This window comes from Dermacentor variabilis, chromosome 4, assembly GCF_050947875.1.
Source record: "Dermacentor variabilis isolate Ectoservices chromosome 4, ASM5094787v1, whole genome shotgun sequence".
In the NCBI taxonomy this organism is placed as follows: domain Eukaryota; kingdom Metazoa; phylum Arthropoda; class Arachnida; order Ixodida; family Ixodidae; genus Dermacentor; species Dermacentor variabilis.
Window position 1 is genome coordinate 97096668 of NC_134571.1, and position 59801 is coordinate 97156468.

Below are 59801 nucleotides of genomic sequence, written 5' to 3' on the forward strand. Positions count from 1 at the left end.
AGTGTTTTCGGACCCCTTTAAGATTGACGCAAAGGAAAAGTCTGTAAATTCATTTTGAAATTTGAAGCAATGCTTTTAATGTGAGCCAACAAGCAACTGGTTGCTTGTGAAAGCAACAACATGCTGATTTCCCCATCCTTTGCTTGTGGCAACGAGGCCTTTGGGATTCTACATGACATTATACTGATGTCTGCATCAGCTCGGTCGTAGCACAACAGCTTATAAGTTTCTTTGTTGCAGTACAACGAATCAGAGGTCATGCCATCGCTGTCGCACTATTGTCATCACCCCTTAGCTGTCACACACATACACATCACAAAAACAATTCTCACATCGTGTTTGTGTCATGGCATTACCAGATAGACCAACAAATGTTTGGCTATGTGGGAATGCTTTGCAGAGTCTACAATGATGCTCGATACTGGCTAAAGGCAAAATGTTTGGATAACATTTGGTCCCAAAGTGCAAGGGATCTGCGTAACTTTTTCCAAACATCCCTATTATTAGTACGTTTTCACAGTGCCTATCCTGTGATAATTAATAGCTAGTCAGCTTATTACACATTTGTCCGCCTATATCTTGCATTTCTTTCTTGCCCTAAAGGAGGTGTACCCTTGCTCTTTTAGTTGTCCCTATGTTACAAAAGTAAATACATTTCTGCTATGACAGCAAAGTATTGTTTGTTAATCAGTTCATTTATATATATATATATATATATATATATATATATATATATATATATATATATATATATATATATATATATATATATATATATATATCTTTCTGGTGCTGGTATTGCAATGGTGAGTTCTTTGCATGGCTCATGCAAGAGAGCCACATCTCTAACAGAACTGCCAGTGCAACAGAATTTTGCATGTGTGTGTGTATGGTTCTGGGTATGTTGTGTGGTTATTTCTTTTTTGTTATGGTTGTTTGCTGCTCACCAAAAAAGCATTTAGTACTGTCCTGTTGTTATTTTAACACATCTCTAATATTAATCTACTACTTTCTCATGCTAGTCAGCATTTAATGTCTTATTTTTGTTACACAGATTGCCATGGTTGCCCTTTCTGTAGCAATTTAAAAACTTCAGATTTTATTTATGCCACAATAGTTTACCTTTAGATGATAATCTTTCGTGATTTTGTTCCGCTGAGTTCTTACACTGAAAAAAATGCATGGATACGACAAGTAAAAATAAAGTGCAACTTTTCGTAGTAAATTTTTTCAGTGTGAAAACTCAGCACAACAATCATGAATGTGCACCAACTAGCCTCGTTTATCGCCTTACTAGTCATTTTTATTTCGCCATCTGTAGCGAAAAATTCACCGACAATTCGATACTCCCTAATGCGAAATTTGAGCACAGCTCTATGTGTTTTCATTTCGTGATACATACACACAGACAGGCAGATTGTATGCGACACTATGCAGGGTGTTTCAGCCAAGTTCAGCCAGAGTTTAAAAATATGCAGGTGCACTCTAAGATGACACGACCAAATGCGTGTTGCTCACTTTTGTATGTAGTGTGTCACGCTGTTCTTTGTATTTTGCTTAATTAGATAATTAGTCCAGATTAATTAACCAATTTCCCGTTACATTCAGTGAAATAATATTTTGCTCACATGTTTGCAATCGTTTCCATTACAGATCGGTAATGTTTTCTTACTGTGTTCAAAAAGTGTTTTAGGCCCCTTTAAGATTGACACAAAAGAATAGTCTGTAAATTCATTTTTAATAAATTTACAGACTACACACTGAATGCTCCGCTGTGCTCCATGTTCGCTCTGTTACGCCGAGGAAGGACGAGGCACGCCGACGCTCGATGCAGGGACGGTTGCCTAAAAGTTGCGATCTAAAAGGAGAAGCAGCTGCTACAAATTGCTATTTCACCTGCTACAAAATGTGCTCCAGAATGCTTTTAGTCAGTCCCATCTCTATCTAGTTCAGCCCCTTTGCAAAGTTACCAAGATTTCTTTCTTCATCGTGTGCTATTTATCCAATGACTTGTTAAGCATATCAGCTTGTCCTATGCATGGTAAAACAAAAACATAGCAATTTAAAATTGGTTGAATTAATAAAACTGCACAAAAACAATCCTTCAACAGCATCCAACCACATTCTGCAGGCATACCGACCATTGAGCATAGCTGCGTTTTCTTGATTTGAAGCACGGATGCACACTATCTGTTGTATTAAATGAGCTTGTAACAGGTGCCACGTCAGGGTGCATATGGTGTACGGAGTCTGGAGTACATGCCTGAAACAAAATATAAGCACCATAAAAACATAATATACCTAAGACAATGTATGATGCTTGGTCAAAAGCATGCAAAAAACTGCATAGTAGTGCAAGTGTACCTCCCATCACCTCGGAAACTGTCATGTTGCATTTTGTACAAGAAAAGCAATGTGCACTTCAATATTCAACGCAAATGGGACACGTGCGTATGTCAGTGGTGCCAACAGCTTTGTTTATGATTCCAGGGCTTATATTTGTGCTGCAGATTGCTTGTCTTGGCATTGCACTGTGAACACCCAATGTTTTATGCATCAACTATTTTCTTACGGGCACCTTCACCTATATTACTGTCATTACTGCTATATAGGCTATGGTCAAGGGTATGAAACTGAATGAAAATGTTGGCATGATCATAATGGGTAACACTTGTTGAGGTGGCATACAAGTGTATGCTGGACCAAATTCGACATTTAAAAAGAATAATTCAATATAGCTGACAGTAACGTAAGCATTTTTTCTTGTTACAATGTTATATGTGTATCCAAAATATAAAAGACTTCACCAAAACATTAATTGGCTTCCATGCATGCAAGCGCTATGGCTCTGTATCCAAAGTATGGAAGATTTTACCAAAACATTGATTGGCTTCCATGCGTGTAAGCGCTGTGGCCAACCTTCACTCAGTTTAGGATTTCTCACACACAAAAAAAAGTTTGCATTTCTTGGTAAATAATATGTGCAGGTTTTACAAACCTTGTCATTGAGTAATTGCATATCAGATCACATTTAGCAAATCAAAATAGTCTGGCAGCCACGCTGTCGTTGATTTTACCTGAAATCAACATCTAGACCTCCTGACAAAAAATAAAAATCTCATAGTTGGCTCATATCTATGGTTTTTTATTTATTTGACATCTTGTAATTGAAGTTTTGCTTTCTTTGTGCAGCATCCAGACATTCCAACTGCCCAGCAATTGCCGAGGGTGAAATATCTCATCTTGGATGCCTTCATCGATGTCATCTCTGCAACTGTAAAATTGCAAGATTGTTTGATCTGAAAGTACACAGCAGGGTCCACACATGCGAATGTCCACTTGACTACCATTTGTCTCCTAGAGCGTCAAGCGAATATTCATGTTGAAGCAACACTTGTGTATGCATACAGATGAAAAGCCACTCAATGTCCTTCATGTCCTTTGAGCCTCTCAAAGATCCACCCTGAAGAGTTGCCTGCACATCCACGCAGAGAGGTGTCCATTTCAATGTCCCTCGTGCCCTCGGTCCTTTACACGTGATAGTCACCTTGAGAGGCAACAGTTCTGTGATATGGGCAAGCGACCATACCGCTGCACCGACAGTACTTGTCCTTTATACATTTAACTCAGAAATACGGGCTTCTTGCTTATGCAAACTTTCCTGCATTCTGGCAGCACTAAAGAAGGACTAGACAAAGGACACAGACAAACAGGAAAGGCATTGACTTCAAGTCATGATTTATTGCAGCATAGCATGGATGAGCTGGCACATAAAACAACTGAGAGAGGGAAAGGTAGGGAGAAAAGCTTTGTCGAAGCAAACTAGTTATACATTATTCCATACGTGTTACAATCCTCAATTCAGGTATCTTAGTTTTTTTGATTATACCACTGAAGAACCACTCGCACATGTTATTTTCAGTGTTTTTGGAAAGGCCTCAAAAATGTGTTTTTGCTTGTTCATTAGAGAGCTTTAGCTTGTCCGGTATTCGGGTAAATTCAGACGGAGTAGGCGTTAAGGGGAAGAGGCGGAGGTGTAAACGTGAGCAGCCTGCATGGTGCAGCCAAATAGTGGCGCAGAGCTCGGACAGACAAAAACAGCTAATATTGCAGTAACCAAGTGTATTCTACTTCGCTGCTGGTATAAATTTTCAGGAGTGGCGCAATCATGTTGCTGCCAAAAATTTACACCCGCAGCAAAGTAGAATACGCTTGGTTATTGCAATATTATCTGTTTTTGTCTAGGCTCTGTGCCACCAGGTGGCTGCACTATGCAGGCAGCACTCATTTACGCCTATGCCCCAACGGCCAGTCCGCCTACGTTTAGCCGAATGCCCGACAAGGCAAAACTTTCCATAGAAAGTGCACAAAACATTTACTCACTGAATGCTGGAGTACATAAGCACCAGCAACTATGATCATCCAAATGTCACCCTGTAGTCAGTACATCAACTGCTGCTCGGTGCTCTCACTTTCTATCATTACTGCATCTTCCTATCTGCCCGATGTGGCATGTTCCATAGAACAGTGGTGTCGTGTGTGCGACACCTGTCGTGCATACGACAAAGCATGTCTAGTGCTTTTTAGTACAGGCTAGGCTGCTTTTGTTCCCATTTTTCATGGGTACAAAAAAATACTACGGGCGAAGGAATATAATGGGCGCTCTACACTTGGCTTCCATCTTTTTCAGGCAGTGGGAGAACTTGTTTACTTAGGGCACAGCCACAAGCCTTATATTAGGGCGGCCGGGCGCAACTTGTCATGCATGCCCTTCATTCTTGACCTCCTGCAAGAGGCCGCCTGCCACAGATTCATGAAATTCTCCTGAGTGGCCTGCTCTCTTAAGGCAGTTCAGCTGGTGTTTGCTGATTCTGTTCAGTTAGGGTGCCTCATATATACAATGCTCCGATGTGTAGATCCAAGGAGTTGTCGAGTTGACGCTCCTTCTGTCTCTTTCCTCTTTCTTTTTGCAACCTTTTGCATCACTAACATCTACAGCCATAGTCTCATGACTTTGTGAGTGCAGCTTTCAGGCACAGTAATTCCTCTCTTAATCCAATTCTTCCTTCAAATGAGCGAAATTATATTTCAAGATTTCTTTGTGGAGGCCACTCACATGAGCAGACATATGAGAACACAGCACTGTTACACTACTGAGTAGGTCACTGGCTATGTAGGTATACTTCATATATTAAGGGGATTCTAAATGTGGCAGCTACATACGTTTGTGGTGTGCTGCATGGCGGTCTGGTGCATCAAGAAGCATGTGTCACCATATCCTCTAATATAAGGAACTGCTAAATGACTCCAAAGGTCACTTCAGTATAATTTAGGATAAGTTACAGGGACATTTGGTCTTATAAGATTTCAATATATTGCTGTAATCATCTTTACAATTTCTTCATGGGAAGTACAACAAGGCACAGCCATAAACTATTCATGCAAAAGACTCGCATATACAGTAAAATGTTCCGTCGCTATAAATTTGGAATGTTAGGTCTCTCACTGGAACATGTCGATATCCTCCAAATGCCTGTTTAAGCATTCTTCTGAATTTATTAATGTTTACGGTGCTCAAGAAAGAAAAACTTATTGCATAATGTTTTTGTAACCTGGTAATGTCCTCACTTAATGGATAATCCATTTTATTGAAGTACTAGATTATGTGAATTCTTTGTCAAGTTTGAGTTAAAGAGTATGTCTAAGCAGTTATGAACATAAACAGGGTGTTTGCACTCGCAGAAGAAGCCAGTTCATTGCCTTGTTGGCATCCTTTTCTTCTGCCTTGACAACTCCTTTGCAGCACACATTGATTGTAAAGAGAAGAATGGCCACCAATCCTTTCTTAGGTTTACATCATTTTCTCATTTAACCATTTCAATTTCACTGATGTATTGGTACACTTTCACGTTTCTGTCCCACCATGTCACTGATGTACCTATACCTTCTCCACTTTCTCCAATCATATGTGCACTGTAACGCGATGTTGGCAAGTTCCAAGGTGGTTCCGTCATCTGCTGTATATTTCTAGTAGCATAATTTCTCCTTTGCCTGGGTTTGTTCAGTCTGGCATTTTGTTAGCGGCTGCAGAATGCGTTTTTTCGTAGACGTGGTTCCGCCACGCGCATCCCTGCAGATAAGAGGAATGGCTCCCTGACTTTGTGCACCGCTATGGCGGCGATTTTCTATTCAGACATTCATGATGTGTACAAAGCCACCACTCTTGCTTGTTTCTGCCCTCTGTCATATGATTACAAAGTTCCTTTATGTCTTTGGCTACCTGCACTATGGCACGCCTCCTTTAGCAGTGAGGGTGCCCCTTTCGTCGATGTGCTTTCTCCAGGATGGCTCTGTTGTATCTCTTGCATCTGTTGCTCTGTTTGCTTTGTCTGGTCGAGTTTGAATAAATGGAAGTGGTCTTTGCTAAACTCCTTCCTTTCTAACTAAAGTGGCGCCTGTCCTGACTCTCAATATAAGCCAAGCACGGACTCGAAAGATGACAGCTTGTCGTTCCAGGAAGAGGCGATTTCCACCACGTTGTATTCGGACCTTGACCTGGCCATGAAAATGTACCCAGAATGATGGTGCTGTTGAGTCTGATGGGCATTTTATTTTTGTCAGATAGGAGTCTGAGCACTATATTAAGTGAACATTTGCCATTATTGTGTTATTTCGCCCCTTTTGTGTAAACAAAAATAACCTGTGTTTGTTTTATAACATCTGAGGAAAAAACATGCTACAGGTTTGTCACCTAAAAATAACTGAATGGGTTAAAATGCTCTTCTAGCACTTCAGATTTATTCCAGATTTGGTTTTTGTATCTGTCTTGAAATGGGATAATATGGAATAGATTGCACCTCGCTGTAGGATACGGGCTGGGTAAGCTAGACGTATTAATATATAAATTAAAATTCCATTCCGCAGTACCTTCTATGGTGCATGATGGGATGTTATCTTCTGTTAGGTCCGCGCTTTGTTCCCTGTAGGTTCCAGTGCTTCTGTTCCTTGTGGAGCTATTTTTTGTGATTATATATTGTTTAAACTTTTTTATTGTCTTCTAGCTCATAAATGTTCCTTTACAGCTTAACCTTGATTAGGAACTCAATGCACACAGTGCCTCTGAATAATAAGTAAATTGCGGTTTTTGAAATCTGCATTGTTAATTCTTGTTGATATGTTAATGCATGCACTAATGGCATATGATCATCTTTTGGTGTCATTAACATGTTATTGTGTTGGATGCTAAAAGCCAAGTTTAGGGATGAAGCTTAAAATCCTATTTATTTTTGCTGTATAATGCACTGTTGTGAAATATTCATCAGGAATTCAAATTTTGAGCCTAGTGTTATGAGATATGTTCTTATTTCATTCTACTTGACTCATATTTATACCTTGCAACAATGCACATGATTGGATAAAATTAAACATGTGAGCACATAAGTACTTGTAAGCTTAGTGGCTCATTTAGGTTTTGGATGGAGTACTAGACGATTAATTAAATAATTTATTTTTATGCTCTGCAACATTTGTTGTATTCTTTTGTGTGGTGAGAGCAATGGTGTACTATGGCCCATTGTTAGTTGTATTGTCTACAATGAAGATGTTCATGGAGCACATTTCTTGTTCCAACTTAAGCTAGCTATTGCATTGTGAAATGACATACTTTGTTTACTTTGTTGCGAAGTTTATGTCATCTTATTCTTGATAATGTGCAAGCTTGGGCGAGTTGGTGATTCAATATGGACATGTTTGCACAGCACAAAAGACGAGGACTTGAAGGAAGAATACAACACAGGTGCTACACAGGCTTGTTCACTATCGATCTATGTTTTTGTTTATGGGTTATTGATGTCTTGCATGCTTGGTAAACAAAGAGTGACTAATTAAAACAACTCAGACGATGAAAGTAAACAACAGGAAATGCTGAAGCAGAATCTGACCATACTACGCAGGCACACTGATCATTGAGCACTGCTGGGTGTTCTAGGCATTATGTATGTAGTAAATAGCTTAGGTGACGAATTACAGGCATAAAACCACAAAAAACATGTAAAAACTTAGCATGCTCTACCAAGAACATCTGGTCTCAATTCAACACATTGAGCAAGTGTGCTTCTTGTAGCCTCAGAAACTGTATAGTAATGCATTTGTTTGAAAAGGAAGAAGAAAAGAGGGAAGGGGGAGACTTGTGTCTGTCTGGTTAGTGCAGAGGGGTGACCTTTTTGACCAATTATGTGGTTTAGGAGATTGTACTCGTCCAGGAGAGTGGTTATTTCGGCATTCCACTGAGAACTCCAGACGGTTTGTTGTTCTACTGTTTTGACAATGGCACGTTCAATTATATTGCACTTGTTACTAGTGTAGATAGGTGCTGGTGAAGATGGTGTAGAAATGTCTGTGCACCATGTCTGACATATAGAAAGAAAATACCCTAAATAGCTGACAGCGACAAATTTTTCTGCAATAAGGGAAGGTATATGGGCTTATTGGTATGGCATCTTTGTTGCAGTGCAGACAGAATAACAGGGACAAAGGTACGTTGTACAGCACACAGTGCTATGCTTTGTCTGATGTACCTTTCCATGTCCCTGTCGGTCTGCCCGCACTGTAGTATGTGTATTGTTTTTATTTGATTGTTGTCAATGATATTGTGAAAGCATTTTGTTCACTATAATGATTTATCGTGAAAGCTTTAAAAATAGCATGAAATATTTTGTTTGACTGAAGCAAAGGCACATGCAAACAGTGCACTCTACGTTCTCTCACTTCAAAAAATTTTAACGGTGCAACCCCTCCCCCTTTTTTTACGAAGATATATTCACATTTCACAAACCTGGTCCTTAAGCAATCACACATAAGAATATTGAGCAAATCAGAAAGGTCAACCAGATCAACCTAAAGAACTACTGGATGAACAAAAGGCTCATGATTAGCGCTAGCGTTGTCTTGTTCTGACTTTTGCCTTTCCTAAGTGTAGTTTTTCTTTGTGCAGGATCAGGGAGTTCTACCTCACCAACAACTACCGAGTATGACAAGTCGCAGCAGAGATGCCGTCTCCGATGTGACTTCTGTGACTATGAAACTGGAGAACTGTTATGTCTGAAAGCACATGTCAGGCTCCACACAACTGCGGGTCCACTTCTATGCCACTTGTGCCCTCAGAGTTTCTCGCGACGAGACACACTCAGGAAACACCTACGCATCCACACAGGCGAGAAACCATTTCACTGCACTTCATGCCCTCAGAGCTTCTCGCGAAAAGAATACCTGAAGGAGCATCTACGCGTCCACACAGGCGAGCGGCCATTTCAGTGCCCTTCATGCCCTGTGAGATTCTCACATAGGTCCACTCTGAAGAATCACCTACACATGCACACGGGTGAGAGGCCATTTCAATGCAATTTGTGCCCTCAGAACTTCTTACAAAGGAGTAGCCTGAATGATCATTTGCGCATTCACTCAGGTGAGCGGCCATATCAGTGCTCCTTGTGCTCTCAGACTTTTGTGATTAGCCGCCACCTGAAAAAGCACTTGCGCACTCACACGGGCAAATGATGATACCACTGCACCATCTGCTCCAAGTCCTTTGTGTGGGCCAGTCGCTTGAGAGAACATATGGAAACACACAACCACAATGCCATGGAGTAGGTCATCAGCCGCATCGGTGTACTTCTTCTAATAAATGCAGTAGGAATTGGCAATATGGTAGTACTTGTGCAATGTGCTGTCTCGCATTCTGGTCATCAGGAAGTAAGTAACCGTCTTTGCAATTGTGTGGCTCTTACCTAGTATGCTTCTTACTTTAACTATCCTTGGCGTTATGTTGGATGCTCCAACAGAATTTCAGGGATGCCAGTTGGAAGTTTTATTTATTATTGCTATTGAATACATGCACTATAACACCTATTCATGAGCTTGAGCAGAAACAGCTAAATATAACAGGGCGTGAAAAACAGACAGACCGCAGCGCTATTGTCTACATTGGATCATATGTCCGAATCATACTTCCCTAGGACATATCTAAAAAGCCTGTGGATCATTCTTCCATGGGCTCGTCCATGGGCTCGTCCCATGCACACGAATTGACATTCATAGAAACGTTCCATGAATGTCATATTGGGATATTAGGGCGTCCAAGAGATGTTTAAATATAGATTATTCTCGTTGCATAATTCCGAGTACATCCTAAGCACATTTATTTCGGGATGTAGGATGCTTCTGAGACTTTTTGTGTTAGCAAGCGTCCAAAATATGTTTGTGGGATATTTGCCTGTGGATTTAAAACATCCACAGTACATCGACATCAATTATAAGTTAACATAATAGGGACGTTCCTCAGAATGTTCCCCAGCAGTGCAGCAGGCATGCTGCATTTACCCATATACCACAAACAAATTAAGCTTGGCCTGGTCTTGTTTTGACTTGTGGGGCAGGATGAAAAGTAACTGCATGGCTCTTGAAGATCCATCCCAATGCTTCAATAAGGCGACCAAAAATATTTTTCATGCAAAAGTTGGAAGTACCGGGAGAGAGGCCAGGAATGCAGCCCACTGCATCTCAAAGCATCTAAAGAAGGCTGCAGTTCAGCTAAGCACTGAGCACATATTCCCTGCTACAGTAAGCTAATGCATCACATAGACCTTGATAAAAATGCATCATATCAAAACATATAATGCAGTCTGCCAATTCTTTGACACGTCCGTGTGAGCGTTGACTGGCCGGCAGGTCAGCGCCTTTTAACAGTGTGAAGCGACAAGATTGTCAAGAGTAGTGCATGCGCACCAAGTTCACTGGAAGCACAAGTTTCGTCTGCTAGGCTCTTTCCACCAGCACGACACAGCCCTTGGCACAATTAATTCGACGCAAGCTCCCCGTCTTATGGAGATAACAGCTTCCAGTGAACTTGGTGTGCATGTGCTACTCTTGCTGATTTTGTCACTTCGCATGGTTAGAAGGCGCTGGCCAGTCGCCATTCGCACGGTACTGGTGAAGAATCTTTTGAATGTATAAGCTACAATCAATCTGAACATGTAAGCTATACTTTTTTTGTGCTAACACAAACGAAGCTGCAGAACTAAGTTCTGCAGGCTGCTGAATCATTTGACAATCTCTTTAGAAATAGAACATTTATTTAAATAAAACAGCTACAGGAAGATTTCAAGTTCAACTTTTATATGCACTCGACAGTTTTCATTAAAGCATATTAATCAAAACAAATGAAACTAAATAATTTCATCATACTACTAGCTCGGCCATTAGAAGTTATGGCACACCATGGCCAGTAAAAGAGTGAAGGAATTCAACTCTTTACAAATGCACTTTGGCTAGCAAGAAAAGTTGAGAACTCGCGGTGAGGCCACTACGGAAGTTGTCATGAGACTTGCTGCGAGCTCACTTCCGTAACTGCAGGCACATCAATGCAAGATTTGCTGAAAAGTTCAGATATGTTAGCCACTATAAGTTACCAGAGCCTTTCCGTAGGCCATATTTAGTAGTTACATATACTAACACGAGTTATGCTAAAGATGTCGCAACTACATTAGGCATTAACGAAAGTACTTGAGACTAGTTCAGTGGTCATAGAAGCAAACAGTTGCTCAATGATCACATATTTATAGAGTAAATGCACTCTGCATCCGTAACATATTCTTGTAAAAGTCACCAGAGCAAACAATGACACTTTCGAGTAGTGACAAGACCATTTCAGTTGAGGTAATATTTTGCACATGCACCTTGGCCATCTAAAGAAATTTAAAAGCCCTCTGTAAAGGTGAGATGTACAAGGAAAGTTAGTAGGAGGCCTATACTGCAGGCTTGCTCACTTCAACAGTCGCAGGACCATAAATGCAAAATTTGCTGAAAAGTTCACAGATGTCTTAGCCATCAAGGAAGCTACTTCAGATTTTCTGCAGGCTTGCTTCAGTGGTCGTACACACTAAAAGCACTAAATATAGATACATTGGGCATTAGTAACAGTACTAAAGGATCACTTAAGCAGTTGAAGACACGAACATTACTGGAGAGCTTGCAGGTACAAAAACAGTTACTAGACACTTGCTTCAGCATAAAACCAAACCGAGTTCACAGGTCCTAGAAGTTACAAGATACTTGTTGTACTTGAGTGGTCACAGACACAAGTTCACCGTAAGTGATCCCAGGCTCAAAGGCCTCTAAGGAAGTAAGCAGAAGCTGAATGCAACCTTTCTTTCGGGGTCGCAGTAAAATGTTGCTGAAGCCGTCACAGGTACCTTTGCGACTACACAATTGACTAAAGGCTTGCAGCATGCTCGCTTCAGCGGTCACTGACACAAAAATGCATTGTATGAGTTCACCTGTACCAAAAGTTACCAGAGGATTTGTGTGGGCTTGCTTCAGCGGTCACACGCAAACACAAGTTCACCCTAAACATTCATGGGTATCAGATGGCCTCCATGGAAGTTACCAGAAGAAGAGTGTGGCTGTTCATCCATGGCAGCAGGTACAGATACTTCTGAAAAGATCACAGATATCTTGACGACTAAGCAATTTACTAAGGCTCTCTGCAGGCTGGCTTAGTGGTCGCAGATAATTACATTGCAGTTCACAGGTACTAAGAAATTTAGTGGGACATTTCTGTGGACTTGCTTTAACAGTTGCAGAGACAAAAATTAACCCAGAGTTCACAGGTACATAGGCCCATAAGGAAGTTCCCTTGTGTGGTGCAGCCTTTCATCCACAGTTGCAGATACGGAACAGAAGAGATCACGGGTACGTTGGCGACTGCACAACTTACTAGTCATCCTGCAGGATCGTTCCAGTGGTCGCAGACATGAAAATGCACTGTTTAGATCAGAGGTACTAAGAAAGTTAGCAGGCGGTTTCTCTGGGCTTGCTTTGGTACTGATCAGCAACAAAGAATGATGTCGGGCCAAAAGTGACACCAGGCTCATGGCAAGCACACAGCGTGGCTGTAAAGTGTGCAAGAAAAATGTATTAGAAATATGTACAAAGATTACTATGCACCCTGTGGATGTTAACAACCTACACTTTTAACAGCAGTCTGCTAGTTGTGACAGTAACTTTGCATCCTTGTGGCTTTATACAAACTTGATGAGCTAACAGTCACCAGAAAAGAAGTTGTAATAATTTCAATTCTGTGCAAAAATAAAAAGAATTTTCCTATTCTCTACATCAGCATAGTTTTGTCAAACGAGCTGATAACAGTAAAGAATGGCACCGCTTCGCCCGAAAAGCGAAGCAGTGATTGTGACACCAAATTACCAAACAGCTATTAGTAAGTATTGCTGTATGTGTTATTGCCAGTGTAAACTATAGTAAACCTTTGCTTCCCTGTTAAATTAATAAACTTGGTGTTGTGCGTAAAGCCAAACATGAACACGTCTCACTCAAGGTAAACTCGCTGTAGGAACACTGGCGTGATGAAGCAAGGCAGCAGCGACAAGCAATCGTTTCTTGCTGCTTCCAGCTACAGTGCTTTTCCAGAGCTAAGCTTACATGACCTTTGACACTCTAGCTGCACGGGAACAGCGCTCACGAAGCCACAACCCACTGCGGCACACTTCCCTATCAGCGGAATTTCTTCAGGAGTGTCCCTACAATTTCTGTCGCAATAATAAAAAGATCAGGCAAATGTCGAGTATATAGCTTCACTAAGAATACAATGACAATATGGGGATGCAACAGTCTCATAATCTTGTCCAGCACGTCGTGCACACATGTCGGAACATACGGTGACCCAAATGATAGCATATGTGAGAGGAAAAAAAACTGAAGCAGCATGGTTGATCAACCGCCCTGTGTGGGAAGTGCTGTCATTGAAATACAAATGCCTACAACAGTTCTGTTGTTCAGCCCTTCCACGATTTTACGATTACTCTTGCAATCATGGTTATGCAAAGAAAACTGAAATGGCAGACAAAGCTTAAGAGATATGGTCAGTCATCGAAGTCGCATGACAGAAATTTAACTAACAGTCAACAAAGACAAACATTTCCCATGAATAAAAATATGATGACGTGCAAAGGAGCAATAGCCTAATAACTAACACAAACGTTTCAATCGATACGACCAGCTGGGAGGTAAGATTGATATCATCATACATGTACTAGCATGCACCCGACAATGTGCAAATAAGCAGCAGTTTCACAAGAAGTCGCCCAAAAGTTTAGTTATTTCCAGAATCGCACGTGTACAGCATTGTTTGGCATTATACCGGCCTAAAAGAAACGCGTGGAAATTCAGTAGCAGGGCAGGCCAACCATCACATGCAGCAAGTGCTTCAATCATGATACAAATGCCTGCAAAAGCTTAGTTATTCCAACCTTGCGTTGTTTTGCGATTGCTCTCGCAATCACGGTTACGCAAGGAAAACTCAAACGGCTGACGAAGCTTAAGCAACATGGTTAATCAGTCAGGGCGGGCATGTGACACAAATTTAGCAGTCAACAAAGACAAACATTCCCCATTACTAACACTAAACAACACAACCTCATGCAAACGAGCAATAGCCTAAATTGCGTAAATGTTTCTATCGTTACAGGGAGCTGAGACCTAAGCTTGATCTTAGTACCATCATACTAGCATGCATCCGACCACATGCAAATATGCAGCAGCCTAAAAGTCACCCAAAGGTTTCGTTATTTCAAGAAGCGTGCATGGCACTGTTTGGCACAAATATACCAGCCGTAAAGACAAGCATGGTAAAGTTCAGTGGTGCGGCTGGCAAATTTGCCATCACATGCAGCAAGTTCACCAATCACAATACAAATGCCAACAAAAGTTCTGTTATTCCACACGTATGCGGTTTTACGATTATTTTGGCAATCGTGGTTATGCAGACAAAATGCCAACAGCACATGTACAAAAGTTTAAGTGACACACAAAAAGATGGGCCCACTGTACTAGAAATGTACTTCAATAAAACTTGGTGCTGGGCTAGTTGGTGAGGCATTCTTTAAAACTGATGGTAGCGCTAAAAAGAATGGACACACGATGAAAAGACGACACGACGACGAGGAAATGCTGAAGGAGAAAACACACAAAAAGATGGGCCCACTGTACTAGAAATATACTTCAATAGAACTTGGTGCTGGGCTAGTTGGTGATGCATTCTTTAAAACTGATGGTTGCGCTAAAAAGGACGGACACATGATGAAAAGGCGACACGATGACCAGGAAACGCTCTTTTCATCGTGTGTCCGTCCTTTTTAGCGCTACCATCAGTTTTAAAGAATGCATCACCAAATAGCCCAGCACCAAGTTTTATTGAAGTATATTTCTAGTACAGTGGGCCCATCTTTTTGTGTGTTTTCTCCTTCAGCGTTTCCTCGTCGTCGTGTCGTCTTTTCATCATGTGTCCGTCCTTTTTAGCGCTACCATCAGTTTTAAGTGACACGTTTATTAGAGCACTGCACGGGCCCGATTTCTCGCCCTGGGCCCGGCCCAGGCATACATGACCGAGCCCCGCCTGGGCCGGGCCCAGGTATTCATTACTATGCTTATCCAGGGCCCGTGTGTGCATGACTAGGCCTGGCCTGTAAGTAAAATATATATATATATACAGTCGACTCTCTTTGCAACAGACCCTGCTAATCGGACAGAAAATATCCGTTTTATCCGAAGTCTGTAATATCTGAAACTTTCGTCACCATGTCTGACAACTTTATTGCAAACAATGAGTGACGAACATCTAAAGTAAATGGTCGCAGTTTCGCCTGAAAGGCAAAGCATGAATTGCGATAGCAATATAAGCAAGATAAGTGTGACAGTGGCAGCAGGTGAATTGAACTTCGTGCTGTCTCTCGCTTCAACGCAAACTAAGCGTCGAAACCACAGCACATGCGAAGCTACCACCACTGGGCGCACTTTGCCCACATTGCAGATCGCTTTGAAGATGAGGTCTGCGCGGGTGCACACTTTGTTCACATCACAGATTGCTTTCAAGCTACGGCGCCCGCACGGCTGCACCGTTAACAGCAGCCACCAGAGTAGAGCCCCCTCTTTCACTTGCCTCTACCCCTCTCCTCCATGACTCGCAAGCGAAAGACAGTGCGCTTCTGCCGCACTTTCCTCCTTCCCTCACGTGCAAGGTATTGAGCCGTGATCGTCGGCTAACTGTCACAAGTCAGTTGCCAGCCCGTGTCGACACTGCAAAAGTCCATTTTATATGCCCGGTTTTGACAAAAATATCCGCTAATTTCATCCACTGTAGCCAATAGTCCATTGTAGCGCGGTCTGTTAAAAGCGAACTTCATTGCATTAATAAAATAGGTAGAACAAACTAAGGCTGAAATATGGTCCATTATATCCAAAAGTCTGTTGTACGTGGGTCCGTTGTAACGAGCGTAAGCTGTATATAGATTTTTTTACTAGCAGATTGTGCAGTATGTGTCTACCTTACCTTCTCAGGGCATAATCAGCTGCAGCCTGTATGCCGTAAGGCTGACGGTGCCTTCCAACTTCAATCACTAGGGTATATGCTTAAGTTAGTGTTGCTGGTGTGGACGCTGCATCGTCATCATTCGAGCTCCGTCATCCGACTCTTGCCTCTGATTCTCGCATACTAGTTGCACTGAGCCCGGTGGCACGTGTAAGAATATCGGGGCATGTCAGCTGTGGAACACCAGGTGGTGGTTGCCTGCGTACTAACAGCTATTCAAAGGCAAGTTCTTTGCCCCCTGCACTCCAACTGACTCCTGACGTTCACAAAGAAGCTCTTAGAAGACCACAGCTTCATTCAAAAGTGGGCCAACTTGGAAATTGTGTTCCTCAGAGTTTTACTTGAGCAGCTGGAGGATGGTGTACTACTGGGGTACTACTGGACACAGAAGAAGGGAAGCATGTTCCCAAAATCGAGCAGCTAGGCAAGCCCATGTTGTTTCTGACCTTCAGCATGTCCGTACTCCACAATGAGTGCTTGCTCGAAGTCATCGAGAGAGTGAAAGAGCCGGTCAAGGTGCACCGCTGCAGGGTTGATGTTGTAGCCAGCTACCAGCAAAATGCATCGCATAACTTCGATCCCCACAGCACATGGGATCTGCTTAAATCTTTTTTGGTGCCAATTTGTTGATTTGCTGGTTTATGAGTCTGTAAACAAAATAATTGTATGTATACAGGAGAGCCATGCAAGTGAGCATCTCACAGTGACGCTCTGAGGGATAGGAAATGTGACAGAAATCAGTTTTTACAACATTCGTACCTCGAAATTACATGCACAAAAATGCTAATAAAAAAGTGCGCATGTGCGGGCAGGAAAAAGTGAACTCAAAGATCAGTCTTGCCAGAAGCCGAAGGGTGGCAGCACAATGAGAATTATTTCTATAAGTCACGAAATGTTTCAGCACATCTGGAGTGGAACTTGGCTGCGCTTCATTTTAAAAAGGAGCATTTTTTCAAATGTTCAGTCTCTGCTGTACATGTATGGCCGTGACCACTTGGGATTTGTTTCCGTCACCCTACCAGTTCGGCAGTGACCCTCAAAGGGTTAACCTTGTTGAAATTGCATCATGCCATGGGATTCAGGCTTATGAAGCTAGACTGATGCAAGAGCATCAAAGGGAATGCTGATTTCCAGAATCAACATCATATGCCACCTTGTTCATAACAATACGTACTTCACCCTGCATCCTCAGAAAAACATTCGTACCAATGCTGTCATCGCAGTTTTTACCAGTAGAATTGTGATGGTTCGACAAGTTGCAGCTTATTTCACGGGCTTATTCTCTGCACTGAATTCAAGCTTACATGTGCCTTGAGCATGGTTGGATGGATGCATCTCTGAATCTGCTGTCTGTCAGCTTATGACTACCAAGGCTGTGTATGTAGTACAGTCAACTCTTATGAGTCGGACCTTGGCTAATTGACTTTTCAATCAATTTGATTGCATAGGAAAGCCCTGGCGAGAAACCATGCATTGTAATGGAAGTAAGACTTGTTTAGTTCAACTATGGAGGCATTCCACTTATGGTAATTGAACCTGTACCGGCGCACCTGCATGTGTGCAGCAATTACTAAAAGCTTGAAAACACAAGAAACTAATGAGACAGCACTGTTGCATTTCTATATGTGAAGTGTGTTTGTTTCTATCTTTTAGTGGCCAATGGTCCTTCCACCCAGAATCTGTCTTCACTTGTTTGGCGTCATTGCACACCCCCTTATTTAGCAGTCTGCTTTATCTGTTCGGCATGGTGCCACCTGGGCTGTGCCATGTTGTGAGCTAGGCAGAAATCTCCAAACTGAATTCGTGCAATTCAAACAGTTAATGCTGCAAATGAGATCTCTGCATTCGTGACAATACATGTCATAAATTGGTCTGTGCCACTGATGAAAGCAACTGCTTGCATATCTTAAAGTATCGCAAAACTTTAATTGGGGGGGGGGGGATAGTATTTCATTTAGAGGGGCCTGAAACATTTTTCCAACTAATAGAATGGCCTCGCTATTAAAGTATGCTATCTCAGGAAATCTCCTGCTGCACGAATTTTTCAAATCCTTCAAGTGCAGTTAGAGGTAGTTATTGCATTGTTCTATCGGCGCAAGATGGGCTCTCCGGCTGCCTACATTACCATGCCTACAGGTACTTCACCCACACAGACCGATTGGAGCATGTGATTGTCAGCAGCCAAAGAGTTGTCATGGCACCCCATGGTGGCAACGGTATCTACCCTACACAGTACACCAGTGCGATGTCTAAGGCCATTCGCAACAGATGCAGCTAAGCACAACTGTCGTATGTAGACTGGAAGTGCAAAGATGGAATGCTTTTTTGGTCTTTTTGAGATGGCAGACATATATATTATTTATTTAACTCAATATTAGCAATAGTAGTATTACCTACTGAGAATGTTCTCGTGATCACGAAATCCACAAATACCGGTTGGTTGGCTGCTTGCGACATAGCTGCTGATGACATTGCAAAGAAAGAGAGCAAGTCATTTTTACAGTTTTTGTTTACACAAGATTTTGATTTTCCTGCTGCCTGCAGTGAAATAATCTTTTGCTCAATGTTGCTATCTAAAAAGAGAAGCAGCTGCTACATATTGCTATTTCACCTGCTACAAAATGTGCTCCAGAATGCTTTTAGTCAGTCCCATCACTCTATCTAGTTAGCCCCTTTGCAAACTTACCAAGATTTCTTTCTTCATCGTGTACTATTTATCCAATGATTTGTTAAGCATATCAGCTTGTCCTATGCATGGTAAAACAAAAACATAGCACTTTAAAATTGGTTGAATTAATAAAACTGCACAAAAACAATCCTTCAGCAGCATCCAACCACATTCTGCAGGCGTACCGACCATTGAGCATAGCTGTGTTTTCTTGATTTGAAGCACGGATGCACACTATCTGTTGTAGTAAATGAGCTTGTAACAGGTGTCACGTCAGGGTGCATATGGTGTACGGAGTCTGGAGTACATAACTGAAACAAAATATAAGCACCATAAAAACATGATATACCTAAGATAATGTATGATGCTTGGTCAAAAGCATGCAGTCTGAATTCAAAACTGCACAATAGTGCAAGCGTACCTCCCATCGCCTCGGAAACTGTGATGTTGCATTTGTTATAAGAAAAACAATGTGCACTTCAATAGCCAATGCAAAGGGGACACCTTGAGTGTATGTCAGTGGCGCCAACAACTTTGTTTGTGATTCCAGGGCTTATATTTGTTCTGCAGATTGCTTGTCTTGGCATTGCACTGTGAACACCAAATGTTTTATGCACCAACTATTTTGTTACGGGCACCTTCACCTGTATTACTGTCATTACTGCTATATAGGCTATGGTCAAGGGTATGAAACTGAATGAAAATGTTGGCATGATCATAATGGGTAACACTTGTTGAGGTGGCATACAAGTGTATGCTGGACCAAATTCGACATTTAAAAAGAATAATTCAATATAGCTGACAGTAACGTAAGCATTTTTTCTTGTTACAATGTTATATGTGTATCCAAAATATAAAAGGCTTCACTGAAATATTAATTGGCTTCCATGCATGCAAGCACTATAGGGCTCTGTATCCAAAGTATGGAAGACTTCACCAAAACATTAATTGGCTTCCATGCATGGAAGCGCTGTGGCCAACCTTCACTCAGTTTAGGATTTCTCACACACAAAAAAAGTTTACATTTCTTGGTAAAAAATATGTGCAGGTTTTACAAACCTTGTCATTGAGTAATTGCATATCAGATCACATTTAGCAAATCAAAATAGTCTGGCAGCCACGCTGTCGTTGATCTTACCTGAAATCAGCATCTAGACCTCCTGACAAAAAATAAAAATCTCATAGTTGGCTCATATCTATGGTTTTTTATTTATTTGACATCTTGTAATTGAAGTTTTGCTTTCTTTGTGCAGCATCAAGACATTCCAACTGCCCAGCAATTGCCGAGGGTGAAATATCTCATCTTGGATGCCTTCATCGATGTCATCTCTGCAACTGTAAAATTGCAAGATTGTTTGATCTGAAAGTACACAGCAGGGTCCACACATGCGAATGTCCACTTGACTACCATTTGTCTCCTAGAGCGTCAAGCGAATGTTCATGTTGAAGCAACACTTGTGTATGCGATGAGAAGCCACTCAATGTCCTTCATGTCCTCTGAGCCTCTCACAAAGATCCACCCTGAAGAGTCACCTGCACATCCACGCAGGGAGGTGTCCATTTCAATGTCCCTCGTGCCCTCGGGCCTTTACACGTGATAGTCACCTTGAGAGGCAACAGCGCTGTGATATGGGCAAGCGACCATACCGCTGCACCGACAGTACTTGTCCTTTATGCAGTTAACTCAGAAATACGGGCTTCTTGCTCATGCGAACTTTCCTGCATTCTGGCAGCACAAAAGAAGGACTAGACAAGGGACACAGACAAACAGGCAAGGCATTGACTTCAAGTCATGATTTATTGCAATACGGCACGGATGAGCTGGCACATAAAACAACTGAGAGAGGGAAAGGTAGGGAGAAAAGTTTTGTCGAAGCAAACTAGTTATACATTTTTCTGTACATGCTACACACCTCAATTAGGATGTTTTAATTATTTTGATGATATCACTGAGGGTGCGCTCACACATGCATTCTTTTTATTGTTTTTAGAACAGCGTAGAAAATTTCCGTTGTTGCTTGGTCATCGAACGTGCACAAAACGTACTCGCAGAATGCTGGAGTACATAGGCATCAGCAGCGATGATCATCCAAGTATCACCCTGTTGTCAGCACATCAACAGTTGCTCGGTGCTCTGACTGTTTATCATTAGTGCATCTTCACGTCTGCCCAATGTAGCATCTTCCACAAAAGAGTGGTATTGTGCATGAAACCTCTCCTGCGTGTGACAAATTATGTCTTGTGCTTTTTAGCGCAGGCTAGGCTGCCTTTGTTCCCATTTTTCATGGGTACAAAAAAAATACAACGGGCCAAGGAATACAGTGGGCGCTCTACACTTGGCTTCCATCTTTTTCAGGCAGTGGGAGAACTTGTGTACTTAGGGCACAGCCACAAGCCTTGTATTAGGGCGGCCAGGTGCAACCTGTCATGCATGCCCGTCATTCTTGACCTCCTTCAAGAGGCTGCCTGCCACAGATTCACGAAATTCTTCTGAGTGGCCTGCTCTCTTAAGGCAGTTCAGCTGGTGTTGCAGACTCTGTTCAGTTAGGGTGCCTCATGTATACAATGCTTCAATGTGTAGATCCAAAGAGTTGCCAAGTTGACGCTCCTTCTGTCTCCTTCCTCTTTCTTTTCCTAACCTTTTGCACATCTACATCTACAGCCATGGTATCATGACTTTGTCAGTGCTGCTTTCAGGCTGTTAACAGTAATTCCTCTCTTCATGCAATTACTGCTTCAAATGAGCGAAATTATATTTCAAAATTTCTTTTTGCAGGCCACTCACATGAGCAGACATATGAAAACACAGCACTGTTACACTACTGAGTAGGTCACTGGCTATGTAGGTACACTTCATATATTAAGGGGATTCTAAATGGGGCAGCTACATAGGTTTGTGGTGTGCTGCATGGCAATCTGGTGCATCAAGAAACATGTGTCACCATATCCTCTAATATAATGAACTGCTAAATGACTCCAAAGGGTGCTTCAGTATAATTTAGGATAAGTTACAGGGACATATGGTCTTATAAAATTTCAATATATTGCTGTAACCATCTTTACCATTTCTTCATAAGAAGTACAAGGCACAGCCATAAACTATTCATGCAAGAGACTTGCATATGCAGTAAAATGTTCCGTCGCTATAAATTCGGAATGTTAGGTCTCTCACTGGAACATGACGGCATCCTCCAAATGCCTGTTTAAGCATTCTTCTGAATTTATTAATGTTTACAGTGCTCAAGAAAGAAAAACTTACTGCATGTTGTTTTTGTAACCTGGTAATGTCCTCACTTAATGGATAATCCATTTTATTGAGGTACTAGATTATGTGAATTCTTTGTCATGTTTGAATTAAAGACTATGTCTAAGCATTTATGAACGTAAACAGGGTGTTCGCATTCGCAGAGGAAGCCAGTTCAGTGTATTGCTGGCATCTTTTTCTTCTGCCTTGACAGTTTCTTTGCAGCACATATTGATGGTAAAGAGAAGAATGCCCACTAATCCTATCTTATGTTTACATCATTTTCTCATTTAACCATTTCAATTTCACTGATGTATTGGTACACTTTCATGTTTCTGTCCCACCATGTCACTGATGTACCTATACCTTCTCCGCTTTCTCCAATCATATGTGCACTGTAACACAATGTTGGCGAGCTTCAAAGTGGTTCCGCCATATCTGTCGTATATTTCTAGAAGCATATTTTCTCCTCTGCCTGGATTTGTTGTGTCGGGGAATTAGTTAGAGCGGGTGCAGAATGCGCCCCTTCGTAGACCTGGTTGCGCCGTGTGGATCCCCGCAGATGAGAGGAATAGATACCTGACTTTCTGCATCGCTATGGTGGCAATTTTTTATTCAGATATTCATGATGTGTACAGAACCACCACTCTTGCTTGTTTCTCCTCTCTGTCATATACTTACAAAGTTCTTTTATGTCTTCGGCTACCTGCATTATGGCACACCTCCTTTAGCAATATGGAATAGATTGCACCTTGCTGTAGGACACGGACGGTAAGCTAGACTGGTATGAATATATGAATTGAAATTCCATTCCTCAGTACATTCTATGGTGCATGATGGGATGTTATCTTCTTCTGTTAGGTCCGCGCTTTGTTCTCTCTAGGTTCCAGTGCTTCTGTTCCTTATGGAGCTATTTTTCTTGATTATATATTGTTTGAGCTTTTTTATTGTCTTCTAGCTCATAAATGTTCCTTTACAGCTTAACCTTGATTAAGAACTCAATGCACACAGTGTCTCTGAATACTAAGTAAATTGCGGTTTTTGAAATCTGCATTGTTAATTCTTGTTGATATGTTAATGCATGTACTAATGGCATATGATCATCTTTTGGTGTCATTAATATGTTATTGTGTTGGATGCTAAAAGCTTAGTTTAGGGATGGAGCTTGGAATCCTATTTATTTTTGCTGTATAATACACTGTTGTGAAATATTCATCAAGAATTCAAATTTTGAGCCTAGCGTTATGAGATATGTTCTTATTTAATTCTGCTTGACTCATTATATTTATACTGTGCACATGATTGGATAAAATTAAACATGTGAGCACATGAGCACTTGTAAGCCTAGTGGCCCACTTAGGTTTTGGATGGAGTACTAGACGATTAATTACATAATTTATATTTATGCTCTGCAACATTTGTTGTATTCTTTTGTGTGGTAAGAGCAATGGTGCGCTATGGCCCATTGTTAGTTGTATTGTCTACAATGGAGATGTTCATGGGGCGCATTTCTTGTTCCAACTTAAGGTAGCTATTGCATTGTGAAATGACATACTTTGTTTACTTTGTTGTGAAGTTTATGTCATTTTTTCTTGATAATGTACAAGCTTGGGCGAGTTGGTGATTCAATATCGACATGTTTGCACAGCACAAAAGACGAGGACTTGAAGGAAGAATACAACACAGGTGCTACACAGGCTTGTTCACTATCGATCTATGTTTTTGTTTATGGGTTATTGATGTCTTGCATGCTTGGTAAACAAAGTGACTAATTAAAACAACTCATACGATGAAAATAAACAACAGGAAAGGCTGAAGCAGAATCCGACCATACTATGCAGGCACACTGATCATTGAGCACTGCTGGGTGTTCTAGGCATTATGTATGTAGTAAATAGCTTAGGTGACGAATTACAAGCATAAAACCACGAAAAACATGTAAAGACTTAGCGTGCTCGACCAAGGACATCTGGTCCCAATTCAACAGATTGTGCAAGTGTGCTTCTTGTAGCCTCAGAAACTGTATGGTAATGCATTTGTTTGAAAAGGAAGAAAAAAAGAGGGGAGGAGGAAACTTGTGTTTGTATGCTTAGTGCAGAGAGGTGACCTTTTGAATAATTATGTGGTTGAGGAGATTGTACTTGTCCAGGAGAGTGGTTATTTCGGCATTCCACTGAAAACACCAGAGCGTTTGTTGTTCTACTGTTTTGACAATGGCACCTTCAATTATATTGCACTTGTTACTGGTGTAGATAGGTGCTGGTGAAGATGGTGTAGAATCGTCTGTGCAGCATGTCTGACACTTAGAAAAAAAATACCCTAAATAGCTGACAGTGACATAAATTTTTCAGCAATAAGGGACGGTATATGGGCTTATTGGTATGGCATCTTCTTTGTTGCAGTGCAGACAGATTGACAGGGACAAAGGTAGATTGGACAGCACACAGTCCTATGCTCGGTCTAATGTGCCTTTCCATGTCCCTGTCGGTCAGCCTGCACTGTAGTATGTGTATTGTTTTTATTCGATTGTTGTCAATGATATTGTGAAAGCACTTTGTTCACTATAATGATTTATCGTGAAAGCTTTAAATATAGCAAGAAATATTTTGTTTGACTGATGCAAAGGCACATGCAAACACGGCACTCTACCTCCTCTCACTTCAATAAATTTTAATGGTGCAACCCCTCCCCTTTATTTATGAAGATATATTCACATTTCACAAACCTGATCCTTAAGCAATCACACATATAAGAATATTGAGCAAATCAGAAAGGTCAACCAGATCAACCTAAAGAACTACTGGATGAACAAAAGGCTCATGATTAGCGCTAGCGTTGTCTTGTTCCGATTTTTGCCTTTCCTAAGTGTAGTTTGGTTTCTTTGTGCAGGATCAGGGAGTTCTACCTCACCAACAACTACCGAGCATGACAAGTCGCAGCAGAGATGCCGTCTCCGATGTGACTTCTGTGACTATGAAACTGGAGAACTGTTATGTCTGAAAGCACATGTCAGGCTCCACACAACTGCGGGTCCACTTCTGTGCCACTTGTGCCCTCAGAGTTTCTCACGACGAGACACATTCAAGAAACACCTACGCATCCACACAGGCGAGAAACCATTTCACTGCACTTCATGCCCTCAGAGCTTCTCACGAAAGGAATCCCTTAAGGAACACCTACGCATACACACAGGCGAGCGGCCATTTAAGTGCCCTTCATGCCCTCTGAGATTCTCACGTAAGTTCACTCTGAAGAAGCACCTGCGTATGCACACAGGTGAGAGGCCATTTCAATGCCATTTGTAACATCAGAACTTCTCAAAAAGGGGTAGCCTGAATGATCATTTGTGCATTCACTAAGGTGAGCAGCCATATCAGCGCTCCTTGTGCTTTCAGACTTTTCTGACTAACCACCAACTCGAGAGGCACTTGGACAGTCACACGGGCAAGTTATCATACCACTGCCACTCTAAGTCCTTTGTGTGTGCCAGTCACTTGAGCGAACATATGGAAACACAGCAACACGATGCCATGGAGTTGGTCATCAGCTATGTTGGTGTATTTCCTGTAGTAAATGTAGTTGGATGACAAGTATTCATTACCTTTAGTGGAAACAGCTAAAAATAACGGCGTGTGATGAAGGTGATTTTGTCTCTCCCTTGCTCATGTCCTGTTATTTCGTGGTTTCCACTGACATCATTAACCAACCAGCCCAAATGCGCACGCTCCTGCAATTCATCAGCGATTTCATTCGCGAGCCAATTGTTTAGATTCCTGTGCTGTTTTCATTCCTTCATTGATTCGCAGGCAATTCTGCAGCCACTGGTGTTACATCTTTCTCTAAGATAGAGATGCTTGAAACGCTTGAAAACCCTTCAATCTGAAAACCACATTTTCAAGGCCTTGTTTGTCCTTGAATTTTTATGGGTTTTTAAAATTCTTTAATTTCTATTTTAAGAACATGTTTGCCAATTGAATATGCAGTTTGGAGGGAGTCACAAAAATTTCAAGAAGTATGAGTGCGAAAGACAGGTGGTTACCTTTGTTATGCAGTAGGCTGGGAAAGCTTTCATTGTGTTACCAAGAACATCCAACCTGGTGCACGACACACCTGAATGATGATTGTGTTAAGGGGTATGTCATGCTCTCAATTCACATGTGACAACTCAAACACTTTGGGAACAGCCATCCAGAGTGACAGAAGTTTGTAATAGCAGACTGTACTCACAAATTATCCATGATCATCTCGCCATTTAATACAATAAATATGACCATTAAACCGACCCTAGGGATACTGAGTGCACAGAGCTTTCTCGGAAATCAAAATATACGATTGAGTTTTAAAGGTGTTCACTCAGCACGGACTTGTTCTTCTTTGCCCTATTGAAGAACAAGACATCTTATGCTAAGTTTTTGTTGAGGCTTAGTCACGAGCAGGATAGCATTGAAGGAGCATTCAGTTTTAAGCTGTAGATTGCTGTAGAGAATTTAAAGTGTGTGTTTGCCACTGTTAAGTATTTTATACTCCTGTGTGCATGAAATGTTAATTTCCGTGTTCATAATGACATTTTATATAGGTAATCGCTTGGTAGAACATGGTCCCTGAAGATTTAGAGACCGGTGCTTAAACTTCCTTGAAAGAAGTTACATATTTGTCCTCCAAGCCAGCATGAACCCTGGAGTAATACCTTTATGAAGTTCCATTATGGCTGAAACATTAAGAGGTGTCTATACTGCACAAAACATTACTTTTGCACTAGCTATAGTAATTTTCCAGAACTGTTTTTCAATCGTCAGAAAAGCTCCAAAATTACAGTTGTGCCGTTGTCTGATAGCAAACTCCCTGAAAAGCTGTATCGGTTGACAGCATGTCTTTATGTTCATAAATTTTTAAAACTAGCTGTATTTTACTTGCTATGCATGTACCAAGGCAGTAATAAACCTGTTTGTGCGAAATTGAGTGTGTAAACACTTAAGCATTGTATGCTCTGTGACTCATTTAAACATGGCAAAGAGAAATAAACTGTCCCAAGCAACCACGAATATCTGTGGAACGTCTGCCACAAGCCCGACTGTCCATTCATATCAATATTCACCACAGACATCATAGGACGTCCAAGAAATTCCCATATACTATTTGGATGTCCTGAGGACATGCTGTTTTGAACATCCCCTGGCTGTGCATAAATGGGCATGTCCAGGACATCAGTTAGGATATGGATCAATGTCCTAATATGAAAAGAAAATATTGTTAGAATTAGTAAAGGTTCGTAGTTTAATTTACATCATTATGTTTCTGCACTCTATTAAACACATAATCCGAGTTATTTTTAAACACAGTTATAAACAAAGTGAGTAGCTGACACATCCTTGCAACTTAGAACAACAGTTATGCAGATTTTAATATTTAAGCACACCTTTTATAGCATGAAGCATAACTTATCTCAAAGGCTGTGCTTTCACTTAATGCATGGACGATTACAGAACCAAAAAATACATCATAGACATCATGTAGCCATACAATCTCTAAGGCTACAGTGTATTCTAGTACACTGTACTAATGCTTTTGCTATTTTGAATCCAACGGAAGTTATTTCGGGAGCCAGAAACATGTCATAGACATTTGGTTTTGGATGCCACTTATTCCTAAAACAAATAGTTATTTCACTGTCTAATTTTATATATTATATGTTCCAACGAAGCTACTGATTTTTGCATTGTGTCAAAAGCCTTCACAAAGCATGCTATTCGATGACAGTGTCCTGCAGTGATCCAAACCAAGTTATAGCCATCGTTTTAATGGCGGCGACGCACCAGCACAGTGGCAATTTGTATGCCTTCTTCACAGCCTGCTTAAAGTTGCCTGCTCAGCTATTGAAGTATGACAGCCACATCGGTCTCTATTTGATCCATTGGAGTATCGGAATGTATTTTGTTCACTGGTGTCAACAATTTCTAAAGTGAGGGAAAGGCTGTATCTTACGCCGGTAGCCAGCAGTCAACTTCCTGAGAAATCTAAAGTCCAGAATGGTGCTGTGGTGTACGTACAGTCACAATAAAAAATACGTGGCCCACGGCTTCGGGCACAGGGGCGGCTGCAGAGCCACACCACGGCGCTGCTATCTCCATCGGGTGCCTGCTTTGAGGGTGCACTGAGTGGCACCAATCTTCGCCCTCACTCTCGTGTGGACAAGTCACGCGCTTGATAAATTTCAAGTGCGGCGTTTGGCTGTTTTGCAGCTGATGGTCAGCGCATAGGAGGGCGCTTTCATTTTGCTTCGTTTGCCGTGCTGCCGCAGTTCATGGCACAGCTGGCAGGTTTGGACGGTCTCTGCAATGTGAGCCTAGCAACGCTTCCGCCTTAAACGAAAATGGAACATTAGTCAGGACGGGCGTTGACACCAACAAAGTGATGGCTTTTTGCTTGCTTCTCCTATGCACCAATGCCTTGCCATGCTGTGTTTCGTTGAATGCCTGCATGCACGTGCGCCATCCGTTCAAACGCCAAACACAGAAGCGCAGCACACGTGGATGCAAGGCGCACGTAAACATGAAATGTGAAACCAAATCGGACACTGCCAGGCATACGTTCTGTGTGCTTAGTCGAACGGCCGACTGAGCGTCTGCCGGAGCCGGTGCAGGGAGGAAGGCAAGCGCACACTGACGAACACTCTTTCCAACTGACCGTCAGCTGTGAAACAGCTGAACGTTGCACTTGAAATTTGTCAAGCACGTGACTTGGCCGCACGAGAGTGAGGGCGAAGATTGGCGTCACTCGGTGCAACCTCAAAGCAGCTAGGCACCCGATGGAGATAGCAGCACCGCGGTGTGGCCCCACAGCTGCTGCTGCGGCCAGAGCCGTGGGCCGCATATTTTTTATTGCGATTGCACATGGCGCTGCACACACTGTTGTGTTGTGATCCTATCCGTGCGAATGTTTATGTGCTTTGTGATGTTTGCCGCTGTATAGGGGCAACATCAGAAGTTGATGCCGATGATTGTAGCACGACGCGAACATTGTCCGACCTCAGGCTCAGCAGCAATGCTGTAGCCATTCACTAGCACAACGGTTTTATTGAGATTTGATTGAGATTAGTTTATTTCACCATATTGGCACATCAGCACATAACAAAAGGTACCTAAATGGTAAGAATAGCGGGAAAAACTGCATTTTAGCAGCTTGGCTAGCCCCGCCTCCCCTGATTATAAAAGAAGCAATGGAAACAAACTCGCACAGAACAATTCAAAACAATTTTCATGTTTCAAAGTACAAAAACATATTCGTGATATTCATGATAGCTAAAATATCATTTTTGGATAATGTGTGTAGTGTTTCATAATGTTTGTTCAAACTTCATTAATGTGCTCGGAAGGCAATACTGTAATAGTTGCAGTCTGTAATTAGCAGCCGGTGGATATACTGATGGTGTGTATGTTTTGTTAAGCGGGAGGAGGGATTAAGAGCTAAATGTGCTGAAGTGGGAATGTGGCGGTCTTTTTGAATTAATTCGGGCCTAAAAGCTGTCAAAAAGTGATATTCGTATAGGGTTGTAACATTTAAAATGTTAAATTTGGCAAATGATTCAGACGTGTGCACATTGTACGACAAACCTACAATTGCAGCACGAGGCATTTTTTTTTTTTATGATTTAAGTTGTGCAATGATTTCTTGGTACCAGTAGCCAAGACTAGATAACAGTAACGCAGATGAGAAGACAAGAAAGCGTTATATGCATACCACCTAAGTAACCACCTATACCACCTAAGTAACCCCTCAGAAGGTTTGGGCATTGCCAACAGACAAACACGGTACATAGGTTTTGCTGTAATGATTGTATCGGCAAAATATGTAACTGTTTGAAAAAGGAGATGGGGTTATGATGTACGTATTACATGATTCCTTGTCTCCAGTATAGGAGAAGGCAGGGAAGAAATGTCACTTGCGGACACTAGTCAAGGAATGGGAGTGTCTTTTTTGTCAATGAAGCATGTCTCCTGGCAACATGGTAAAGCATAATTTCTGTTCCTTCTATCTCCTTTTACAATGAACCAAATTGAAAAAATTCTTGCAGTAACATGCTTTCTAGATGGCACTTTACAAGTTAGGGTGTATAACCCAAACTTCTGATGGGGTCTGGTGATGGGGTCTGCATATTGCTTTTTTTCAGTGTTAATGCTCTCAATTATAGGAAAGATCTGTGGGCTAATGTATGATCAGTGTGTCAGTGCCTTATTTATGAGCTCAACAGTATTTCCAAGTTATAAAGAACTTAAGCAGTATGGCTGCATTCGTAGAAAAAAACCTGTTTCAGCATCTTGTCACAGCACATTACCCTGCATTGACCATTCCTTTGGTGCACACAATGATGTGGATGTGAGAAGTGACCAGCAATTATATCTTGTGTTGCGTCATTTTGTCATTTACGAAAATTCTCAATAAAAGACACCTTGAAACACTAATTCATTTGATTTGACTACATTTGTCTTTCTTCTTCAAGAGCGAGAAAAAAGACAAATGTAGTCAAAATGAAATGAATTAGTGTTTCAAGGTGTCTTTTACTGAGAAGTTTCATAAATGACAGACTGACGCAACACAAGATATAATCGCTGGTTACTTCTATCCTTTCTATCCAATCGGAAGGCCTTCTTCTCGGTCGGAGACATTCGATCGGAGGAACTCTCCCTCGGCAGCACGGGCACACCGCAAGGTTCTGTCATTTCCCCAACACTGTTTAATTTGGTTATGCTCGGAATAGCACAAGAACTACAAAAACTCGACGGCATTGAACATACCATATACGCCGACGACGTTACCATCTGGGCTGCAAAGGGCAGTGACAGCCAAATCGAAACGGCCCTACAAGGTGCAATTGATATTGTAGAAAATTCTCTTCAAGGCACCGCACTCCGCTGTTCCCCTGAAAAATCGGAGCTTCTCCTATACCACCCCACACTTTGTGGATGCCCCCCACGGGGCTCCACGAATAAGCACCAATACGAGGAAATCAAACTCCACCTGAGGGATGGCAGACCCATGCCCGTGGTCCCTAGCATCCGCGTTCTTGGTAGGACTATAGAAGCTAATGGAGCCAACTCTACGGCTATCTCCAAGATCCTTCGACAGACCGCTAATACATCCAGACTGCTGAAACTAGTGACCAACCGACAAGGGGTGTATGAAGGAAGAAAGCCTCGTCCGCCTTCTCCAATCTTTTATCATCTGTCACATTACTTACGTTGCGCCCTTTCTCAACTGGTACAAAGCTTAAAAGACTAAACCGGACATCATCATCAGAGGAGCCTATAAGCAGGCCTTAGGACTACCCACCCACACCAGCATGGTAGACGAGTTAATTGAAGTGCAACGTCTATCCCAACTGGAGCGGCTTACCCTCACGAAATTGGCCGCAGCATTCTAACCAAGCTTGATATCACCTACCACCGCCAACATGGAGACAAACACCCAATACCATGCAACATTCAGCAATAGATACACGCCGACCCTATTCCCAAAAACATGCACCCAGACCACAACAAAGAATGCAGGAAGGCACAAGCTACCTCCCTCATCAAAGCTCATGCCAACACTGTGGGCATCACCTTCGTCGACACAGCTGAATACCAAGATGGACGTCTCTTTGCGGTGGTTACCGTAGCAGGCGGCTTCCTCTGACATGCTGCCAGCATCGTTACCCAACATGCCGAGATGGCCGGGGAAGTGGCCATTGCCCTGGCCATTCTTGGCCCAGCCTGTCGCACCATACTGGTCACACCATACTGAGCAATTCTCACACAGCAATCAACAACTACATCAAGGGTCGTATTTCTCAACAATCACTCAGTATCTTTCAACAAGCCCAGCATTCGTCTGAAAATCAAATCACCTTCGTCTGGATCCCAGCACATACCGGCGATGTCCACCCGCACCTCACCAACCTCAACGAGGTTACACACTCCGTAAGCACGAGGACTAGTCAATCATGCCGGAGATGGTGCAGGTGCACCCGCAGGATGTGACCGCCTTACAAGATGCAACGACCGTGTAAAGTCATTATACCTCGCAAGAAGAACCTTCCCCACCCCTCACCGCAAGTTAAACAGAGCACAGGCAACCACCCTTCACCTGTTACAGACCAATACATACCCCTCCCTCACACGCTATCACACCATATACCCCGACATCTACCCGAGCCAGACGTGCAAGGTCTGTAAAACTCGATCAGCAACACTCCGCCACATGCTGTAGGAGTGCAAACATCAATACCCAGACCTTAATCCTGTGACCCTCTCATCGAGATGGCACGCCGCCCTGCACAGCTCCCATCTTGACGACCAACTCTGGGCTACCCAGCAGGCCTACAAAGTGGCGAAGAGGCAAGACCTCGACGTCCCATCGTGGGAGGTCTAGACCCAACCGACTGAACTGCTGGTTCTCATTAAGGTTCACTCTCTCTCTCCCTCTTGAAAAGCAGGGTGAAATCTGTGTAAGATTGTGCCACTCCACTGAATGCACCAGAATGTATCTTACCCAATGTCAAAGTGAAAATATTTGCAGTGCCCAGCACCAATCCACATTTGATGGTTGTGTAGTAAGTGGTGTGTGTGATGTTCATAATTCACATGTGATGGCTCTCAAACACTTGGGGAGCAGTGTCCTTGTAGCCAGAGTGACAGAAATTTATAGTAGTAGACGATACTCGGAAATCTCCCGTGACACCTCTGCTATCTTTATTTATTTATTTATTTTATATATAATGCAGACCAACACTTTGATCCGAGTGGAAGGGGAAAATGAAACAATTAATCAATCAAAACATAAGAACGGTGTGATACCTTTAAAACATCAGAGATTAAATCTAAACATTTTCAGCGATGCCAAGAAAAGAAAGTATCCAATTCAATGACAATATAAAAAACAGTAAAATAGATTACAAGACTAAACACTGATGAAGTAATCCTCTAGGTTTTCTGCAAAGCTACTGGAAGTGAATAATGAATTCTATTCTGATGCTGTCGTGAGAAAAAAACTGTACTTATAGGTATCAGTTTGTGCAAACACAGGTGCTAATGGGTCATCTTGTTTATTTTGCATTCTTGCTGTATCTGGTTTAACACAATGTGATACACTTAGTATTATTTTCAATGAATGTGACCATCAAATGCAATAAATGTCACAATCAAAGTGACCCTATGTGTACTGGAAATGCAAGTTCGAGTTGAAGTTGTTCAAAAAAAGTTCAGTCAGCATGTACTAGGTCTTCTTTGACCTCTTGAAGGAGAGCACATCATGTACCAAGCTTTTTTTAATCCTTAGTAGTAAGCAGGCAAAGCTGAAAGGAATGTTCAGTGTTAATTAAACTCCAGATTTTTCTAGAGAACTTATTGTGAGTTGGGCACAGTTGAGTATTTTATCTTTTTAGATGCATGAAACCTTAATTTCTATGTTCATAATCACATTTTATGTAATAACTTGGCAAAATATGGTCCCTGAAGGTTTAGAGTCTGGTCCTTGAAATTCCTTGGAAACTGTTGCATATACATATTCGTCCTTCAAGGCAGCCTGAGCCCTGAACTCTTCGAGTAGTACTTGTATAAAATTGCATTTTGATTGAAGCACGCAAAGGTGTCTATACTGCACAAAACGTTACTTTACCAGCAGCTAGAGTAACCTATCAGCCCTGTTTTTGAATTGTCGGAAAGGTTCCCAAATTGCACTTGTGCCATTCTGTGATAGCAAACTTCGTAAACAGCACTATCAGATGACAGCATGTTTTATGTCAATAAATTTAGAACACTAGCTGTGCATTGCTCACTGTGCTGTACCACGGCAGTAATAAACTTGTTTGTATGAAATTGAACATGTGAACCCTTGAGCACTGTATGCCCAGTGACCAATTTAGACATTGCAAAAAGAACTAATGAAATAGCTCATCCTGTCATGAATTTCAGCATTCTAGAGACTGGCAGGACACGAAATGAACATGATTGAAAAACTTCTTTAATAGGAAATGAGTAAGGTCAAACAACACAGGAATACTGTGTACTTTTTAATGATAAAGCAGCTAGCCCAGCTATCTGTCATTCTAGAATACTATAAAGACAGTTTACATTCATGCAAAATATCTATTCTGTCTACATAAACACAGGATACAACACTTGAAGTATGTCTCAGTTAACACAGTTAAACCTCGATATAACGAAGTATTTAACTTTTCAGATCCTTTTGGCTATAGAACACCATGTAATTAGAACCTCAATATAAGGAAGTGTCTTTGTGTGTGATTTCAATATAAACAAATTAAAGAAAGTTCGCTTCCGCAGCAAAGGAATGCCAAGACAATAAATGGAAACTTGCAAGGACGCAGAGGGTCAAATGATTGAATTACAAGCGGCTCCTTGCAAACGCACCTTCCAAATCACACACGGTGCGACAAGAGCGACTACCAAAGGGGAGCCACATCATGTTTCGTATAAAGTCCAAGTGTGATAAGATCCTATTGCACCCCGGGCACTTTATGCTTTAGGTGCGAGTGAAAGTGTGCACGGGTGAGAAAGAAAGATGGTGGCTTCATGAGTGCTGTCTTCCCACGCAAGCGACACGTTTTTGTAGGCACTTAACTGCTCGCCAATGCCTTTTATACTTCCTCGACGAATGAAGCTAGCTGTCATTGATGACGCCATCGGAAATTAAATTATCGGGTTTTACGTTCCAAATCCACTTTCTGATTATGAGGGACGCCGTAGTGGGGGACTCTGGAAATTTCGACCACCTGGGGTGCGATCGGAGATGGTTGTTCGGCGCGTTCGTTCGGTTACCGGCGCGCGCGATTGGCCTACTCCGTGCCGACGTCGCCAGCCGCGGGGCGCTGCCCCGTTTTTGGTGACGTCAAAATGACGACACGCTCCTGTCAATCATCCGCCCACCGAGCATTTCGTCCGAACGGGACAGGAGTTGAGAAGTTTAGAGCGATCATACGGCTTCGCATGGCGCGTCTGGTGGATTGGATTGGATCCAACAGGCGGCCTTTTCGGCTGCGGTATGGCACGTTTGAATCCAATTCATAGTTTAATTCTAGAAAATGGCGCTTCCGTTGGAAACTTTGGTTGTTGCGCTGGCGTTTCTAGAGGAAGGAGGAGAGCGGGTGGCGGTGCGAAACCCGTTTGAAGAAATGGCAGAAAGTGAATTCCGGCGTCGTTTTTGTTTCTCGAAACAAATAATTCGTTGATTGTACAGAGAAATCGACAACATCATCGGTGCCAGCGAGCCACTGGGATGTTGTCGCTGCCTCTTGAAAAGTGCGCCACTCTTCCCGTCGTTTTTTTTTTCTTTTTCCTTTTCGCTCTGCGCGACACCACCCAGGGACGACGCAAAGAACCTAATAGTTATAAATTGCAGTAGTCACACGTGCTACTATTTGAAAACGTGTTTGGGTTGAGAAGAAAAAATACATTTTTTTAGATAAAGATTTCATTCAATTGGAAGACGAGAAATATTTGGCTTTGTAGTATACTGTTTGCAAGCAGACGACAAACGACGGAGGTAAACTTCCGAGGAGGTCACCGCTTCCTGATTGGCTGCTCTCTCCGCCCCGCTGTCACAAATTTTACATACTGCAACTTTGTGACGTTGCAATAACTGAACAGAACGCGTATCGAACAAAATATCTCCGATCGCGCCCCTGGGGTTCTTTAACGTGCACCTAAATCTAAGTACACGGGTGTTTTCGCATTTCGCCCCATCGAAATGCGGCTGCCGTGGCCGGGATTCGATCCCGCGACCTCGTGCTCAGCAGCCCAATACCATGGCCACTGAGCAACCTTGGCGAGTCATCGAAAATTCTATTGCGGCCATTAACATAGAAAAAGCTCAAAACACTTGACCTTTTGGGAATGCAGTTGTTCCTACGAGTCGCAGAGTCTGAGCATGGTTAGTAAGAACCTACGGTAACACGAGCAATAAAAATTGTTTTAGCTATTGGAAAGACACGCTTCTTTGTTTGACTTGTGCGGAAAGGAGAAGCAACCATCTTTACCCTGTTCTCGAGCTCAGCACAGGATCGATACAAACTCTGCTCATCTGGCCCGGCAAAAACCCTACCAAGTGTCAGCATAGGAGCGGAAAGTTATTGCTGAACAAGTTCAGGATATGCTGAAGAAGGGCACTATTGAAGAATTGTGCAGCTCTCAGGCAGCACCTGTCATTTTGGTTCAGAAGAATGTTTGTTCTTGGAGGTTTTGTGTTAATTATAGACGATTAAACACCCTCACCAAAAGAAAGATGTATATCCATTGCCTCGGATAGATGATGCCATTGACTGCCTGCATTCGGCTTCCTACTTCACTAAATCTACGATCTGGGTATTTGGCAGATCCCCATGCACCCTGCTGACAAGGAGAAGACTGCATTCGTGACGCCCGATGGACTGTGCCAATTTAATGTTACGCCGTTTGGGCTCCGCAATGCTCGCGCTACTTTCGAAAGATTTATGGATTCGATTATTGGTGGTCTGAAATAGGAGCTATGTTTGTGCTATCTAGATTACGTCATTTTCGGACGTACTTTCGAAAAGCCTTTTCGAAATGCCCATTTAAGTCTCGTTTTAGACTGTGTCGAGAAGGCGAGATTCTAAGAAGTGCCGGTTTGGCAAACGAGAAGCATTAGTCCTTGGCCACCTGGTTGACAAAGATGGTGTCAGGCCAGACCCTTGGAAAACAGAAGCAGTCAGTGCTTCTAAGCCACCTCAGACACTAAAAGAACTCCCCAACTACCTGGAATTGTGCTCCTACTTTCGATGGTTCGGGCCCAGATTCACGGACATTGCTTATCCATTGACAAGTCTCTTGCAAAAAGACAGTCCATATGAGTGGGCACCTGAATGTGACGCGGCATTCTCTGAACTCAAGTTTCTGCTGACATCAGAACCCATTCTTCGTCGCTTCGATCCGTCTTCTACTACTGAAATGCACAGTGACGCCAGCGGAATCGGCATAGGAGGAGTGCTTGTGCAGCGCCATAATACTGAAGAGTACGTGGTTGCCTATGCGAGCCATTCTCTCAACAAGGCTAAACGAAATTACAGTGACAGAGCAAGAATGCTTAGCGGCTGTATTTGCTTTTCAGAAGTTTCGTTGCTACCTCTACGGACGCCCATTCACCATTCTAACCGACCACCATTCCTTATGTTGGCTTGTTACCCTTCATGACCCCTCCAGTCGTCTAGCACGCTGGGCTTTACGGCTCCAAGAATTTGACTTCATTGTTTCGTACAAAAGTGGAAGACGTCATGCCGATGCTGATTGCCTTTCTTGCCTTCCTCTGTCCACAATGCAGGATAATGTGGACAATCTCGACACCAGCTTTGCTGCTTTTTCTCACACGTTTCCTGATGCGACCGTTTTCTAGCGGGAACAGCCCAATGACTTATGTTTGGACCCCCTGTTCGCAGATGTCTGCAGTCCCAAGGCCAGTGGTCTTTTTTGTCACAATGCAGGATAACGTGGACAATCTCGACACCAGCTTTGCTGCTCTTTCTCACACGTTTCCTGATGCGACCATTTTCTAGCAGGAACAGCCCAATGACTTATGTTTGGACCCCCTGTTCGCAGATGTCTGCAGTCCCAAGGCCAGTGGTCCTTTTCGTCTTCGCGGAGGACTGTTATACAAGACAAATTACGCAGCAAGTGGTGCACGGTATTTACTGGTTGTTGCCGAAAGCATGCAATGTGATGTTCTCCGTGTCGTGCACGATAATCCGACGTGAATGACGTGGTGAATTCGAATGTTTCCATGGTAAGCTTTGCCGTCTTGTTTCAGGCTTGTAGTAGCAGCAACCACGATTCCTCCTCGGTCACAATTGCAGACAAGAAGTCGTCGCCCTCATTGTGATATTGGGTCGGATGAGTCAAGGCAGTGCCTCTCCGTCTTCTGACGGTGGTTCAAAATCTTGGGCATAACTTGCGCACACAAGAGCCGATAACCGAGATGTTCATGAATTATGGTGTGAACTGAACCGTGACTAATTTTCACATGCTCTGCCAGTTCATCGGTACTTATCCTCCATTCTTGTCTAATCAGCTCCTCAAGCTTTGCAATTGTGTTGGAGGTGATTGCACGGTGGCTTTGGCCCTGTCTTAGATCGTCTTTGCAACTTTCATGTCCTTCTTTGAACCGTTTGCTCTAACGCTTTACAGTGGCCAGTGAAATGTAATGTTCAACGTACACGGCAGCCATACGGTGACTAATTTCTTTTTGCGAAACACCTTCAGCTGTCAAAAACCTCACGACACCACGCTGTTCAACTTTTGGAGCATCCACTGTGTCACGCAACCATGTTCAACCCAGCATATGAGAGCATTAAAGAACATTTATACTCACACCTGCATGTCATTCTTGTGAATGAGAGATGTCTGTGTGCTACGCACATGCCTCGCAGATAATGAACAGAACCATTATTGCGCGGGGTGGATTGGCTCACTTTCATTTGACTCGCCCTTGTACATTAGAAATAAGAAGATACAATGGAATATACAAATGCGAATATACAGCTTGATAAAGGGCAAAAAAATGTCACTGGGAACAAAGTTCACTGCATGTGTACACCAAACCTTGCAACAGGATGTTTAACTATAGGTATAAGTCTCCAATAAATCTATGTATCTAAGAAAAAGTCATTACATAATGAGTCAAACAAGGCAAATAAACATGTTGCGCTATCACAGAATGCTAAGACCCTCTCTTTCTGCTCCCCCTGATTTATCACTCGCAGGCGGAAGGTGGCACTTGTGTGCGCTTTTCTTCCTTGCGCACACAAGACTGAGCCACCATCGTTGGCTCACCCATGCCCCCCCCCCCCGCTACACTTTCACTCGCACATACAGCGTGCGGCATGTGGTCATGATGTTATTGCCCTTGGGACTTTATGCGAGACATGAGGGCGACGGCGACGGCAGGAATGTGCCTGGAGTGTCCATATCATTGCTATCACAATAATATAATAAGAGTATCCAGCAAATGAAGCATACCGTGGCCCATTACTTTCTGTAAAAGAAGAAGGAGAATCGAACTTTCACCATGCGACAATTCTCTGCGCCGCAAGAATGTCTTCATATTTTTTTTCTTTTGTGACGCCAGGGTACCGAGATGGCAGAACACAAAGGAAAGCGTGTTGGCCACAATTTAATGCCTAGTTTGGGCACCTAATGTGGCTACCGAAGGAATATTGAAGAAAACGTGAGACACTTGGTTCACACAGAACCATACGGATACTGGCAGGTATCCTACACCGGCGAGATAAGACTTTCCGGAGAAGTTGCACTCAAGCGAACGTGTTGCAATCCATCGATGACCCACAGTGATGGCGGCGAGCGACAATGGTTTCTTTTTCTCATATGCTAGCCAGAAAGCATCCAAAACTCTGCCAGGCGAAAACCCACTCAGCCAGAGAAAAACGAATGCGCCGAAGTGCGCCATGTGGTGTATGGGGCAACACGAGAAAAACGTGTGCACTCTGGCTGGCTCTGGCAGCCCGCAGGCAGCGAGAAGAAGAAAATTGAAGAAGCTCAATGTGTCCTGGCGAATAAAATTCAAAGTAGAAAAATAAATAAGAACATAGTTACCTTTGCTGGCTTTAGTGTCTTGACATGGATGCGTTGGCGCAGGTGAAACAAATTTTGATATTCTTTTCTCTGACATGGCGGCACAAATGAACCATCACAAAGCTTCGTCTCATTGGACCTCACTGCGTGCTTTGTCAACTTTTCTGATAGTGTGTTGATTTGGCTTGTCTTGTTGTATGGTCCGATGTATGACTTTAGAAAAGTTAATGCACCTTTGGCGTCAAATGTTTATAACATTAAACCCACAATGTTCCAGAATTGAAAAACAAAAGCACGACTTTGGAAATGTCAATTCATCTTTCGCATCAAAAGTTCATGAGAACTTTATACCCATAAAGTTTTCGAATTCAAATCCATGCACTCTGTAGATTCCGCGGCTTCCACAAGATGCCGCGACGAGCCTGCTAGCCATCAAAACACCCTTGAAACTTTGTGGTTGGATGGAGCTCCTTGAGTTATGCGACTCTTGGTGCATGGGCGTTGCCGTGAAATCGATTCCGAGTTCGCAATTTTTGCGCTGAAATGTATTTTCGAGCATGAAAAATACATTCTAGACAAAATCCAGAATGATTTCCGATGCCGGGGATTGTTTTAGTCGGTGGTGCATGAAAGCATGAAAAAATTTTGGGGATGGGGGGGGGGGCTAAAGCCCCATGAGCCCCCTCCCCCGGCTACACCCCTGGTGGTCTGGTATATTTATTTAGTAATATTTGTATTAAAATATGTTTTGGCTGAAGCATGTGCTGCAAAAAATGTTGAGGAAATAGCTGCCACAGGTGGCGAGTCCTGTCCTTTAGCTTGCAAAAAGATTCTTCCCAAAATTGTACTTCTGCCTGTCTCTCATAGGAGAGTTCTGGAACAACAAAATCGATATGCAGGATGTATTTTTTACATGTACAAACTCTATGAATCACAGCTTTGCTTCACTCCTAGTGCTCGTGCTTAGCTGTATTAGTCTGTTTGGGTAAATTTGAGCAAGTAAGCACCATGAGCCCAGTGACCTTTTTAATATTGCAAACAGTACTAGATGAATCCCTCACACAGAGCCTATTATGTGTTAAAATATAGATTGTTTCATTGTATTCTTTGGTGTTGTACGAGTATGACTGTGATGCACTCTTACTTGCTTGCTCCACAGTGAACTAAGAACACTTCTGATATTGAATTATAAACTAGCTCTTGCACTGTGAGATATCATGTCTGGTATACACATCTTGCGAAATTAGCATAGTCTGTTTCTTCATCGTGCACTGTTTATGTATTTCTTAAGCCTAACTCTTCTCTTAACGCTAGAAATGTGCTCATAAAGGACACTTTTCCGCTTTAACATCTTAATTCAAGATGGAATAGTCATAATTTATAATGTGATACAGAAAATTATACCCTGATCACTGGTGTTTTGAATGGACATAAAGCAGCAATAATTGTTCAGTCTTCTAGAATTATTATGTGTAACTTCGAAGAAGCACCTCAAAGAACATGAATGAAAGTAATAATTTTCAATTTTTATTAATAAGTACTGAGTGTGAAAAAATGTGAAATATGCGAAATATGTGGCTGGCTTCTAGTTTCCAATTTTTGTAAGTCAGTCCGTGAAAAGAAATTATCATGCAGATTTATTGGCTTCAATAGATACTAGCCATAATGATGCCCATGCTCTGCAGAAAAGCACATGCTTCACAAATGTGAAAATGAGTAAATTCCTATTATGCAGGAAGCATTAGTTTTTACTCATTGCAGCGTGCACCTGGTTCGTATTTTACTGCATTTAGGCTTGCAAAAATATGGTTGTCAGGTCAAGGAGCATGCAGAAGCCACCTCGTGCTTAATTATTGCATTTGATCACCTTTTGTGTGCAAGCAGGCTGGTCTAGTGCATGTTCAATTGGTGCTGGACCTTCCATGTGCTTTGCACACTTTGTGTCCTGTACAGTGTTTTATAGTAATGCGGAGTGTTGCACAATATTGTACAGTAATGAACAAGGTGGTGTTCAACATGTAGAAGGTTCGACTGCTAGTCAAGTTCTGGTCAAAGGTCGGTCTGAAATCGTCTGCGTGCTTTTGAGTGAGTGAAAACCTCACATGATGGGAAGGATTTGTTGTAATAATTCGTACATACACTATTGAAACACTGATAGATAAAAGCAACACGCAATGGGAAAAATGGAGTAGAGCTCAAAGGGACACTAAAGGCAAATACTAAGTTGACGTGGACTGTTTGAATACCATTCCAAAAAACTCGCAATGCTTGTTTCATGCCAAGAAAAGACTGAAGGGTCTGAATACCGTTTTCGAAATTCAAATCTCCCGCCACCCAACCGGGGAGTGATGATGTTGCATATGCCATCTCCACCCTTTGCTGCCGTCGGTAAGTAAAATGGCGCCCAGCAGATGGCACTACCAAACCAAGCTGTGGATTTGCCCCTGCAGTTGCATTTTGGTCAAATGGCCTAGACTGTTTGGGCATCCCGCGACATCACATAGAAGTTGAATTCTCTGCTACTTGTAGTTTGTGTGAGTTTTGCGAGCCAGCAAAACCAGTACAGCACTACGCGATGATGAAACTACTGAAACGTGAAAGCGTGGGCAACGCAGAGTCATGCGAAAATGAAACCTTTTGACTGCCCATGTTGTTGTCAAGGGTAATTTCAATGAGCTCTTTTTTTATAAAAATGACGTAGAACTGTACAAGTATAATTTTTTTCCATCTTATAGGATGCTTTTTGCAATGAATGGTTTAGTACTAGTGACAGAATTTAACTGAGGAGTGCTTTCGTCATCAGGCAAGTACTTGAATGTCCTGGGGGAGTCTCTAATCATGTCCTGCATTTAGCTCGATTTCTTGATTATTAAGGTTCTGTTCACAATAATATTGGTGCCTTAGAGATTCTTGAGTACTAATCTATCAATTTAGCTTCACTTAATGTTTGTTTTAGTGCCCCTTTAATATCAATCGAATACAATTATCAAAATAACACACTCATGAGCATCTACAATTTTTCGAGACACCGTTAAAGCAGCCTACACATCAAATCAGAACATTGGACAACCCAACAGAAGCCTCTGTGTTTTCACAACTACTGTCGTTTAGAAATTATTTTGCCCAGTCGACCAAAGCGCAAATTTTGCTTTGTTTTATAGAGGAAGTGCTAGGAGCACTGGATGCTAGTTTCGACAATACCTACACTCAAAGTTGTATTTTTCTAGACTCCCCAATCCCTAAAAAATTGTCAAATCTGACCAATAGTTAAAGTTCACTCGTCAATTCATATGGTGCAAACGACGTTGCTAGTAGAAGAATTTTAACTAAAATGTTTAATGTGTCCAAAAACTTTCGATCACAATGAATGACTAGGCCTGGTAAGTAGGGTGGGTAGCGTTAAAGGGACCCTGCAATGTTTTTTCGACCACCTTCTGGAGAGTTTTTATTATAATGGGTGAAGACAAAAAGAATTATAAAAATTGTCGCATGGGAATTGAAGTTATTCGTCTTTAAAGCTCGAAATCTGAGTATGCAATGAAGGAAAATCTTTCCTTTCGCATTTCACTCTCTTAGTGGCCTCACTGGTTGCTTCTAGTCACTGCACGCCTCTTATATAGAGATATACTGGAAGCCTCACCTCATGGTGGCCTTTACACACCTCTCTCTTTTTGACGGCTTTGGTACTATGTTTAATGAACCATATGCAAACTATGGCGCAGGAGTACAAAGACAGTGTCTGCAATACTTTTGCATGGGTTTTCGTGCACAATTATCACAGCCCAAAGGACATAGTAGCAACGCTCAGAGCACTCTCATTTCGCTAAGTATGGACAGCTGGGCTAGTTGGTTATGATTAGCATTATGAAACATCGTTCCAGCGCACAATTGAACAAGGACGAGAAAAGAAAGACAACACGAACGCCGGACTTCAACTGAATTTTATTCATGGAAAACAGGGCTTTATGTACTTAGGCGGAGGGAGTGGGGGGCTGCTAGTGCGCAGGACCACTCAAAAATATTTCCTTGGTCTAGGCGACAGTCATCAGATGTGTCAAACCAAAATAAGAAAAAAAAGAAAAAGGAAAAAGCTTTTCCCTCTCTTTTTTACATCACTCAGTGCAATCTTGCTCATCTCCCGCCCTACCTAGCTGATTCGACACACCCGTTTGCCCTGAGATAATCAAGTTCTTTTTTCCCGAGTACAACAGAAGGAGCACTGACACAGTAATCGTTTTCATTGTAAATACAAAACGCTTCAAAAATTTGCTGGTTTTTCTGATTGCTATATTTGCACAACACACGTGTTCTTTCGAAAAACACCTTGCATGCTGGCTTGTGCGAGCAACGGCGAATGTGGTCGGCTAAATGACCAGCGCCACTTAGTGAAGTAGCATTCCTGCGATGCTCTAGCAAGCGTTCATTCAGACAGCGCCCGGTTTGGCCAATATAGCATTTCCCACAGGCGAGGGGAATACTATACACAACACCGACGTCACATTCAATGAGGGCTTTGGTGTGCTTTATTTTGCAGGCTGGCTTCTTCTGCGATTCGTTTACTAGGTGACACATTCGTCCCAGCTTTTCCGATGCTGAAAACACAACACGCACCCCGCACCTGTCGCCAACCTTCTTGAGGCTGTGAGAAACCGGGTCCAATAGGGCACTACGACAGGGCACTTTTGCGGGCGTGCGTCTTCTTTCAGCGTGCGCCTCCCACCAACCTTTACCTCGCGAATCGGGCTCTCTACCACCGAGGCCACGATTTCTCCATGGAACCCAGCCTTCTCCAGATGCCTTAGCTGGGCGTCGACGCTGTCACGAACTTGATGTTCGCGTGACTTCTCTAGAGCAGAGCGGATGCAGTTTTTTGCTATAGCTCTTTTTACGAGCTTGGAGGGGACCGTTTGATAATTCAAAATTTGTTTTTTCGACCGTGGCTTGTACTGCCAGCACACGCGCGCTCCATGAAAAATAAGACACAAGTCGAGGTACTGGATGCGACCATCTTGCGGCAGTTCATGCGTGAACTTCATTCCAAAGGCGTTACTAGCAAAAATATTGAGAATGTTGCTTATACTATTGCCTTTATCCTGAGCATCAGTTGTATTCATTACCATGAGGTAATCGTCGACATATCTAAAAACTTTCTGCACGCCTGCGTTGTAAAGGGACACTTGAATGCGCTTGTCAATACTTGCTAAGAAAAAATCGCTTAAAAGTGGTGCTAGGCAAGAGCCGATGCACACTCCTTTTTGGATAAAACAGCTGCGTGCGTGCGTGCGTGTGTGTGTGTGTGTGTGTGTGTGTGTGTGTGTGTGTGTGTGTGTGTGTGTGTGTGTGTGTGTGCGTGTGTGTGTGTGTGTGTTGGATGTATTGTTGGTGAATTGGGGGTGGATTGGGGGTTAGTGCATGTGCATTGTTTATTGTTGATATTTATACATTCTATATTGACACTTATAGAATGCAGTATTTCATTTTCATTAGCCATGTGTTCTGTTGAATGCATTATTGTATGTTGAGTCATGACACTTGAAATTTCATTTATTATTGCCATTCAATGCACTTGTTATTATAGATATTCATCAACAGTTTTCATTTTAAGCCAATTGTTAATTTCCATGTGGTTGCTTTATTCCCACATTGGTGCAGTTATGGTACTGGCAATTCTGCAGGCACTGGTGTGGCATATTTTCCTTGGAATATGTGAATGTCATTGCATTTTGACTGAAGCATGCATAGGTATCTCCACTGTACGAAGAAATTATTCTACAAGCAGTTATGTGCCAGTCCCTGTGGTAGGAATGCCATGCTAATCGTATGAATCAGCACCATTTTGTTAGAGCTACTACTTCAATGCTACAAATGAAAATAACTCCAACACAGATGTGCAAATTAGAGCAGCTGTCATTGCCAGATGGTATGATCTGCTACCCATCATTTGGAAAATTTTGTGGAACAATAATGCCTATACTGCACGAAACATTACTGTATAAGTGGCCATAGAATAGGCCAATCCTGTTTTTCACTTCTCAAAAAGATTCTTCCCAAATTGCACTTACACCAGTCTTTCATAGGCGAGTTTATGAATAACAAAATCGGTACATAGCCTGCGTTTAAAATTGTAGCTTTCTTTGCTTCTTCCCCTTTGTGGATGCTGGCTGCTGTCTTGCATGATTAGCCAGTACTGGACATAGTGCAAACTGGCGCTAGGACAGACTGAGACAGCCAGGGATGTGGCAGGTGATGTATGTAATCACACACTTGAAAAGTCCAGCACAAACACATTGTTGTACTGTTATCATTTTATTGCCTTCATTGCATTGTGATCATTCCTTCATTGTCGTGCCATTGTCATCGTTCCACCATTTTCACTCTGTGATTTTAATTCCAGCATCGTCATTATTATGTTGCCATTCGATGTGGCTTTGCGATGATGCCCTCTTCCCACATGCAACACCTGGCACGCTAGCGCGACAGCAGGTGTTCTGATTTGCCCGCTCTGCTTCGTGAAGGCGTGCTCATGACATGGCATCACAGTCAGTGGGAACTTAGGTGCTGTTTCACTGCTACAGACGCCGTCGACTTTTTCGCTTAATGAGCCATTTGACGCCTTTGCATCAGAAAGCTCCAATAAATGCAGGTTCTAGAACCTAGAAGCAACATAACAGCCTCACATGTGTGCAAGTTTATGAAAAGGGGTCATCTTAGGGTTTATGAAAAAGCGCTACACACCATCTGAAAACTCTACCCTTTCTGATTATTAAACAAAACTTGTGGCATTTATTGAGTTGGAAGAATTGCATTCCCAAAATATTTGTGGGGAGAAAAATTTTAATCTACCTGAGCGTCATTTGAATTCCACCTTTAAAAGCAAAGCAGGAAGTACAAAAGAAATAAGAAATTAATCATAATTCAATGAAAGTGGATGTCTTGTCTCAATACCTTAAAAGCGTTGTGTTTTAATATGCACTCTCCTTTGTATGCCGTGAATCTATTTTAAATATATGAATAATATGGGGGAAAGGAAAAAAATGCCTGGAATAGTTCATGGAACAGCTGCTCATAAATCTTATGTTGTCACAAGATACCCCAAAAAGTGCTCTTAATTGTCCTTTTTTCTCACATTATGATTATATGTCTTGTTTTCCTTGTGCAGCATCAAGGCATTTTAGCTGTCCAGTAACTAACGAGGGTGGGCAGTCGCACCAGGGATGCCTTCACCACAGTCATCACTGTGACTATGAAGCTGAGTATCCGTCGAAGCAAAAACTATACCTGAGAGTCCACACCGGAGAGCGGCTGTTTCAACGCCACTTACGCCCCCAGTGCTTCACATAGAGGTACAATCTGACACAACACTTGAGCATTCACGTAAGCAAGCAGCCGTGTCAGTGCTGTTGATGCCCTCAGAGCTTCTCACAAATGTCTCGCCTGAACACACACATGCATGTCCATACAGGTGAGCGATCATACCGCTGCACTGTCTGCTCCAAATCATTTGTGCCAAGCTCTTTTTTTTTTTTTTTGATGAGATACATGGTCGCACAACACCATGATGCTACTGCAAAATAGGTTACCTGTGTTGTAGGCACACAAAGTTCAATAAACAGATTCTGAATTGATAATTTCCATTGTGCTAAGACTCATAGCTTTGGCCATCTATACTGAAGGTGAGGGGAATGATACTTGTAAAGAGGTTGGAAGCAATTAAAGCTGCCGTGTTCATGTGATGTTTGCCCTTGTGAAGACAGAAGAAATTAGAAGTGCCCAGCCATCACCTACACCTTTGAAATACTTCTGTATGCAGTAAAATACTCATCCACATGGACCACTTCTGTGTCAAACTGTGCACTGTTACATAAAGAATGGTGTGTATATTCTTTTCTGAAAGAAATGAGACCAATAAGAGCATAAGTTTTGCTTTGTCCTGAGTAATTGTACATTCTTGAAAGCATTAACATATGACGACTGGTATTCATATCCCCCTGTGGTGCCTTGAGTGATGTCAGTTCAACAGGAGGCAGATAAGACTTCTTGTATTCTGCTGCCATAGTGAACTCAGTGGCTTTCTCTTTTTGAAGAAAGCTATGCATGCACTAGTGTTTTGCCTTGATGATGGCCTGAGAAGTTCATTGTTGACAAAACTTTTGTTCCTCTCTTTTGCTTTTTAGTACATGTGTGTCACTGGTTGATGGAGAATGCTAAATTGACATTCCTACTGTGCAGCACATTTGGGATATGCAGACTTAATCTTTGTTAGGGGCAGTAACTTTGTAAATTTTTCTGTGTCTGAGAGACTTATACTGTTCTCATTGTTTGGTACATGATTTGTTTGGTGCAATGTGACATGATCTTTTCCTGCAGGGCTCATGTATTTTTCACTTCTAGTGTTTAGTACATATGTATGTTCTCATAGTTCTTTCGTTATTATTCTGTTTGAGCTCTTTCATACTCTTCTTGTGTATAAGCATTTCTTTACAGCAGTTGAATGTCACCATTAGGAATTCAGATTGTTTCTTTCAGAGCACTGTATAAGGTACTGTGCTTAATGAATGCATTGTTAATTCTTGTTTTTATTTTATTGATTGCAGTTATAACATTTAATCCTTTTTGTAATTGTTTTTAAACAAACTTATTCTCTCTCTCTCAACCTCCCCTTTCTGTATCATTACCATTTTATTCTGTTTGCTCCAGGACGAGTCTAATGATGGCACTTGTAAGTTAATTTATTATTGCCATTCATTGCAGTTGTTATGATGTATATTTATCAGCAATCCAAATTTTGAGCTGTGATCAGATTCATTCGCTCAACTACGGCACTGGGGGGGTATATTTCTCTAGTAATATGTGTATGAAATTGCATTTTCACTGAAGCATACCACGATGTCAGCACTGCACAAACTGTTACTGCACAAGTGCGTACAGAATGTACCAGCCCTGTTCTTTCAATTCTGAAAAAGATTCTTCTCTAAATGCACTTGCAACCATCTCCACTACCAGAATCCCTGAATAGCGAAATTAATACATACGTTTCTGCATCCACAAATCCCAGAATTTAGCCGCAGGTTGCTTGCTGATCTTATGTTGTGAGTTGCTACAGTAGCAGACATTCTCCATAAAACAACTGCCCTCAAAGCCAATTCACATGCAAAAACTGAAGCCTTAGCTACCGCATGTAATCTGACCACCTGGAGACCTGAATGGGACTCTTGGTCATATCTGTACTGGAGCATCTGTTCTCTCTAGACTATCTCGTGCATGCCAAAAGATATCCATTTTTATTGATACCTATTGTTCTTGTTATAGGAGATATTTTAGGAGTCCAGTGAAACCAGCTTGCTTTCCTTGCTCTTTATGGGGACAGTGTATACAAAAATGATGTCTCTGTGTTTGCCATCTCTGCTATGTTTTGTGATTTGTGCATGCACCCATGATGAAGGGCCTCATGCAAGGGTGAAAATGAACACGGAAAAGATGAAGAAACACATTTGATTACAGGTGTATTTGTAGTATGAAAATGGAAGACATTTTAAATATTTTAAAAGTCAATACTTTAGAAAGAAAAAAAAAACAGTGCTTGCCAATCTTGAGTAAACTAAGCAAGGCAAGGCATAGAGGAGGAATGCAGCTAGACTAATTCAAAGGAAGCACTGACTGTGAGAGCCAAATTTTACTTCATCTGGTATCTCAGTTTAACCAGTGTGACTTAACAAAAGAATATCACATCAGCTATGTCTTCTTATCACCCATGCTTCTAGCAAACAGAAACTTCATTTTCTTGATACATCTGTAAATCTTCCTTATTTGTCATAGATTCAGAGTGAGCCTTATAGAATTGTGTAGGCTTTTTCTTCACTTTTTTTTAAACAAAATGATGCACAGTTGGCTAAGCCAATTACTTTTTATGCTCCTGTCACAGGGCGGTACCACGAATTGTCTGCAACAGTCAAGCAGGAGGAATTGCAGGAGGAGTTGCAGGAGAGTTGTCTCAACCATTGTGACTGTTGTGAGTATGAAACTGCCAGGCTGTCCACTCTCATCATACACAAGCGTAAACACATGGGTAAAAAGCCACCTCATTTGCCACTACTGCCATCAGAGGTTTTCACACAAGAGTGGTCTTAAGGGACAGCAGTTCAGGCCACCTGAAGAAATTTAAGCCTGAAAACATGGAACCACAATACAACAGCAGAGTACGTTGCTAGCCATCTAAGTGCACCTGATGAATTAAACAGAATTGGATCTAGAAATCTTACATGTCTACATGTGCAGTTGCCTGCATGGCATTCTGGTACATAAGGGTGCACAAGTGCCACCATGTGTCATTATAAACTGAACTGTTCAGTCAATTTACAGGATATCCAGCATGATTTGCATCATGTTAAGATGTAGATGCAGTCAGCTATGTTGGAGGTTGCAGAGTCATTTATTCTAATGAGATTGAAGTCCGTTCCAGCAGCCACGTTCATGTGGCATTCCTTCATTGAAGGCACAAAAAGGTTAGTGTGCCTTCAGAAGATCATGTAGGATGGTGGTCCCAAAAGTAATAATAATTTACCATCATGTGCTCTTAACTCACTACTTATGCATATATCTGTTTAGGTTATGGTAATTTGAACATTTATGCCATAGTGTGCTAATTTGCATTGCTCTTGGCAGATGGAGAGATTTGTTCTGACTAGTTCTTTACATTTCGTGCAAACATTTGCAAGATGTGATGGAAGAATACGAAGAGCAGAGTGTTTGTCAAGTTCTGTTTTCTTTTGGGCAGAACTGAAACTGAAAACACTTGTCATCCTTCAGCAAGCCTGTAAGGGCAACACTTTGAGTAAAGCCCAGGTCTGTGAGTGATCTTTTCTGATGAAAGTGAGATGTCACTCAATAACTTGTTAACTTGGGCTGGTTGGTACATGTCTGAAGACAGCACTTTGTCTGTCACATCCCACTGTTCAGCACTGTTACTCATTTTCTTCATATTGCAATGTCACTCAAAGGAAAGCCATGTCCTGATTCCTGCAGCAATCTAAACTTATGAAAACATTGCCTAATTTCTGCATGTTATCAACATTGGAAAAGAACTGATGAAGTCTCATAGGAGATAAATATGTTATGGACTTAGTGCCAGCGAATCACACAGAAAATTTAAGTGTCACATGTGGCCACAAGACTTGTACCTCGAGGGCTCGTTGAGAATGAGAGAGAGAGAGAGAGAGAGAGAGCTAGGTTGAAATCTGCTATTTGACACAGTTCTCTGCATGTTGTTGAAGGTGCTTGTTTTATACATTAATTTCTGGCTTAGTTAAACTTTTTACAACTTTAATACAGCATTCATTACATTCCACGTTTGTTCTAAACAGTAGTGAGCCTCTCAGATGAAATCAAATGTGTGAGCACATGAGCACCATAATCCTGGTTACCTAATTAGATGTTGTATGGAGTACTAGAAAATCCCATTAGGATCAGGGCAACACTTGAGGCTGACTTCAGGAAGGGGTATTCTACAACTGATCACATTCATGTCATCAACCAGGTAATTGAAAAATCTGCAGAGTACAACCAAACTTTTTGTATGGCTTTCATAGAATATTAAAAGGCATTTGATTCACCAGGGATATCAGCAGTCCTGGAATCATTGTCTAGTCAGGAAGTACAGGAAGTATACATGAATATAACTTCGCAAATATACCTATGAAGACCTTATTGCTACCTTAATTCACAAAAAAGCAGAAAAATACTGGTCATGAAATGGGTCAGGTGAGGAGAAGCAATCTCTCTAATGCTGTTGGTTGTATGCACAGAGTAAGTGTTTGAACTATTAGACTGGGAAGCATTAGGAGTGAGGATCAAAGGCAAAAACTGTTCAACCTGTGGTTTGAAGATGACATTGTCCTGTTCGGTAATCATGGAAATGACTTGCAAAAAATGATTGAGGATTAGCCAACAAAGTAGGTTAGCCAACAGTTCAATAGCCTTGACAATTCGTTATTGGCAATCATCCTCTAAATTCGGTGAGAGAAAACAGACATCTAGGCTAGTTATTCACATGTGGCTCAGATAATGAGAAGGAACCTTGGAGAAAAATAAAATACGTTGGAGCGCATACAGCAGCAGGCATTACCAAATGGGCAACGACAGATATTCCGGACGCTCGATTTTTCGGACATGTCCGATAAATGGGACGCATTTGCGGCACCGCCACGATGAAATTCTGATGACTCGATGAAACGTCTGAAATTTCGGATGCAAAAACCGTTCGCCGTCCAATTTTCCGGGCCTTCTGTCATGACCGCAGGTCCGAAACGGCGTTATCGAAGCCACCATCGCCGCCATTTTGATTATCTGGCCGCTTCGAACAGGCGCTCTCGCACGCCGATCCGCAGGCAGCCGTAGGTACCACCGGGGCAACGCTAGGCACATCTGCTTTGACGTTCGCTACCAAGCTTCTTGCTGTTCAGTGCCATGTTTTTAATTAAAAGAATTCGCCGCTGTCAGTAATGGCGTTTACACCGCCTTTGTAATTCTCGCCAATGGCTTCGAAGCTCGGAAAGCGCAATGCGTTGCACAATGCCGGTTTTCGAAAGTCAGCTTCGCCTCAATACAGAAATGGTAAACGGTGAAGCATATGCAAAGTATTGCAGTGAAGCATACCAAGAATGAAAAGGAGCAATTGTTACGGGACACAGTATGTATTCCTTAAATATACACGCGTGAACCCGCCGTCTCCTGTCACAGTACGAGCGCCGATAGGCTTGATAAGTGTACTGGCAGGCCTTCAGAGCTATTTCGGACGTGCATGTGGCGATTTGAGTCATTTGGGGCAGTAAATGGCATGCATTCATTTTTTTTTCCCGACTGCCCGACTTGGACGTTTTCACGGCCCGTAGGAAGTCCGCAAAATCGAAAATTGTCTATAATGACTGGCAGTTTGCCACTACCCTTAAAAATGAAAGTGTACAACCATTCCATTCTATTGGCATTTACTAACATATGGGGCAGAAACTTGCAGGTTAACATCGAAACTTAGATGAGGCTAAGGACCGCATAACAAGCCATTAAACAAAATATGTTAGGCATAACGTTAACCCTTTAGCTGAAGTGATGAATTGAAAAATATTGTGAGAAGTGCATATTTCTTTAGATCTGAACATTTTCTTTAAAAAAATATTATACCAGGAATGACGCGAACAGTTAGAAAAATTTGAAAAAAGTGCATGACAAGTTAAATTGGCGTCGGCACTAGAGAGTGCACGTCAGCACTTAAGGGGTCAAGGGACAGTGAAATATTCTAGTTGACATTAAGAGGAAGCAGTGGAGCTGGGCAGGCCATGCAATAAGTTGGGCAGATAACTGGTGATCTATTAGAGTTACAGAATGGATGCCAAGGGAAGGGAAGCGTAGATGAGTACAGAAGAGAATTAGGTGGTGGGACGAAGTTAGGAAATTTGCAGGCACAACTTGGAATCGGCTAGCACAGGACAGGGGACGTAATTGGAGTTCTCTGGGAGAAGCTATCCTGCAATGCACAGTGTTTCCCATAAAAATTACTAGGGTGAACATTGGCGCCAGTGTCTGTGTGAGCCATGGCAGTTCAGCCAGCATGGGAATGATGGTTAGCACATGGATATGCCTAGACTTTGTCCTTCAGGCTTCAAATGAATTTGACAATTATAAAGTGATAATTTTAACAAATTATGGTGTAACACATGTATGTATGCATATTCTAAGTAACTGATAAGTGACAGTAGCATAATTTTTTGTTGCAATGTTTGCTACATGTATACTTCTATGTTCAAGTATCAAGGTTGTAATCAAAATATTACTAAATGTATGGGCTATCATATTTGGCTGTAGTGGCAGCAGTTTCTAACACAACACACCGTTTACCCTCAATTTACAATTTTTTTCAATGAAAAAAATTTATTGGTAAATAAATGTTCAGATTTCTAAAGCCTTGCCCTTGAATGTTGAAGGCTCACACATAATGATATTGAGCACGTGAAAATGTTTAGCCAGCCAAGCTTTGTTCAGTCTCTCCTGAAATCATTGTTAAAACTTCATGAACAAAGAAGCAGCTCATCATTAGCACTAGCAACCATGTTCTCTCATTTTGTTGGCATTTCTTAAGTGCAGTTTTGTTTTAAATGAAAAGTTTTACTCTAATAACCTGTCTGACTTTTGCAGCATTGAGGCATTCCACCTGTCTAGAAACTGCAGAAGGTGAGAAGTTGCAGCAGGCACACGTCCATCGCTGTCACCTCTGTGACTATAAGACTGAAAGACTGCGTGATCTGAAAGCACACAACAGGCTTCACACAGACGAGCGTCCGTATGAATGTCATTTGTGCCCTCAAAAATTCACGCAGCTGTGCAAACTGAAGGATCACCTTCGCATTCACTCAGGCGAGAGGCCATTTCAGTGCCCTTCATGTCCTCTCAGCTTTTCGCAAAAAGCCCATTTGGTTCAACACCTGCGCATCCATACAGGTGAGCGACCATACCGCTGCACTGTTTGCTCCATGTCATTTACGCGAAACCCTAACCTGACGAGACACATGATCAGAAGACACCATGATACCACGTCAAAGTAGGTTACTATGCTTTCAGGCAGATATAGTAGATGAAAGAGATATTGAATAACAAGTTCCATCATGAAAAAAAAAAATTGACATCCATTCGTATGTAGCACGAAGCTACAAAGGAAACCCACATGGATTTTCTTTGTAGCTTTGTGCTACATACAGGCAGATGTCAATTATTCCTTTCATGAACCTTCCTCCACCTTGCAGAATTCCACAGAACTGATTTGCCATATTCGAGTTGACAATTAATTCTCCTTCGTGCTGTGCTCTGCTAGTCCTGCTACTGCTATGGGCCATGTTTGGAATGTCTTTACATCTTTTTTTTTTGTAGACAGCATAAAAAATGCGGGGAACTAAATTACTGTGAAGCGTAATAAAATGAGCAGAAAGGTTTTTCAACATGATTTTTTTAGTTTTCATTTAATTCGGCCGTGTAATAAAAGAAATATTTTGGTAAGCAATAGGGGGATGCTCGCGCCACCACCTCCAAATATTTTTTGGTTTTTCTGGGATCACCTTTCGGGAATAAAATTTTTGGTTGCATGCAGTTTGAATATTCCTACAGGACATATAAAAACCAGACAAAACAAAAATATTGAATGGACATGCATGTCCGATCTCTCGAGGAATCACCCAGGTGCTTCTGTGAGTCTGCTGCTCTTGAGCTGGTACTGAGTTTGTATGTCATGTTATCTTGTTCTCAGCGTTTTTTTTTTTTTTTTTATTTCCACGCATACAGATATTGTGGTAGCATGTAGACATTTTGTTGTTTCAAGCTGTGCACTATTACATAAGGAATAGTATGTGCAGCCTTTGTCAAAAGAAATGAGGCTAATAGGAGCATAAGCATCGCTTTGTCCCGAGTAATTTTTTTCATTCTTGAAAGCTTTAAAAAGGAATGACTTTTGTTCATATTCTTCCACGACACTTTGAGTGACGTCAGTTCAGCAGGTGGCGAATAAGCCTTGTCTCATTCAGCTGCCATGGTTCAGTCAGTGGCTTTGTCTCTTTGGAACAAGGCTACACATTTAGTGTTCATCCTTGATGCTAGCCTGAGAAGTTGATTGTTGATAACGCTTTTGTCCCTGTCTTTCTCTGCTTGCATTTATGTGACTGGTAATGAAGAATGCTGCATGCGCATTTGCTTTATGTAGAATTTTGAAAAGATGTGGGTTCGCTTCTGTTAGTGCCTATACCTTTGCAAATTTTCCTGTACCTGCGAGACTTGTGCCTTCGGTATTATTGCTTGCCATGTGATATGTTGTGATTTTGTTTCAGTTAGGCTCATGTATTACTTGCCACTTGGTTATAATGCAAAAGTTTATTCTCAGATATCTTTTTGTTATCATTCTGTTTGAGCCTTGTTCATACTCTTCTTGTATATAAACATTCATTTGCTGCAATTGATTGTATAACCTTCATCAGTAATTTAGCTAATACTGTCTATACAAGAGCAAATTGCATTAGTTTCTGTATTTAGTGATAGCATCCTTGAACACTACCACTTATAGCATGTAATATTCTTCGCATTGCTTGGAAATAAAGTTGATCTCTCACTTTTTTCTTCTTTCAGTGTTATTGACATTTTGTCATGTATGCTCCAAGACAAATCCAGTGATGGAAATTGGAAGTTTCTTTATTGTGCCGTTGTTGTCTTGTGCTGTATTGGCCCAGTGCAGTTTTTACAACAGTTATTCTTCAGGAATTTAAATTTTAAGCCAGATGTTTAGATTCATTTGCTTATTTCATTCCCCCTTTGCTCAAAATTCACATGTACAACTATGCCACTGGCAGTTATGCACCGTCTGGTGTGGTATCTTTCTCTAGTAATATTCGTATGAAGTTGCATTTTGACTGAAGCATGCAGTGATGTCTATAATGATATACATAGTGTGTGAAATTTTTTTTAATCTGCTAGGTGCAACGAGTAGCTGTCGCGAACATTATTTGTTCTCAGTGTCTTGGGTGAGCTAGATTATTCACCACCTGGATATTTAGATGCCTGCTATGGTACCTGAGTGGCTGGGGCATTGTGTTGCTGAGCTTGAGGTGACAGGTTCAATCCTGGCTGTGGTGGCTGCATTTCGATGGGGGTGCAAATGCAAAACTCTCATGTGCCGTGCATTGCATGCACATGAAATAAGCCCACGTGGTCAAAATTAATCTGAAGTCTCCCATTCCAGCGTGTCTCATAATCAGGTTGAGTTTCAGCATGTAAAATGCCACAATTTAATTTAACGTTAACTAGATATTTAAATGGCGCTTGAGGTATGTCAGAGGTGGTGTGCAGGCAAACTTTGAAATGCCTGTGTTAATTTGTAAATAAATGAATGCTGCTAAATCCTCATTTTTCTGCCTGTTCAGAGGCAGTATATGAAATACTTTGAAAGTATCCCCTCTTCCCTAGAAGAACATGAGAGCAATATTTATTTGATGAGAATGAGGACTACATAATGGGGTATGTGCACAGAAAGTTTGAAGTTTGTAGTTCAAATATAAGGTTAACAAAAATTGCTGAATACTCATTTTTTACTTATTTTCATGCATTATACATGGCACATGTAATATTGCCCCAGTCTCCTTGGGCAACTAAAGAAGCGATTTTGTATATTTGGATAAAATACGGAGCATGTTGTGGATGATGTACAGTTAGTTTGAATGATATAGGGTAATTACAGCTTTTGTCAAAAATGACTTATATGCATGTGTTCCAGAGTGTTAGAAGCATATTTTATGTACCATGAAAGTTTTCTGACCTCCTAAAAGAAGTCAACATGTCTCAAAGTTGACATTCCAGAAAATGGGGACATTATCCACATTGTTTTCTAGAGTCTTAGGAGAAGTATAGATGACACTGTGTGTTTGCATTTGGCAAAAATGTAAATGTAACACATTGCAAGTGACTGTGTCACTTGTAATGTGTAGAGAAAGTCTGTTTCTGCTAAAAATGAATGTATCAAATAATCACTGAATGCTCTTTTTCTCTCTGTTTTTATGGGTTTTTCAAGTTATGTAGTAAGTTCCCCAGAATTCTCAGGGAACTTAATGAGGTACCTTGTTTATGTTTGGTGAAAATAGGAGAAGGTTATAGGTTATGTATGGAAAAAATGCAAAGTGTATGAGTCAATCGTGGCCTTTGCAGTAAGTTGCTTATGCAAGGACTCTTTATAGAGCTTTGTAATGATGCTTTATGAATTGTACTGATTTGTATCTTCCATCCTACAAAAACTAGAACAGCCACTGAGATCAAATTTGTTGAAAATGGGGTAAACGTGCAAAGTTAAGTATGTACAGTTGAAGTGCGGCCTTTTCTAAATATTTCTGAAGCAAGTACTCAAACACTTTATATGTAGAGGTGGGCAAATATAAACTTTTTCAAATGAGAATTGAATACGAATAGCAAGTAATGAATACGCATTGTCAAATGCAGATGCATATGTATTTGAGCAGGAATATTTATTTCGGTATTGCTGGGTGCCGCGCTTGCACTGATTACTGCAAGAAAGACAACACTCTATAAAAGACAAAGAGTCAGTTTAAACATGATATGTCTAATTGTCAAAAGAAAATATTATGCAGATCCCACTCACTGTGGAAATCGACGTAAGTGAAGCTTTCTGTGCTGGGTGCTTTGATTGACGATAATTAGCGGTGATGTTGACGGCCAAAGCCTAATTTCTTCAACGTTTAGTCTAAAACTAGAGTGGTGAGTTGATGTTAACCATAACCTTGCGTCCACCACTGCTGTTTGTCTGCATAGTACCCATAACACACAGGGAGAAGTGTTTGCTTGAGGCGTTGTGCCGTATTTCATAACCTCTGAGAGGATTGAGCATTGTCATTGCCTCACATGGCACAACCCACCATAGCAGAAGTATTAAACTTGAATTGATTATGGGGCTTTAGGTGGCAAAACCACAATCGAATTATTAAGCACACTGTAATAGTGAACTCCGGAATAATTTTGACACTGTGATGTTCTTTAACATGTCCCAAAATCTAAGTGCATGTGCGTTTTTCTATTTCGCCCCTGTCAAATGCGGCTGCCGTGGTTGAGATCAAATCTGCGACCTATAGCAATGCCATGGCTCCAAAGCTACCGTGGCGGGCACAAAAGTGTTGATTTGACAGTCGACCATTACTGTAATTTTGACCGTGTTAGTGCGCTCTAAAACTTAATGGAGCTCCGCTTCTGCACGCTATGCCTTGTTTATCCACTTGACATATTTGCATGGTGTTTTTTTTTTTTTTTTTTTCAGAAATAGCAGCAACGTACTGTACCATACCTTGAACTTAAGCTTATCCAGTTTCCCTGCAACCGCTGTCTACTGCAACCGTATAGTAGTAGAGTTTCCTTGCCTTCTCACGTCACCTTTCCCCCCTTCCCTTCTATGGCAACTGCCTCTTCTCCCCTCTCTACAGTTCTCTCTACGTCCCTTCAGGACTCCCAAGTTAGTAGAAAGGGAAGCGCTACAGTTTCTGCAATGCCTCTGAGGGGCGACATGGGTAATTACAGCTGTCAAAAAGTTAATGTGGCGACACCCAGGGAGCTCCAGAGGGCATTGTGCACATTCTAGGCAGGGGGGTGAAAACAAGTTTCTCATCACTTTTCCTTTTTGACTCGCTTCTGTCATGCATATACACACTATGAACAACTGGACAGCAGCAGCCCCGGCAGAAGCCGCGCAGAAGCAGCAGTGGAAAAGTAGAAGGAAGAGGCAAAGATAGCTTTGTTTTAAAACTGCACGAATAGCCTCTCAACAACATTGAAGCCTGGTTTCAGACAAGCTTTCCAAGATATAATGGCTGCTGTATGGGTAGCTTTCCAGAAACGCGAAAAAGTTGGTTGCCAAAGAAAGATCAGAGGATGTCGAATAAGAAAAAGAAAAGAAAAGCTGCTGAAGAACCTGTGTTCCGCAGACACATAAAACGGTCCCTTGTAAGGAAAACATTGCAGCTTGTGGCATAAGATGAAACTGCTACATGGCTGGACTGCCAGAAACACTATATGACATACTGCAAGCAAAAATCGCACGTCATGTAGGCTTGCACCGTGAAACCAAAAGCAAAGCTTACATTACTAATTCTGTTTCTGCATTGCTTCAAAATACCTTTGTCGTATCACTTGTGATGGTTTGCTATATTTTGTTTAGCAAACAGAGACCAGTAATAATGAGACTTAACATTCAGTTGTTACAAAATATTTGGTTAGCTTTGAATTTTCGAGCATACCAAATAGTTCCTTTTTTATTATGCAAAAAAAGGTTATGCAGAA

The 59801-nt window shown here is 41.8% G+C and overlaps 1 protein-coding gene and 1 long non-coding RNA gene across 4 annotated transcripts; both read left to right on the forward strand.

Moving 5' to 3' along the window:
* The first annotated feature begins 3207 nt into the window (after positions 1–3207).
* Positions 3208–9703, forward strand: LOC142579556 (uncharacterized). The gene is made up of 2 exons (XR_012827411.1): positions 3208–7795; positions 8993–9703. It is a non-coding gene; the product is annotated as an uncharacterized LOC142579556 (long non-coding RNA).
* Positions 9704–19963: 10260 nt separating this feature from the next.
* Positions 19964–49937, forward strand: LOC142579557 (uncharacterized). 3 transcript variants are annotated; one of them, XM_075689895.1, is made up of 4 exons: positions 19983–24036; positions 25240–25458; positions 47104–47287; positions 49867–49937. In XM_075689895.1, the coding sequence occupies exons 1-3, from the start codon at positions 23949–23951 to the stop codon at positions 47283–47285; spliced, it is 489 nt and encodes a 162-aa protein (XP_075546010.1). In that variant the 5' UTR covers positions 19983–23948; the 3' UTR covers positions 47286–47287; positions 49867–49937. The 3 variants fall into 3 exon arrangements, 2 of the variants coding, with proteins under 2 accessions (XP_075546010.1, XP_075546009.1); XR_012827412.1 differs by lacking the exon at positions 49867–49937 and having other exon boundaries at positions 19964–20958; positions 23999–25458; positions 47104–49854; XM_075689894.1 differs by lacking the exon at positions 49867–49937 and having other exon boundaries at positions 19985–24036; positions 47104–49854.
* Positions 49938–59801: the final 9864 nt, after the last annotated feature.

Coding starts and splice junctions, on each gene's coding strand:
- LOC142579557 (XM_075689895.1), top strand. CDS start 23,949: ATGTACAAGCTTGGGCGAGTTGGTGATTCAATATCGACATGTTTGCAC. Junction 24,037..25,239: donor GAAGGAAGAATACAACACAG/GTGCTACACAGG, acceptor TTCTTTGTGCAG/GATCAGGGAGTTCTACCTCA. Junction 25,459..47,103: donor ACACCTACGCATCCACACAG/GCGAGAAACCAT, acceptor TTCCTTGTGCAG/CATCAAGGCATTTTAGCTGT.